Raw genomic sequence first — 72,089 nt, forward strand, 5'->3', positions numbered from 1 at the left:
GACTCATGGGTAAAAAAGATGAAATTTATTTCACCTGAAAGGACTAAAGAAATTTCCTGAAGAACTGGATCTCAAGATGCAGGATGATTTCAACATGTACAGATGAGGCAGTAGGACACTCTTTAGGAGAAAAGGTAATGCCTACCACTCACAGCCTACTTATTGTGTTGTGGTCACTCTCTTTTACATACAATAGCAAGAACAAAGACACAGAAATGAGAACAGAAGAACAGTTTCCAGAAATGGGAAATCCCAGCTGTAATGCTTTGAAATATAACAAAATTGATAAAGCTTAAATGATTTCAGCCAAACTGTAGAGGACTATGAATTTAAGATTAAAATATTTAGACTATTGCAGAGAAGCTTGTATAAATACAAATAAATTAGGAATACATTGAAGAGAACAAATTGGCTGAGTTTTTAGGGGAATCCTGGAGATGTTCATTTAGGGCCAGGAATAGCACTTGTTCTCTTCAAACAGGGGGAAAAAGTCATAATTCTTGGGATCTTGGTTGAGTGCTCAAAAGTTTCCTGCCTCCCTCAAAGAAAACAATTGGGCCGAAACTAAGTGCTGCTCTGGCTGTTGCTAACCAATCTTAAAAGGAAGACCCAAAAGACCAAGCTCCTTCTGCGTACTTTATCTCCTAAAACAAAGCTCAAAATGTATATGACTACAAAAAATATCCAGCACTTGAAAGGATAAAATTTACAGTATGAATCAAATTAAAAATTATAGACATCCAAGGAAGAAAATATCCATAATGGAGAAAAATCAATTGAAACCAAACCAGAATGTCCTTGCCTGATAATTCTGACATCTATGTCCAATAAGACAATTATTTTGTTTTGTTTCTTTATTCCTTCTTCAACAGGCCAGTTTGCTATTTCGAACAGATTTAATAGTAAGATATTTGCCATAGCCAATGTAAAGCCAATTTCAAATTTTCAAATCAAAGAAAAATCATCTATTTAAAAAATTGGAACACAGTTGCTCTACTTGACAATTACTATTCGTATAGAATTTTACTTCATTCTGACTTTTTAAAAATGTAGTCTTAACTTTTCCTGGAATTAGTGGCAGTTTTTATCAGCAAATCTCATTCTTCCTTAATAATGTCTAATTTGCTCTAGTACTTTTGTCCAAAATGTCGTCTTAGAATATCCCATTACTTCTGAAGGAGGATGAAGTTTTTAGAAAAATTTTCCCTGTCAGTAATACTGTCTGTACTACCAACTTCATATGGTAATTTATCATTACTTAATTGTCTGATAGAATGGATAGAGGAAGTTGTAATAGTCCCATGCTTAGGGGAAGGATTCAAATCCCATATGTCAGACACAAATTCCATTATTGGAGCAATTAACACAGTGGTTTCCAAACTATGCTGAATCACTAGAATCACCTGGCGAACTTTTTTTTTTTTAATTTATTTTTTATTGGTGTTCAATTTACTAACATACAGAATAACCCCCAGTGCCCGTCACCCATTCACTCCCACCCCCCGCCCTCCTCCCCTTCTACCACCCCTAGTTCGTTTCCCAGAGTTAGGAGTCTTTACGTTCTGTCTCCCTTTCTGATATTTCCCACACATTTCTTCCCCCTTCCCTTATATTCCTTTTCACTATTATTTATATTCCCCAAATGAATGAGAACATATAATGTTTGTCCTTCTCCGACTGGCTTACTTCACTCAGCATAATACCCTCCAGTTCCATCCACGTTGAAGCAAATGGTGGGTATTTGTCATTTCTAATAGCTGAGTAATATTCCATTGTATACATAAACCACATCTTCTTTATCCATTCATCTTTCGTTGGACACCGAGGCTCCTTCCACAGTTTGGCTATCGTGGCCATTGCTGCTAGAAACATCGGGGTGCAGGTGTCCCGGCGTTTCATTGCATTTGTATCTTTGGGGTAGATCCCCAACAGTGCAATTGCTGGGTCGTAGGGCAGGTATATTTTTAACTGTTTGAGGAACCTCCACACAGTTTTCCAGAGTGGCTGCACCAGTTCACATTCCCACCAACAGTGTATGAGGGTTCCCTTTTCTCCGCATCCTCTCCAACATTTGTTGTTTCCTGCCTTGTTAATTTTCCCCATTCTCACTGGTGTGAGGTGGTATCTCATTGTGGTTTTGATTTGTATTTCCCTGATGGCAAGTGATGCAGAGCATTTTCTCAGGTGCATGTTGGCCATGTCTATGTCTTCCTCTGTGAGATTTCTCTTCATGTCTTTTGCCCATTTCATGATTGGATTGTTTGTTTCTTTGGTGTTGAGTTTGATAAGTTCTTTATAGATCTTGGAAACTAGCCCTTTATCTGATATGTCATTTGCAAATATCTTCTCCCATTCTGTAGGTTGTCTTTGAGTTTTGTTGACTGTATCCTTTGCTGTGCAAAAGCTTCTTATCTTGATGAAGTCCCAATAGTTCATTTTTGCTTTTGTTTCTTTTGCCTTCGTGGATGTATCTTGCAAGAAGTTACTGTGGCCGAGTTCAAAAAGGGTGTTGCCTGTGTTCTTCTCTAGGATTTTGATGGAATCTTGTCTCACATTTAGATCTTTCATCCATTTTGAGTTTATCTTTGTGTATGGTGCAAGAGAGTGGTCTAGTTTCATTCTTCTGCATGTGGATGTCCAATTTTCCCAGCACCATTTATTGAAGAGACTGTCTTTCTTCCAATGGATAGTCTTTCCTCCTTTATCGAATATTAGTTGCCCATAAAGTTCAGGGTCCACTTCTGGATTCTCTATTCTGTTCCACTGATCTATGTGTCTGTTTTTGTGCCAGTACCACACTGTCTTGATGACCACAGCTTTGTAGTACAACCTGAAATCTGGCATTGTGATGCCCCCAGCTATGGTTTTCTTTTTTAAAATTCCCCTGGCTATTCGGGGTCTTTTCTGATTCCACACAAATCTTAAAATAATTTGTTCTAACTCTCTGAAGAAAGTCCATGGTATTTTGATAGGGATTGCATTAAACGTGTATATTGCCCTGGGTAACATTGACATTTTCACAATATTAATTCTGCCAATCCATGAGCATGGAATATTTTTCCATCTCTTTGTGTCTTCCTCAATTTCTTTCAGAAGTGTTCTATAGTTTTGAGGGTATAGATCCTTTACATCTTTGGTGAGGTTTATTCCTAGGTATCTTATGCTTTTGGGTGCAATTGTAAATGGGATTGACTCCTTAATTTCTCTTTCTTCATTCTCATTGTTAGTGTATAGAAATGCCACTGATTTCTGGGCATTGATTTTGTATCCTGCCACGAACTTTTTTTTACAACATGCAGATAACCAGGCTCTACACCAGATCAACCAAATCAGAATCTTTGGGAGCGGGGCCTGACCATTATATTTTCTTAAAACTTCCAAAGTGGTAAGTAGTCCAGGTTAAGAAGCCTTGAGCCCTAACTTCTCTAGTCCTTAATTCAGGATAGTAAGAATAATAATTCATTTTTCATTTGTCTCTTAAGCATTAAAAGAGAAAGATAAAATACATCATGCCTCAAAACATTTGAAGGGCTTTTTCACATGCAGTGCTTAAAAATGAACTAACTTCTGGGAATAAGTCAATTCTCTTTTTGATAAAGGGACATTCATCTTTCTCTTATTATCTAAAAATGTTCAAGTATATCCAGGAAAGGATGAACCAGCAATTCTTTTTTTTTTTTAATTGAAGTTTAGTTAACACACAGTTACATTAGTTTCAGGTGTACAACATAGAATTCAACAATTTTAAATGTTATGCTCACCACAGCTGTAGCTACCATCTGTCACCATACAATGCCATTACAATACTATGTTGTATAAAGAGAGATTGTGTTCTCTTCTCTGAACGTTTCATCCATGTGATTTATTCTATAACTGGAAGCCTATACTTCCCACTTTCCTTTTTCTTTAAGATTTTATTTATTTATTCATGAGAGATACACAGAGAAAGACAGAGGCAGAGGGAGAAGCAGGATCCATGCAGCAAGCCCAATGCGGGACTTGATCCCGGGACTGCAGGATCATACCCTGAGCTGAAGGCAGACATTCAACCACTGAATCACCCAGGTGCCCCTACTTCCCACTTTCCTTCTCCCATTTTGTCCATTCCCTTACCTTCTCCACCCTGGAAACCACCAGTTCCCTATCTTTATGGTTCTGCTTCTGCTTTTTCTTTTTCTTTTTTTTTTTTTTTGTGCATTTGTTTTGCTTTTTAGATTCCATATATAAGTCAAATCAGATGGTATTTGTTTTCTCTGACTTACTTCACTCAACTTAATGCCATCCAGGTTCATACATGTTGTTGCGAATGGCAAGGTCTCATTCTTTTTTTATTACTGAGTAATATTCAGGACATGTATACATACCACTTCTCTATTTGTTCATCTATGAATAGACACTTGGATTGCTTCCATAACTTAGCTATTGTAAATAATGCTGCAATAAACATAAGGGTGCATATGTCTTTTTGAATTAGTGTGTTTATTTTCTTTGGCTAAATACCCAATATTGGAATTATTGGAACATACATTAGTTCTATTTTTAATCTATTGGAACATACATTAGTTCTATAATTAAGTTCTATTAATTTTAATTAATATTGTTTTCCATAGTGGCTGCACCCAACAATCATGAGGAAAACCAGTGGTTCTTTTTAAGTTTTTATTTAAATTCCAGGTATTTAACATACAGTGTAATATTAGTTTCAGGTGTACAATATAGTGATTCAACACTTCCATATAATAACTGCACTCCTTTTTTTTTTAATTTATTAATGATAGTCACAGAGAGAGAGGCAGAGACACAGGCAGAGGGAGAAGCAGGCTCCATGCACCGAGAGCCCGACGTGGGATTCGATCCCGGGTCTCCAGGATCGCGCCCTGGGCCAAAGGCAGGCGCCAAACCGCTGCGCCACCCAGGGATCCCAATAAGTGCACTCCTTAATCCCCATCACCTATATAACCCATCCTCCATTCACTTCCCCTTTGGAAACCATCAGCTTGTTCTCTATAGTTAAGAGTCTATATCTTGGTTTTTCTTCCCCCTCACTAATTCATTGTTTCTTAAATTCTATATAAGTGAAATCATATGGTATTTGTCTTTCTCTAACTGACTTATTTCATTTAGCATCATACCCTCTAGCTCCATCCACATCATTGCAAATGGCAAGATTTCATTCTTTTTGATGGCCGAATGATATTCCATTGTGTATGTGTGTGTGTGTATATATATGATATGTACATATACATGTATTATATACACATATACACGCACCACATCTTCTTTACCTGTTCGTCTATTGATGGATACCTGGGCTGTTTCTATAATTTGGCTATTGAAAATAATGTTGCTATGAATATCAGGGTGCATGTACCCCTTTGAATTTTGCATTTTGTGGGTAAATACCTAGTACTGCAATTGCCGAATCATAGAATAGTTCTATTTTTTAATTTTTTCCAGCATCTCCATACTGTTTTCCAGAGTAGCTGTACCAGTTGGCATTCCTACTAACAGTGTAAGAGGGTTCCTTTTTCTCTACATCCTCACCAACACCTGTTGTTTCTTCCCTTGTTGATTTTAGACATTCTGACAGGTGTAAGGTGATATCCCGTTGTAGTTTTGATCAGCATTTCCCTGATAAGTGCTGATGAGCATCTTTTCATGTGTCCATTGGCCACCTATATGTCATCTTTGGAGAAATATCCATGTTTTCTACCCATTTTTTAACTGAATTGTTTTTTGGGTGTTTGGGTTTTATAAGTCTTTATGTATTTTGGATACTAACCTTTTATAAGATATATCATTTGCAAATATCTTCTCCCATTCTGTAGGTTACCTTTTAGTTTTGTTGATTGCTTCCTTTGCTGAGCAGGAACTTTTTACCTTGATGAAGTCCCAAAGGTTTATTTTTGCTTCCCTTGACTAAGGAGATCTACCTAGAAAAAAAGTTGCCAAAGTCAGTGTCAAAGAAGTTACTGCCTATGTTCTTTTCCAGGATTCTTATGGTTTCAGGTCTCATCACATTTAGGTCTTTAATCCATTTTATTTTATTTTTTAAATATTTTATTTATTTATTCATGATAGGCACAGAGAGAGAGGCAGGCTCCATGCAGGGAGCCTGATGTGGGACTAGATCCCCGGTCTCTAGGACCACACCCTGGTCGAAGGCAGGCACCAAACCGCTGAGCCATCGAGGGATCCCCCTTTAATCCATTTTAAATTCATTTGGTCCAGATTCATTCTTCTACATGTTGCTGTCTTCTACAGGTTTCCCAACACTGTTTTATTGAAGAAACTTCTTTCTATTGGATATTCTTTGTGCTTAATTGAAGATTAATTGACCATATATCTGAGGGTTCGTTTCTGGGTTTTGTATTGTGTTCTATTGATCTATGTGTCTATTTTTGTACGGGTATCATACTGTTCGATCACTACAGTTTTGTAATATAACAGTCTGGAATTGTGATGCCTCCAGCTTTGCTGTTCTTTTTCAAGGTTTGCTTTGGCTATTTGTTGTCTTTTGTAGTTCCAGGTTAGGATTGTTTGTTCTAGCTCTGTGAAAAATGTTAGTTATTTTGATGGGGATTGCATTAAATGTGTAGATGGCTTTGAGTAGTATAGACATTATAACAATATTTGTTCTTCCAGCCCATGAGCATGGAATATCTTTCTGTTTCGTGTGTCATTTTTAATTTCTTTCATCAGTGTTCCATAGATTCAGAGTACAGATCTGTCACTTCTTTGATTAGGTTTATTCCTAGGTGTCTTCTTGTTTTTGGTGCAATTGTAAATGGGAATGATTCTTTAATTTCTCTTTCTGCTGCTTAATTATAGGTGTATAGAAATACAACATATTTTTGTATGTTTATTTTAATATCCTACAACTTTACTGAGTTTATCAGTTCTAGCAGTTTATTGGTGGAGTCTTTTGGGATATATATATAATATATATATATATATTATATATATATATGATACAAATGTATATTCTAAGTTTTAGTTTTTTTAAGATTTTTGTGGGTTTTTTTTAGTTAATTTGTCACCCCCAGACATGAGAGAGGACAAAAAAGAGGGTGGGCATATGGGGGAAAGTGTTTACAGGGCTAAATGTATTTTACTTAAAATATGTGGAAATTATTTGACTTAATTGAGGGGTGAGGCGGGAGAGGGTAGCCGAAAACAGATCCTAATGTTTTAAAGGAGTTGCAGCCCTGCACAGGTGTTAGCTATGAGGGCACTGTTCTGTCTGGTGTTGTAGCCATCGCAAGAACAAATTAACAGCAACAAGAAAGAAAAAAAAGAAAGAAAGAAAGAAAGAAAGAAAGAAAGAAAGAAAGAAAGAAAGAAAGAAAGAAAGAAAGAGAAAGAAAGAGAGAGAGAGAGAGAGAAAGAAAGAGAGAAAGAAAGAGAGAGAAAGAGAGAAAGAAAGAGAGAGAGAAAGAAAAAGAAAGAAAGAGAAAGAAAAAGAAAGAAAAGAAAGAAAGAAAGAAAGAAAAAGAAAGAACAATAAATTTTTAAAATTAAAAAATATATATATAATGCCATATGCAAATAAGGAAAGTTTGACTTTTTCTTTGCCAATTTGGATGCCTTTTATTTCTTCTTCTTGTCTGATTGCTGAGGCTAGGACTTCCAGTACTATGTTAAATAATGGTAGTGAGAGTGGCTATCCCTGTCTTATTCCTGACTGTAGAGGAAAAGCTCTCAGTTGTTCCCAATTTAGGATGATATTAGCTGTGGGTTTTTCATAGATGGACTTTGTTGAGGTATATTCCCTATAAACCTACTTTTTTGAGGGTTTTTATCATGAATGAATGTCTTACCTTGTCAAATGCTTTTTTCCATCTTATTGAAATGATCACATGAATCTTACCCTTTATTTTATTAATGTACTATATGACATTGATTTGTAGATATTGAACCACCCTTGCAAGGCAGGAATAAATCCCACTTGATTGTGGTAAATTATTTTTTTTAATGTATTGTTGAATTCAATTTGCTAGTATTTTGAGAATTTTTGTATCCATGTTCATCAGGGATATTGCCTGTAGCTCTTTTTTAATAAAGTCTTTCCTGGTTTTGGTATCAGGGCAAGACTGGCCTCATAGAATGAATTTAGAACTTTTCCTTCCATTTCTAAATATTTAGTAGAATTCCCCTGAGAAGCCATCTGGTCCTGGACTTTGTTGATAAATTCTTGATTACTGATTCAATTTCACTACTAGTAATTTCTCTGTTTAAGTTTTCTATTTCTTCAGTTTGGGTAGTTTATATGTTTCTAGGAATTTATTCATTTTTTCCTAGTTGTCCAATTTGTTGGCATATAGTTTTTCATAATCTCTTATAATTGTTTCTATTTCTGTGGTATTGGTTGCAATCTCTTCTTTCTCATTTGTGATTTTATTTCTGTGGGTTCTTTTTTTCTTTTTGAGAAGTTTGGCTAGAGGTTTATCAATTTTATTAAATTTTTCAAAGAACCAACTCCTAGTTTCATTGATCTGTTTTATTTTTTAGTTTCTAGATCATTTACTTCTGCTCTAATCTCATTTCCTTCCTTCTTTTGGTTTTGCGTTTTGTTTGTTCTTCTTCTAGCTCTTTTAGGTATAAAGTTAGTTTGAGATTTTTCTTACTTCTTGAAGTAGGCCTGTATTGCTAATATACTTCCCTCTTAGGACCACTATTGCTGTATCCCAAAGGTTTTGGACTGCTGTGTTTTCATTTTTCATTTAAAACCCATGATTCTTGACTTTTCTGTGGTAACAGAATGGCACATTGGATGGGCAAGAGTTTCAGTTGAGAATCTGAAGAAAAGAAACTATGGGACCTCTTTCAAGAAAAATACATGAACACACACAACAAACTTTGGCATATGTTTCTGGGGGTTTCACACATGCCCTGAACCCCAGCTGTGACACTGTTCAAAATTCTCCACCCTGGATTCCAAGATGGATAGCAATTACTGGGTTGTTGTGTTTCCTAAAGGCCTGAATGCCTGAAGACAATTGTTAAAACTTCAGGAAGTTTTTCTTTTCCCTTTTTTTTTTTTCAGGAACTTTTTCATGCTTATTTTATGGTTATTAGAATGTCACTCAAACTAAGCTATTCATAGAATGCCTCTCTCTCTGATAAATAAGCTCATTCCTGATAAAGAGTTAATAAAGTATTCCTCCCTGTCAGACAAGACAAACAGAAAATGATCCACAGAACATAGCATTTTGCTTCTAGGGATTTCTTTAAGCTCTAGTGATGTGAGGAGCTTTGTTGTACATGGAGTTCTAATCAGTGAGGAGAGAGAGCAATATGTCATACAGAAGCTTGCTCTCCACCCTCTCTAGTCATTAGGGAGTAAGTACACCATTCAGGCAGCTCCTTTAGTCATTATTAGATAAAACCACTAACAGTATCTCATTCTCCTCCCAGACTAGCAGTGATGTGAACTATGTGTTGTCAAACCAGTGGGCTTTTATGATGAGCTTTTCACTTACTGCAATAACTATTGCTCTTTGCTTTTTGTTAAAACTTGTCATATTATCTATGTTAGATTCTTCAATCATGTCAATGAGTCCTACTTCACCAAATATTCTTTCTTCTACCTTGGAACTATTTAATGTGATAGACTATTTTATGGCTTTTATCTCATGTAATAAAATGTTCCTATTTTCAAGCAACTTTCTTATATTTACCTCTTGTTTATACCCAATTAACCATTTTCTTTTCCAAAAGTATTGTCTTCAAAGTAGTAGAACATATATCAAAACTCAGCATTATAAAATGAATTATATTGAGGATCAGGCGCTCAAGCCTAGATGGGTCTAGTGGTATGCCCGTAAATGTTTAACACACTTTCCAAAAAAAAAAAAAAAGTCCCAACCCTGATTCCTAGCATTAATAGTTTGCATGTGTAAATATTCCTATTATCATGGATAGTTTTATGCTACCAAAATGATATCAGCTGTCTAACAAAATTCTTGAAAAGTTAAGTTAGCTCTCACAAGGCAATACCAGCTGACTTTAGCACACCATCATATTGGTCTAATCAAACTTCCAACCTTATCTTCTTCCCATGTTTGCTTGAAGAACTAGTCATTCATTTTTTTCCCCATGGAATCCTACCCCTTTGCTCATTCTATTTAATTGGAAAGTTCTTACCTCATCACCAATCATAATCCTAACTATTCTTCAAAAATGTGCTCCTAAGAGATATCTCCTAAGGGCATGGTTTTATGCTTCCAGGTGAATTGAAATCCTCTCTGTTCTAATATCACCTTATATTTTGAAGCACATTTCAATATCTACTTTGCATTAATTTTATTTATGTAGATCTTGTTTTCCCTAGGATATTGTGTACACTTTGAGGGTAGGATCCATGTCTAATTTTTTCTTTATAGTTCTTAAAATACATATTAAAGTATTTTGTTCATAGTAGATGCAACACATGTAGTCATTAATTAGACATATTACACACGAAAAATTTCACCTACATAAACATGTAAGAATATACACTGATGTTAATTTTAAACTTCAAATATAAAGTAAAAGTTTGATATTAACTACATAGGATGAATTAATAGGTCTATGATTTAAACCAAATGAATTATGATAATACATTAGGAATCTTGCTAATTGATAAAACTAAAACTGTGTTATCCTGTCTGACTAGAAAAACGCTAAAACCTACTTGAATAATTTAATAAATATCAAACTTTGCAACAAAGATTATGTAAAAACTGAGACACAAAGTCAAAACATACAAAATATACTGAAGAACTCTTAAAGAATGGGTATTTTCTATTTTCTTGTATTATTTATAAAGCAACGATACCTAAATAATTACATAAATTATGTATTTCCTGAAAATTTCAACAATTAAGATGCCTAATAACCTTGGTGGAGGGGGTCTATAATTTTACTGAAAATTTCAAATCAAATTCAACCAAATTTTAGACAGTCAACTTAAGTAGAAAAAAAAATTTCAGGAATAGGTTACTATGGGTATAAAAGTTAACCTATTCTCCTGCTTCTCCTTTTATTCTGTCCTTCCTATGATCAAATTATTTTTTCCAATTTGTATTGTTTGCTGAGGTCAAAGTCAAAATCTTACCATAGTCAAATCAATTTTTACTTCCTCATTTTGAACCCTGTGATAACATGGAGTTAGATTGATGCCACTATTTAAAATGAAAAATAATTTTCCACCATAACAAGCATTAATGCTTTGTTCAGAATAGGAAACAAAGCTTACAAAGAAACAAATACTTTCATCCAAAAGGAATATTGGTTTGGCCAATTATTAAAACATTTTGAACTTCTACAGGTTGCTATTGAGCCCCACGATACTGCCTTGTCAGGATAGGATTCAGTTCCAAAGTCATGTTCCCAGTGCAGTTAGGACTTAAAGCGGGAGCATCTCAGAAGAGATTTATAATGTTTTAAATATCTTTCTGAAAAAATCCCACATATTTGGAAATGACAAAAAAAATTTGTTGACATTTCAACAATTTAGTATATATTTGGGAACCCAAATTTTTGGTTTGAATTTATCTGCTAAAATAATTTTATTTACAGTTTTGATGTGTTTGTTATATTTCTCTCCCTCTTTTGAGTTTCACTGCCCTTGAAATTCAGTGGCCTTATTTTTTAATTTTTTCCAGTAGGTCTATCTCTACATTTTTTAGGAACTTCCATACTATTTTGCATAGTGCCTGCATCAGTTTCCATTCCCACAAACAGTGTACAAAGGTTTTCTGTTCACATCCTCATCAGCATTTGTTACTACTTGGTTTTTTTAGCAGAGTTATTCTAACAGGTGTATTATCTCATTGTAGTTTTGACTAGCATTTCCCTAATTAGAGACGTTGAGCACCTTGTACTGTACCTGTTGACCATTTGTATGTCTTTGGAAAAGTGTCCACTCAGGTCCTCGGCCTGTTTTTAAACTAGATTATTTTTGCTAATGAGTTTTAAGGATTAAATACATAAAGAACCCATATCAGAATGTGGTTTGCTAATATTTTCTCCCATCACATAAATTGCCTTTTCACTTTGTTGGTAATTTCTTTTGCTATGCAAACACTTTTTAATTTGATATGATATCACTTATGTAATTTTGATTTTTTTGTTGTGCTTTAAGTATCATAGCCAAAAAATCATCGCCAAGACCCATGCCAGGAAGTGTTTTCTTAGAGGAGTTTTGTAGTTTCAAGTCTTACATTTAAGTCTTAATCCATTTTGAGTTACTTTTTGTGAGTAATGTAATATGAGAGTCCAGTTATTCTTTTATATGTGCATATTCAGTTATCCCAGCACCACTTATTGAAGAGATTGTCTTCTCTTCATTGAGTATTATTGATTATCTTGACAAATCCTGTCATCTGTGATTAGAAAAAAAAATTTCCTTTATCTTTTCCAATTCAAATGTCTTTTATATTTCTTGCCTAGTTACTCTGGCAGGACTTTGAGTATGTTGCATAGCAGTGGTGAGAATGGGCACCCTTGTCTTGTTTGTGATCTTGGAGAAAAGGCTTTCAACCTTTAACCATTGAGAGTGATGTTAGCTATGGAGTTGTCATATATGGCTTTTATTATATGGAAGTACATTCCTTCTATACCCAATTTGTTATGATGAATGGATGTTGAATTTTGTCAAGTATCTTTTCTGCATCCACTGAGATTATCATATGATTTTCATCTTTCTTCTATTACTGTGGTTTATCACATTTACTATATATTGAACCAACCTTGCATCCCAGAATGAAACCACTTAATATTGGTATATAATTTTTTTTAATGTGCTACTGAATTTGGTTTTCTAGTACTTTAAAAATTTATACATCTATATTCATATGGAATATTGGCCTATAGTTTTCTTTTCTTGTTGTGTCCTTGTTTGGCTTTGGTATCAGGGTAATGCTATCTTTGCAAAATAAGTTTGGAAGCATCCCCTCCCATCTCTTCAATTTTTAAAAAATTTGAGCAGGAATGGCATCAGTTCCTCTGTAAATGTTTGCTAGAATTCACCAGTGAAATTATCTAGTCCTTAGCTTTTTTGTTGTTGAGATTTTTGGTTGATTTGATCTCTTTAACATCAGTCTGTGCAGATTTTCTATTTTTTCCTAATTCAGTCTTGGCAGGCTGTATGTTTTTAGGAATTTATCCATCTCTTTTAGGTTGTGTCTAGTTTGTTGGCATATAATTATTTATGATAATCTCATGATTCTTTGTGTGGTACGAGTTGTAGTGTCTCCCCTTTCAATTATAACTTAATTGATTTGGGTCCTTTCCCTTTTTTCTTTGTTAGTCCAACTAAAGATTTATCAATTTTTTCTTCAAAGAACCAACTCTTAGTTTTATTAATCTTTTTTATTGTTTTCTGGTTCTTTATTTCAATTCTGTTCTGATACTTATTATTTCCTTCCTCTGCTAACTTTGGGCTTAGTTTGTTCTTATTTTCCTAGTTCTTTGGGTGTAAAATGAGACTGAGATCTTTCTTAATCTAAAATTAATGTACTTAAGCACTGGGTGTTATTCTGTATGTTGGCAAATTGAACACCAATACAAAATAAATTTATTATTAAAAAAATTAACGTACTTATTTAGAGCTATAAACTTCCCTCTTAGAACTGCTTCTCCCATAGAGTTTGATGTTTTATTTATATTTTCTTTTGCCTCAAGATACTTTTTCATTTTAGTTTCTTCTTTGATCCATTGGTTTTTCGGGGGAGTGTTAATTTCCAAATTTGTGAATTTTCTAGCTTTCCTTCTATTGATTTTTAATTTCATACCATATGGTCAAGAAATATACTTGGTATGACTTCAATCTTCTTAAATTTGCTAGGACTTGTTTTGTAGCCTAACGTATAATCTATGCTAGAAAATGTTTCATGCCGTTATGAGGAGCATATGTATTCTGCTATTGTTATATGAAATGTTTTGTACAAGTCTGTTAGGTCTTTTTGGCCTATAATGCCATTAAAATCTGTATTCTTAATGACTCTATCTGGATAATATGTCCATTGCTAAGAGGGGAATATTAAAGTTCCCAACTATTATTGTATTGCTGTTTATGTGTTCTTTTGTTTCTGTTGACATTTTATATGTTAAGTTGCTCTAATGTTTAGTGTATACATATTTATAAATATAGCTTCTAGATGGATTGACCCTTTTATCATTATATAATGACCTCTTTAGTTTCATTTGGTTCATGCATTATTTTGCTTAGTTGCTGTATTCTTACACTAATTACTTTAAGAGTATTTTTCTGAATTCTTTGATAGTACATAGATCTCTATAACTTTACAGTCAGTTATTGGAACTTTATAAATTATATTTGGTAATGTCATGTTTAACTGATCTTTTGTGGTCCATGGTTTCTCATGTTGGTATCTGTATATTTGAGTAAGTGGTATCCTCTCTTGGGCTTTCAGGTTCACTTTAGCAGAGACGTACCATCTTCACCAGGCAGCTCAGCTTGGGGTTCTTAATGAGTCAACTGGTTGTATCCTTGGATGGATGGATGCACTTGCTATCAGGATCTATTTTAGGGCAAGGCCACTGCCCAAGCCCTGAGGTGGGGGATGGTGAGTTACTGCTGGCTGGAAATAGTAGATAGGACTGCTCGCTTGATTCCTGAGCATGGCTGTATTCCCTGGCCAGGTTTCTCACTGAGGTGAGACTACTAGATATACTCAGTGGTAAGTGGGGCTATGAGTTAGCTTAACTGACCAGGCAGGATAGCAGAATGGGCTGAACCCAAATCAGACAGAATCACACATGAGTCCCCTGACCAGCTGAGGTCACCTGCTTTGCTTGGAAGACAGGTAGAGCCACTGGCTAGGCTCTTGCTCACATGCCACTATAAGCAGGACTATAAGTAATCATAGTAATACTCCTTCAAGTGAACCCTACTATCACCAAACCTAAATTTATTAGCATTTTAAAACCATCAAATTTTGGCTTTTTATTAATTTATAATTTATTCCATATTTGTAATTATTCCATAATTTATTCCTATATTAAGTTATCCAAACCTACTTTCAATCCTGTCCCTACTTTTGAAGTTTTCTTTTTCATATCTAAATTCTAAATTATCTTCAATATTTCACTATGGGAGTTGGTTCACAGAATAACACAGCTTCTGTTTTATTCAGGCATGGGAGGTTTTGAGGGGCTGAAGCAGTCATTTTCTATTATGTACACAGATAATTAAATCCAATCTAAAGGAGGAGAGAAAATTAAGGCACAGAAGCAGAGAGAAGCAATGAAAAATAATCATGTCACACAGAGAAAGTAATTTTGATTTTTGACACCCTCTAGTTCCTAATTCCAATCCGTTGTGAGATTGAAATGATCTTTCTTGAGTTTGAGCCAGCTCTCTTGATATATCTCTGCCTTACCCCTCAATTAAGAAATTTTTTAAAAATAATAAAATAAATTAATTTTAAAAAATTTTGTTAATCTAAATGATTTCTTTGATTTACAAATAAAGTTCAATGTGACAAATATATATAATATGGCAAATACATAATATATAATCATATAATATGGAAAAATATTCTAAAATTAATTTGAAAATAACAGTAGAAATTGTTCTTTATAAAAAATATTAGAGAAACTGTAATTATCACTTAACAAAGTTCTCATTTTTGAAATGTACCTCTGTCCACCTTTATCTCCAAAAGGTTAACAACAAAAGAAGAGGAAATAAAATTTAAAGGACTTTAAATCCTAAGGGAGAACTTGATCTTACCAATTGAGAAAATGACACACTTTCTTCAATCTCTCCAATGATAATTTTGTTTTCAATGTGATGTTTAAGGAAAGGAAGTAATTTAGTCATAAGTAACCAAAGTCCCAGTTAGATGAAAACTGGGCACATGACAAAGTGCCCCAATCAAGTGTAAAAAAAACAAAACCAAACAACAACAACAAAAAGAACATAAGAAAGAACCAAAAAGAATGACTTAGAGAACAACCAGTAATAGAATGGAAGAATAAGTAGTGGATACATGGTCATGAAGAGGGGAATGGAGAATTCTTGGAGAATTTTCAAAACTCAGGGGACAAATTAAAAATGAATATTTTTCTGGAAAAGGAGATCAGAAACACAGATGGTAGACAATATGGCCCTATTTCTTTGAGAAATGGACTGTGGTATAATATATAGAATCCCCTGAGACTTGGAAAAAATGATCAGAGTGGGAAATGCAATAATCCACACAGGAAGAGATTTTAAATAAAAATGTCTGCCGCATGTTAAATATATGATGCAATTGAACAAGATTCCATAGGTCATTTTTCACACGTCAAGTAAAGACCTTTTATTTGGACTGTTTTGTGGGAGCCACTATGAGCAGCTGAGCAAGGAGGAGAAAATATTCATTATGGTAGTTTAAATTTATTTTTGATAACTTGAGTATTTTTTAAATTCATAATTCATGTTTTCCTTACATGCATAGTTGTGAATAAGTGAATGTCTTGAAAAATCACTTTAATTTTTTTCCAAATCCACCTCTACTATCAAATATGACAAATGATGCCTTTTATACACCTAGCATCCTTGAGACCTTGCCCAAACTCTTTATTGCATCATGAAATCCAGTCCAAATCTTATGTTTTGCACTACTGGTTGCCATTTAGAATATATTCAGAAAAGGTAGGAATAAAAGTCCATATATTCTATGTGCTTTCATAAAGAATTCATATCCCTTGGTTTTATTGATATTTGACTTAAGATCATCACTCTATTAAGTATCTGATACAAATAAGTCAAGAGCAAAACAGTCTACATATGTAGTTTTATAGTTCTTCTAACAAGCCATGCTATTTCATCCTTATCACCTTTGTTTATATTGGCCTCTTCCTGAAAGAATATCTACTAACACCACCCTCCTATTTCCATCGATCTAGTAACACCTACTCAGATCACTTTTTGTGGAAATCCTTTCCTGACTCCTCCAACTAAATTGACTGCTTAAAACTTCTACTGTATCCTTTTTACACTATTTGTAATAGGTTGTATTTTTTTCTTTACATGTCTGTTTCCCATACACTGTGTAGGACCACAAATTCTTAGAAGGCAGATGTATTATTCATCTTTGTTTATTCCAAGCCTAATAATCCTAGCACAGTGCTTAATAAATGTTCTGTAAATGTTACTGGTAAACAAGGTATAAAACTTCATAGTTTATCAAGCACATCATCACATTTTTGATCTTTCTGTATCACAGGTACCTAGAGAAAATATCATTCATCTTGTTGACAGTTAAAGAAATGAAGGCTCAAAGTATCATCTGCTGTCCAAGTTCTCAGAGCTAATATGGAACAGATTTCACAAGTCTTACTGCACTGCTCTCACACAACAAATTGCTGCTTCTTGTTCTAAACTACCCCTCACTGGAGAGCTAAATACATTTTTTAAGTGTATTTCAAAAATTCAAATTGTTTTGGCACAGCTAGCTTTATATTATCTGCTACATATATTTGGATCTGGAAATACATTTTTTAACTATACATTTAAAGTAAGCCTTGCCAGATCCAGCTAGTCATATGAGCCTGAATTAATCTCAACATAGTATCACACATATCTCACAAGTGGGATCCAAATGAAAATGCCTAATGTAGTATGTTTTGACTTTTGAATTGTTTAGGATTTTCAACAGATGATTTAATGCTTTCTTGTTTCCACCCTAAGTTGAATTCCACATGTGGTATAAGAGGGAAGTCTTCTTAATATGGAGACCAGATTTAACAGACACATAGAAAACAAAAAAGTGGCTCATGTTCCAGAATCCAGAGTTTCAACCTTGACCAAACCAAAAACCTTGTCTTCAGTAATAGGAATTGGTGTTAGCAAGTGATGCTGGAGAAAAGAAATATCTCCACAAACAAATGCTATTTTATTATAGATGTGGAAGTAAAACTGTGCTTTAGTCAAACCTTTACCAATTGTGCTAGGTGCACAAATGAGAGGATCATTAGCAACAGTTCTTTGTGACTCTTCTCTTCTTGGAACCTGGTGTTAGTTTGCCCCAGCATTCTGAACTGAAATTAAAAGGTACATCTTGAATTTGTTGATTCAAGTTATTTACTTACTATAGATATGTAATAAATGAAAGTTCCCACCTAATATCCCCAAGCCATCAAAACTATTTAGTTATCCAAAATTCAAAGTGAAAAATTATTTTTAATTTTAAAATATATTATCTCAATAATCTTTGTTAAAATACAATTTATGTACAATTTTATGTTAGTTTTAGGAGTACAACAGATTGATTTGACAATTCTATACATCGCTCAATCCTCATCACAATGTATAGTCACCATCTGTCACCATATATATGTTATTATAATACTGTTGACTATATACTCTATGCTATTTTTTCATTTATATCTTTTAACTGTGACTTATTTACTTTATAACTAGAAATTTACATTTCTTAATCCCTTGTCTCACCTATCTTCACCAACCTGCCTTCTAGCAACCACTTAAGGATCTGGGTTTTGTTCATTTGTTTCATTAGATTCTACATGTAAGTGAAATCATATGGTATTTGTCTTTCTCCATTTGACTTATTTCACTTATATTCTAAGTAAATGGCAAGATCTCAGTCTTTCATATGGACATTATATATATATATATACACACACACACACATATATAAGTGGATATAATGTATGTGTGTATATATATATGTATATGCATATACAATCTCTGCATTATCCATTCATCTATCAGTGTATACTTGGATTGCTTCCATACTTTGGCTATTGTAAATAATGCTTCAATAAGCATAAGGGTATCTTTATACCCTTATGCTTAAAGATAAGCATCTATCTTTTCGAACTAGAAAACAAGTGTTTTCTTTTCTTTGGGTAGATAACCAGTAGTGAAATTACTGGATCATTTCTATTTTTAACTTCCACAGTGGCTGCACCCATTTACATTCTCATCAACAGTGCAGAGGGTTCCTTTCATGCCATGTCCTCAACAACACTTGCTATGTCTTGTCTTTTTAATAATAGTCATTCTGACTGTTGTGATATCTCATTGTGGTTTTGACTTGCATTTCCCTGATGATTAGTGATGCTGAACATTTTTTTCTGTTGGCCATCTGTAGGTTGTCTTCAGAAAAAAAAAATATCTATTCAGGTCTCTGTACATTTTTTAATTGGATTGCTTGGGTTTTTTTTTTTTTTTGAGTTGTATGAGTTCATGATACATTTTTAATATTAATCCCTTATCGGGTATATCAATATCCACCAATGCAAAGATCTTCTTTGATTCACTAGGTTGCCATTCATTTTGTTAATGGATTATTTTGCTGTGCAAAAGTTTTTATCTTTGTGTAGTTACAATAGTTATGTTTGCTTTTGTTTCCCTTGTCTCAGGAGACATACCATAAATACATTGCAGAGACAAGTGTCTAAGAGATTACTGCCTACATTTTCTTTTAGAAGTTTTATGATTTCAGGTCTCATATTTAGGTCTTTATTACATTTTGACTTTTGTGCATGATGTAAGAAAGTAGCTCAGTTTCATTTTTTTTTTTTTTTGTATGTAGCTGTCCACTTTTCCCAATGCCATTTATTGAGTACATGGTCTTTTCCCCATTGTATATTCTTGCCTCCTTTGTCATAGTTCAATTGCCAACTAGGTATCATTTTATTTCTGGGCTCACTCTTCCATTCCATCAAACTACATGTCTATTTTTGTGCCAGCTTTTATTACTATAGATTTGTAATGTATCTTAAAATCTGGAATTATGATACCTCCAGGTTTGTTGTTCTTTCACAAATTTGCTTAGGCTATTTAAAGTCTTTGGTGGTTCCATACAAGTCTAAAATTTGAAAATGCTAGATTCTTTGAAAAAGTGCCATTGGTATTTGGTAGGAATTGCATTGAATCTGTAGATTACTTTCAGTAATATGGAAATTTTAATGATATTAATTCTTTCAATATATGAGTACCATATATCATCTTTCCATTTGCTGATATCATTTTCAGTTTCATCAGTGTCTTATAGTTTTGAGAGAATAGGCCTTTTACCTCCTTGGTCAAATTTATTCCTAGGTATCATATCTTTTTTGGTGTAACTTAATGGAAATACTTAATTTCCCTTTATGCTATTTTATTATTAGTGTACAGAAATGCAACAGATTTCTGTATGTTTATTTTTATCCTGAAACTTTACTGACTTTATCAGTTCTAATAGTTGGGGGACAAAGGGATGGTTGATGGAGTCTTTGGGGTTTTCTATGTATATCCTGTCATCTGCAAATAGTGACAGTTCAACTTACCAATGTGGATGACTTTTATGTTTTCTTGCCTGACTGCTGTAGCTAGGTCTTCAAATACTATGTTGAATAAAAGTGGTGAGAGTGGACATCCTTGCCTTATTCATGATTTAGAGGAAAAGCTCTCAGTGTTTCACCACTGAGTATGATGTGAGCTCTAGGTTTTTCATATTTGGTCTTATTATGTTCTAACCCCATTTTGCTGAGAGTTTTTGTTGTCAACAGATGTCACATTTTGTCAAATGCTTTTTCTGCATCTATTGAGATGATCATATCATTTTTACTCTTCCTGTTGTTAATATGATATATCACATTGATTTGCAAATATTGCACCACCTTTGCATCCCTGGAATAAATCCTATTTGATTTATTGTGAATGATTTTTTTAATGTATTGTTGGATTTAGTTTGTTAATATTTGTTGAAAATTTTTGCATCTGTGTGCATCAGAGATGTTTACCTGTGTTGGGGGGGGGTTGTTTTGTTTTGTTTTTTTGTTTTTTTAGTGTGTTAGCCTGTTTTCAATATCATGGTAAGGCTGTCCTTGTAGAATAAATTTGGAAGTTTTCCTTCCTCATGTATTCTCTGGAATAGTTTGAGGAGAATAGGTATTAACTCTTTAAATATTTGGTAGAATTCACTTGTGAATCCATCTGGTTCTGAACTTTTGTTTATTGGAGGTTTTTTCATTACCAGTAATCTGTTCAAATTTTCTATTCCTTCCTTGACTCAATTTTAGATGATTATCTGCTTCTAAGAAGCATATCCATTTCTTCTATGATATTCAGTTTGTTGATATATAATTTTTCATAATATAATTTTTTATATTTCTCCATTGATTTCTCCATTTCTGACTTCAAGTCTTCTATTTCTTGATGAGTAGCTAAACCTGGCTAAAGGTTTATCAGTTGCGTTTTTTTCAAAGAACCAGCTCTTGGTTTCACTGGTCTTTTCTATTGTTTTTTAAGTCTCCATTTCATATTTCCACTCTAATATTTCTTATTTCTTCCTCCTGCTGGGTTTGGGCTTGCTTATTCTTCTTCCCGTTCCTTTAGGTATAAGGTTAGGTTGTTTGAGATTTTTCTTCTTCAGGTAGGCTTATATTACTATAAACTTTCCTCTTAGAACTGCTTTTGCTGCATCCCAAAGATTTTAAATCATTAGATTTGAAATTTTTTTTTTGTCAATGTATTTTTTTATTTCATCTTGGATTTCTTTGGCACATTGGAGAATGCTTTGTATGCACTTAAAAAAAATATGTATTCTGGTTTGGGATGGAATATTCAATATATACCTGTTAAGTCCATCTGGCCTAATGTGTCATTAAAAGCCACTATTTTCTTGTTGATTTTCTGTCTAGATTATCTTTCCATTGATGTAAGTGGGATAGTAATGTCCCCTACTATTATTATATTAATGTCAATTTCTCCTTTATGTCTGTTAATATTTGCTTTATGTTTAGGTGCTCCTATGTTTGGTTCATAGATATTTACGGTTGTTATAACCTCTTATTGGATTGTTCCTTTTATCATTATGTATTGTCCTTCTTTGTCTCCTGCTACTCTTTGTTTTAAAGCCTATTTTTTAACATTTTTTTATTGGAGTTCAACATATAGCATATCACCCAGTGGTCATCCCACCAAGTGCCTCCCTCAGTGCCCATCACCCAGTCACCCCAACCCCCCACCCACATCCCTTTCCACTACCCCTTGTTCATTTCCCAGAGTTAGGTGTCTCTCATGTTTTGTCACCCTCACTGATATTTTCATCATTTTCTCTCCCTTTCCCTTTATTCCCTTTCATTAATTTTTATATTCCCCAAATGAATGAGACCATGTAATGTTTGTCCTTCTCTGATTGACTTATTTCACTCAGCATAATACCCTCCATTTTGTCTGATATAAATGTTGCTACCCTGGATTGTTTTGTTTGTTTGTTTGTTGCTTTTGTTTGCATGATACGTTTTTCTATCTCTTTCCTTTTTGTATGTTGTGTCTTTAGGTCTGAAATGAGTCTCTTCCAGCAATATTTAGATGGGTCTTTTTTTTAATCTATTCAGTCTCCCTATTTCTTTGGATTGTAGCATTTAGTTCACTTACATTTAAAGTGACTTTTGATAGGTATGTACTGCTATTTTGTTGTTTTCTAGTTGTTTTTGAAGTTCTTCTGTTACTTTCTTCTTGTTCTTTTCCCTTGTAGTTTTATGGTCTATGCTTGGATTCCTTTCTCCATTTTTTTTGTATGTGTGCATCATATATTTTTAATTTGTGGCTACCATTAGTTTCATATATAACATCTTATGTGTATAGCAGTCTATATTAAGTTAATGGCCACTTAAGTCCAAATACATCTAAAAGCACTACATTTTTACTCTCCCCTCCACATCTTATGTATATCATATTTTATGTCATTTTATTTTATGTACCCCTTGGCTAATTTTTATAAATATATTTTACTACTTTTATATTTTAATCTATATACTGGCTTTGTAAGTGATTAATCTACTGATTTTACCATGTTTGCTTTTTACCTATGAAAATTTTCCCTTTCTTAATTTTCTCAATTCTAGTTATGGCCTTTTTTTTCCACTTAAATAATTCCCTTTAATGTTTCTTTGAAGGCTAGTTCACTGGTAATGTACTCATTTAAATTTTGTTTGGAAAACCCTTTATCTCTCCTGCTATTCTGAATGATACTGTTTCTGGGTATAGTATTCTTGGTTGCAGGTTCTTTTCCTTTTAGTATTTGGAATATTTCACACTACTCTCTTTTGGCCTGTGCAGTTTCTGCTGAAATGTCAGTAGAGTGCTTTATGGGGTTTCTCTTGCACATCATTATTTTCTTTTTCTCCTTTTAAGATTCTCTCTTTTACCATTACTTTTTTTGCTATTTTAATTGTTATGTGTCTTGATGTGGTGCTCCTTGGGTTCATCTTGTTAGGGGCTCTCCATGCTTCCTGGATCTGGCTGTTTCCTTTCCAGATTGAGGAACTCCTCAGCTATTCTTCACATAAGTTTTCTGCCCCCGTTTCTCTCTTCTACTGCTGGGATCCCTATAATGCAAATGTTATTATGCTTGATGATGCTGCAGAATTCCCATAAGCTATCCTATGTTTTTTTTCTGTTCAGTTTGGTCACTTTCCATTACCCTGCTTTCCAGATCACTGATCTGTTCCAGTCTATTGTTGATTTTTAGTTTTCTAGTCTTGTGTTGATTTCCTCTAGTATGTTTTTGTAACTGAATTTTTCAGCCCTGACTAGTTCTTTTTTTTTTTAAGATGTTATGTATTTATTCATGAGAGACACAGAGAGAGAGGCAGAGACACTGGCAGAGGGAGAAGCAGGCTCCACACAGGGAGCCCGACATGGGACTTGATCCCGAGACTCTAGGATCATGCCCTGGGCCAAAGGCAGGCACTAAACTGCTCAGCCACCCAGAGATCCCCAGTTCTTTTTTATATTTTCTTTTTGTTGAAGTTCTCACTTGAGTTCACCCATGCTTTTTTCAAACTTAGTAAGTATTTTTTTTTCTTTCCTAGTAAGTATTTCTATGGCCATTACTTCAAATTCTTTATCAGGCAACTTGCCTATCTCCATTTCACTTAGTTCTTTTTTATTTTGTCTTGTTCTTTCATTTGGGAATTATTCTCTGTCTCCTCAATTGGTCTCTCTGTGTTGTTTCTATGTACTAGGTAGGTCACCTATATCTTTTGGTCTTGAAAATGGGCCTCATACACAAGAAGTCCTTTGGGGCCCTATAGCACAATACCCCCTGGTCATCAGAACCAGGTGCTTCAGGTGTGTCCTCCTATGTGACTGAGCTGCAGTTGCCTTCAGCTTAGTTGGTTACAGTCACCTGCTTTACCTACTATGGGCACCTTGGGCAGAGTTTGCTCCTTGCCCTATTGAGAGGCCTGTCTGAAGCATCCATAGGCTCATTAGGTAGAGAGGCAGCAGTCAGCATAACTGTCTCTCAGGCGCACTGAAGGGCAAGACCAGCTCCCTACACAGCCAGCTAAGAGGTTTGGCTGTAGGAACTGTAGGGGTGCTGATGTGTGGCTATGTCTCCCCCATTGCCTGGACAGGAGTCACTTAGAATGGCATCAGTCTGGCTGGGAGCTGCTTGCCTGGTGTGTCTTGGCAAAAGCTGCTTTGGATAGATGCCTGCCAAGGTGGGCAGGTTCCATAGGGATGGTTCACAGGGGAATAGGGACAGTGCTGTGATGCTAGTAAGATAGATAACATTAACACTGGCTCTTGTAAACTTCAAATTTCTAGTTCTCTAGTCTGGCAGAAAGAAAGAAAAGAAAGGGTTCCTGCCATCTCTTGTGTTCCCAGGAAAATCCCAGCCTATAGCACCTGTCATAATATTAGTCAACAATCTCCCTCACATAAGCTACAGGTGCTTTTCAAACTGCTGCCTCTACGCTGTCTCAGATGAGTTAAAAGTCCAATAAAAAGTGTGTGCCTTAATTTAAGAAAATCCAATTCTAAAAAATGTCTATAGATAGGGAAGTATTCAAAATGAATGAATTAGAAGGCTTAATTCACTATGCAAATGAATTCTCTAAAGAACTGATGTTCAGGGATCCCTGGGTGGTGCAGTGGTTTAGCGCCTGCCTTTGGCTCAGGGCGTGATCCTGGAGACGCGGGATCGAATCCCACGTCGGGCTCCTGGTGCATGGAGCCTGCTTCTCCCTCTGCCTATGTCTCTGCCTCTCTCTCTCTCTCTCTCTCTCTCTCTGTGTGTGTGTGTGTGTGTGTGTGACTATCGTAAATAAATAAAAATTTAAAAAAAAACTGATGTTCAAACGACTATTCCTCTGATAGACATAAACATAAAGTTCCATTGACCTAGATTTCTTTTATATGGGAATATAATCATTGATTAACATAAAGTCCATAAAGGATATAGGCAAGGAAACGAGATTAATAGCAATGATACTCAGAAGGTATTATGAATTGCATGGACATGGATTGCTAATACAATTTTTGTTCCTGCAGCTTATTTGTCCTTGAGTGTGAAAGTATTTTAAAAACAAAATAAAACACTTAATCAAAAGATCTTACATTTGTAAGGGATCAAATGATAAAGGTCTAAAAGCAAAATAAGAAATGTTTGTACTTTTTAAAAATAAGTGGCACCCCAGGCCCAAGATCTTCATGAGAGAAACCAAAACCCACGCTAGGAGGCTTGGCCCTCAAAATAAAACAAAAACAAAGTAACAAACTTCCTAATCCACAAAAATTTAGTTTCTCAAAAAAAGTTTACTAAAGGGTTGAAATACACAGACTCTTTTGTTTCAGTTTGTTTATCTGCTACTCTCCTCCCTTCCTCCTCCTAGTCTCAGAAACTGTATTTCCAAACCAAGCTTAGACCATGTATTTTGTTTCTCCCTTCTTTGTATCTGCTTCTTTCCCTGCACCTCAAACTGATTACTGTTGAATCTCTGTGGACAACCTCCAAATTATTCCCAGGCCTGATCTATCTCCCAAGTTCAACATTTCCAATTATATATAGGACACTGAACATCACATGGAAAATTCCAAATGTCAAAAACAGAACATTGTATCCTTTTGTGATCCCTGGTTTGATCCCTGGTTGTTCTTAATGGTATTACTCATCTCCTAGCTCTCAAGGCTGAAAATTTTGGAAATATGCTCTTTCATCCTGACCATCTAACTGCTACCAAATGCTGTGATACTGATCCATTCTGTTCCCACAGTTGCTTTTGCACCCATTCTCCCTTTCCATGCCCACAGCACTACCTCTGGTGTTGGCCCTCATGCCCTATCATCTGGACAGTTGTGAGTCTCCTGTGTGCTTTGCTGCCTCCTATAATGCTCTCTCTTTGTGGCTTTCATATTAACCTTCCCACAACACAGTTCCATTTATAGACCTCTCCTAATGCTTTGTTTCTCGTTGCTTACTAAATGAGGTCCCAAATCCTTAACTAGATTAATCAGAGTCCTAACAGGAAGCAGGTGACACACTGAAATTAGACTACTGAGGAACGTTTAGAAAAATTATACCGGGATCCCTGGGTGGCGCAGCGGTTTGGCGCCTGCCTTTGGCCCAGGGCACGATCCTGGAGACCTGGCATCGAATCCCACATCGGGCTTCCGGTGCATGGAGCCTGCTTCTCCCTCTGCCTATGTCTCTGCCTCTCTCTCTCTCTCTCTCTCTCTCTCTGTGACTATAATAAATAAATAAAAATTAAAAAAAATAAAGAAAAATTATACCAAGTGTGGGCAGTGTGTTAGGAAACCAATTAAATGGAATATAGGACATTAAGGCATTAAGGCTAGTGGAAATGGAAAGCCTTACTATCCCTAATCCTGAAAAGGCAAGAGGAAGAAGAAACTACCAGAACCTAAAGTGGCAACATATGCAGAGGGCTGCCTTACAGGTGCTATGGCCTAGTGTAGCAAGACTCAATCTTCAGGGAAGAGACCTGGAGAATAAACCCCAGACCTTACTCCTAGTGCTTCATTATTGGCTGAATCCAAATAGAACCTGGTGACCAATGGAGAACAATCCAGGCAGGACAGTTGCCTGCAGTATAGAGATGAGAAGGTGGAAAATGGATCTACAATGGAAGGATAACCAGCACATTACCTTAATATTAAATGGCTTTCTAATTTAGCCTTACATAGTGGTTTGAATTTACCACAGATCCCTTTTAGATTTCCTTTAATCAAGGTAAGCCATTGTCCCCTGTAAACATTCAAAGAGAGATCTTTTCTGTGTGTCTGCGTGACTTTCCTTGTGTCCAAATAAAAATTAAATTTCATAGTCTTCTCCCATTACCAAAAACTTAGATGCCATTAAGTGTAAATGTCATCACCACTTATAGTTCTGTTTCCAAACTTATCATTCTAGTAGATTGTATTGATGTAAATTCTTCCATGCCCCCATATCTCTGTGGTGTACTTATAATCTCATACAGGACTAGACACACGACTAGCTGGCAACTAAAATAAGGCAGACGTGGTGGTATACCAGTGCCTAGGCCCCGAGAAATCTTGTGCACCTATTATCACCATGAGAAGGAGTTGCCTGGATTTTCCTGTTTGTACCAGAAAGAGAATGAGTTAACCATGGAGCAGAGCCAACATTTAGACATGGAATTGGACCAGTTGAACCAAAGATGCATGAGAGAGCTCAGCCAAAATCAGCTGGACCCTGTAGATGCATGAAAAATAATTGGTAATTTTTATATGCCATAGTTTTGAGATTGTTTACTAACCATCAAGGAATACAGTGACATGTTATAATCATCTTTCCTGCAGTCTCAGAGATATCTCTGCTCCTTCCCAGTGTTACCCATTTAGCTCTGTCCTCAATACCGTATATAACTACTCCTTTTCACAATATAACTCTAGAAAAAATATCACCTTTTTTTTCTCCTATTTTCTTTAACATTTCCCTCTCTGCTGGTTATTTGCCCTCTAACTGTAAACATACCAATCTAATCCACAAAAACTTAATTTTCTGCATTATGATAGGCAGAACTCTAAGATGAACCCTGATGACCATGCTTTCGTATAATCTATCGTATGAGTATGGGAGAGACCTGTGAATATAACAGAATATCATTCCTATAATTTGCTTATGTTATATGGCATACCCGACTTGAATAATGGGAGATTATTTTTTATGGGACTTACCTAAAAAGATGAGCTCTAAGAAGGGATGGTGCTCTTTCTTGTAGGGGGAAAAAGAAAGTTAAGTGAGTGAGTCACCACACCTTAGCAGACTTTAAGCCAAGGATGGGTGATAATCTGATGAGGCTGAAGAAAGACCTAGAGATAGTGGTTGAGACATAGACTTATTGGGGGAACTTACGTGCAGGGAGTCCAGGAGCCACAGACTGGATAAAGTATCTGCTGCTAGGATTTATGTGCACCAAACATTTAGCTTGCTTTTATAGTGTAGCCACTTAATATAGCAATTATCTGTAGCCTCTCCTTCCTTGCCTGGCCAGTGTTCTAAGAAGATCTAAGGCCTGCCATCTGGACACTCCTCGTTACAATGGAGATGCTCTGGGTGGTCACCCCCAGAGACTCTGACCTTGAATGCTGAACATGTTCCTCACATTCTGTGTGACAGCAATATATAGAGAATACGGAATCTCTACATTCTCAAGATAATATTAATAGGGATATTCAGGGCATGTTTCCACAAACTGGCCATACAGCATATACCAAGCGAGTGAGAGAAATCAAATGCATGAATTCTCCATTGTTGGGCTTTGAAGATGGAGGTGGCACATGGCAAGGAGTGTGAGTGACCTTTAGGAGTGGAGAGTGACTCTGTCTGATAGCAAGGAAAGAAGGATCTCAGTCCTACAACCACAAGTAATTGAATCCTGATGACAACCTGAATGAAATGTAGGTTCTTTCTCAGAGTATCCAGAAATAAATGCAGACCAGCCAACACCCTGATTGCACAACTGTGAGGAACAGAGGAGAGAACTCCATCAAGCTCTGCCTGGCATCCTGACCTACAGTGAGCTAATAAGTCACTATTGTTCTAAGCCTCAAAGTTTATAGGAAGTTGTTATGCCGCCATAGAAAACTAATACATTTCTCAACTTTATTTCTCATATGTGCTTCTTTAAGGCATAATAAAAAATACTAATACATTTATATATAGCACATACTATAGGCCAGGTACAATTCTAAGTGTTTTACATATAAAATAAAATATTTAATCCTCACAGCCTTTATTACTGTCATTTTCTAGATGTAAAACTTGAAGTACAAAAATGTTCATAACTTGCCCACGGGCATAGCTACTAAATGGCAAAGCAGGAATTCAAACCTCAGCACTCTGTTTTTGAATTTATACAATAAAGCATTCTATGCCATTCCTCTGCTTCCCTAGTTAGTTTTTTTTACGATTTTATTTATTTATTCATGAGAGACACCGAGAGAGAGAGGCAGAGACACAAGCAGAGGGAGAAGCAGGCTCCATGCAGGGAGCCTGATGTGGGACTCGATCCCGGGTCTCCAGGATCACGCCCTGGGCTGAAGGCAGGTGCTAAACCAGTGAGCCACCCAGGCTGCCCTACTTCCCTAGGTATTATTTACACCTCTACCACTAGATTGTGGATTCTGCCCTCAAAACTCTACTGAACCGTCTCTGGCAGAAATACAGGGTCTTGCTAATTCTCAAGTCTAAATAATATTCCTCAGCCATCATCTTGTTTAAGCTCCCCACAGCATTTGACATTGTTTACCACTTTCTCCTTTCTCAAATTCTGTCTTCCTGCCTGTGGAAATGCTTTGTCTTTGTGACCTCTTCCCCAACCCGCCCTGCAAATGCTGCTGTTACTCATGATTGGTCCTCAGCCTTCTTACTGTACAGAATTTCCCTAGCTGGCTTCCACTTCTTTCCTGACTTTAGCTGACACCTCTGTGCCTGTGACATCCAACTAGTCTGCCCCTTTCTCCAGAATGCAGGTTGCATGTTTCCAACCAGCAACAAGACCAATATAATTTGATGTTCCCTCCCTCCCCCAAACAGAACACATCTAAGATACCCAAGATGAAAGTCCTTGTCATAAATCTCAAACATTATGCCCATCTGTCACTGTTTCCCAGCCTCCATCCTCTTGAACTTCTGGATTTCCTATTTTCATGCTTCCTACTTTTTTTTTTCTCAGAACCTATTTTTCTCTTACCGCAAATGATAGCTGACTTTGAAGCTTCCACAAAGTAATTTTGCCAGGACATGTCTTCATCCTTCAGATCGTTTTGCAGATACCTAGAAAAGACTGTCAGATAAGTGAATTTCTTCAAAAATAACTATTGTTCTCCAGATTAGCTGTGCATTATGCAAATAAAGAATTCCAGCCTCTCTATAAAAATTCTGAAGAAAAATGATGCAAAGCCTTAATAAAGCAGAGATACATTAGGGGGGGATGAATTTTGGTATGTATTCCTCAAATCAAACTTCAGTGATTTATCTGTGCCTTGCCTTATCCAATAGTCCAGCAAGACTGAGCACTCCAGAGCTTGGATTTGTACTTCATATATACCCAGCTTCCAATAGCCATTTCTCTGTAAAATGTCCACATAAGAATACAGATATAAACTGGATATTACTGAGCCTTAAAAAATAATGAAATTCTGCCATATGCAATAATGTGGACAGAACTAGAGAGTATTACGCTAAGTGAAATAAGTCAGAGAAAGACAAATAGCACATGATTTCACTCATATGTAAATTTAAAGAAACAAAATAAAACAAATGAACGGGGAAGGGGAAAAAAGAGGGAAGCAAACTATGAGAGACTCCTAGCTATAGAGAACAAACTGATGGTTGCTGAAGAGGACAAGTTGTCAGGAGGGTGGGAGAGGGGACAGCAAAGATAGGTTAAATGGGTGAGAGCATTTGTGATGAGCACTAGATCACTAAAATCTTTTTCTGAAACCAACATTATACTACATACTAACTGGAATTTCAATAAAAACTTGAAAAGATATAAGTAAAACAATAAAACCATAAGAAAACTAAAAATAATAGAAAAATAAACTCAACTTCTTAATCTTGTTGCCACTGCCATGAAGAAAGCTAAGCTGAGGTAAACCTAAAGTTCATCTCTATTGCCACCTGATAATAAAAGTTTGAAATAACTTTTTCCACTCATAGTTCCAGGAACATCTCTACCCTCTCTTCTCTTAGTCTGGTATGAAGCCTAGAAGCATATATCTACTTTTTACAAATTAAATTACTTGAGATATGGTTCAAATTATTCTCTCAGCACTCAGGTATGCCGCCGCTGTGATAAATGCAGTGAGGTAATTGCCTTTTCTTCTGGCCCTTGACCAATGCACACCCTCCCCCCCCCGCCCTGTGCTTACCTGTTTTACCAATAGAATAGAATGCACATTGTCCCAGTAATGGGGGCCTCTTGATGGCTTAGGGCCCTTGAGCTCTGGAAACACATCTTAAGTGAGTGCTGTGCCTCAAGCATGTAATCAAGTTGAAACCACTATTAGTGAAAAATAGTATTAAAAGTGCAGGGACTAAAAATCGGCAAACTATAGAAGTAAACCTGTGTGAGGCACATCAATTCTTTCAAAGCCTCATATGACTACTTGGTATATGACAATACTTTGCCTGGCAAATTAAATGTTGACCAATTGCTTTCAAAGGTAATAGATTCTAAACAACCACTGGAATCTAAAAAGTTTACAATTCCATAGGGAAGTGGGCCTGAGTAACTGTAGACTGAGGATGTTGATAAACCATCTGCCCTAAGCATGAAATTATGACATTTAACTTCTTTTTCCATATATCTACACAAACATCTTTTTCCAAGTATAGTGAAAAGGCAGTGGGGTGCAGAAAGCAACTAAAAGGCATGTCAGGGCCAAAATATAGTGATGAACTTTGCTGTAACTTAAGATTTAGAAAACAATATTATTTCTTTGTTGTAATTGAAAGGAGGTACTAGATTCTAGTCCTGTATCTATCATTTGTTAGCTCTGCTATCTTATTTGTAAAATATGCATCCTCTATTAAATTAGATAATAGTTCACAGACTTCCTAGGAGAAAATAAGGGCATGAAAGTGAGAACACTTGAATCCTCTGTGAAGTAAGTACAAGTGAATGACATTATTTTTTGTTACTCCAAAGGCAATATAATCTGTGTACCTGTCAAAAGCCAAGACTACAAAACCAATCACATAAGACCGAAATGGTCATGGCTATGCAAGTTTGTTTTTGCGTGTCAATGGAAAATGTTCCTAAAGTCAGATTTCCTTTCCGCTTCCTCAAAGTATAGCTGAATTGGATGGTAAGAGAGTAATTACTTTTCATGCTTTTGTTTTTTTTTGCAATTTCATGCAATTACTCACATGCTTTAATTTTAAGTCGTAATATTACCTGAAGCCAGTTGTAATAATACCCTTCAGAGTGCAGATAAGAAAGCTTGGTTTCTGAGTTGATGTTGCCTGCACACCCTCATCAAACATCTAGTCCTGCCCCCATAAGAAATAGCTGCCTGCTTGCCACATAAACACTTCTGTCAATGGAAGGGACCAGAGTCAGGAGCTCCTTCCTGATTCACAGTACCCATCAGTCAGAAACCCCTGGCCCATTTGGAACTACTCTGATTCAAGCTCACTACTCTTCAGTGTCACCTTTAACTTGATTTTCAACTCTCCTGTGAAGTCATCTTCAATTGTACTTCAGATTCTTTCCCCTTCAGACGACTTGTCCAGCTCCACTGTGACCTCAGGATGCCTCCACAGTGTGTACCATTTGGCAACTGCCCTCCTTCCAGGTTCACAGTGGACTTTATGGTAAGTCTGAGCAAGTCGACCAAACTAAATGAACTGGGTGGCTAAGCGATGCTCATGGGTATCCCGAGAAGAGCCATCTTACTCAGCTGCACCTACCTCAACTTTTGCTTTCCTGTGTTTTTCCCAGGCCTTTGTATGCACTTGTTGTGTACACACTATTGCAGCCAAAGTACACAGGTGGTCACAGTGTTTCCCTCTGTTGACATGGGCTTTCTACAAGCTTAACCCCAAGGCCAGTGTGTATCTGCCAAGGCACTGTAAAGCCTCCAAGCTAAGGGTGAGGTCATAACTCTCTTCTGTTTCCCTTATGAGATAAACCACATCAAGCCTTTCCTAACCCGCCCTTTTGGCCCACACTTGTAAGTTACAGCCATGCGTCCTTTTGCCAGAGGTGTTGGTGTCAGATGCTGGCTCTGGGAGAGTGGATCCTGTAAACTTGCCTCATCAGTAGGCTTTGAGGAATTACCCCAGGGAGCTAGATATGTACTTGCTGCTAGCTTGTTTTTCACAATTATTGTCCTCCTGAGAACATCCAGGATTTCAGTCTCAGAGATAAGACGACTCTGTCTCTCACTGACATGTACTCTATATGGATAATTCCAGGGAAAGCTGAGGGCACTACAGATTCCCTACCCCTACTTGCCAGTCACCTGAGACAGTGCTTAGAAGTGATGATAAATGTCTGAAAATGTAAAGACCTCATCCTAGGAAAATGAAATCTGCTTTAATGACAAATAGCATCTTTTTTATGATTTGTATTATAAACTTATTTTTTTGAACAATATAGTCTATTATAAATATTCTTCCTCACTGCCCAGGTTCACCATTGTTAAGTATTGCTGCTATCAGAATAGGGAGCCTCCCTATGCTTTGAATGAGTGCATGAATGTGATCTCTCCCAAATTCACCTGTCATCTGATGTACCAAGTTTGTTAACAGAGTCCCTTACAGGCACTTATATACAAAACATAAACCTTGATGGCTTTTGTAGCTCCAAACTGACAGTCCACATTCTCCCACAGATTAAACGCTGCTTTAAAGGGTACTGCATGTTCAGAGATTTGTTATTTTTGGAAAGTAACTTAAAGAAGTTCTGGATGTATTCCCTGCTTAATACACTGGCTTAGGGCAGAGCCTGTTAGTTTAGAGAGAGCCCTAGATAAATATTTAGGTTAGTTAATGTAGTATGAGAAAGCCTGCAATGTTCTCCAATTAATAAAAAAAAAAAGGATGACAAGGGCTCCTTAATAAACCAGACTTAGATGAATTCCCTGATAAATGTAGAGATTCTAGAACTCCTATGCACAATAACTAATATTTCTTAAATACTTACCATGTAATTATCACTTTTCTACATGTTTTATATGCATTACATTTAATCCTCACACAAACTTCTTAAGGTAAAATAACAACTCTAATGGGTAGGTGCTTTCTTTTTTTTTTTTTTTTTTAATTTTTATTTATTTATGATAGTCACAGAGAGAGAGAGAGAGAGAGGGAGGGGCAGAGACACAGGCAGAGGGAGAAGCAGGCTCCATGCACCGGGAGCCTGATGTGGGATTCGATCCCAGGTCTCCAGGATCGCACCCTGGGCCAAAGGCAGGCGCCAAACCGCTGCGCCACCCAGGGATCCCAGGGTAGGTGCTTTCATTTCTCCATCTTACAGATGAGCAAATTGAGAGCAGGGTTAAGTCATATACCTGGCAAATGTAGAATTGGGGTTTAAATTAAGAGAGACTGAGTCCCAAGTCCACCCACTTAACCAAGCCACACCTCTGTTCATTACATCAATTTCCCCATTATTCCTTTTGCTAACAATCATGATTCAAGATGGCATAGGTTTTTCTTCCCTTAGGTCAAAGATGATCCATTGTATTCAGAAATAGACATCGACAGTGGAGAATCCAGATTGCATCTAGAGTCCAATCAGTCAATACCCCAGGTCCTGAAATGGAGAGGAAAAACCAATAGCAATGGTTTCATTTTTAGCAAAAAATTACAGGCTCTGTCCATGCTTATACCACATTTAATCCAGCACTCATTCATAATTGCTTATTTTTTTACTATGATAAACATAGATAACTTTCACTTTACCTACATATCTAAAAAATAATATTGAAAATAATCTAATATCTAAAAATAATCTCTATAGTAAAATATTTTGAATCCTTTGGGTTCAAAATATTTCTATATTACTCATCAGGGTAATTTTGAGCCTGGGGAAATGGTTGGGGCAGTATATGTGTCTCAAGCATGCTGATAGGATCATCCCCCAAGTATCTCCTCAAGACAGTGAAAGGATATTGCTTGCCCTTGGGACTTCTTAGAGTCCCTCTTGGAATTGGAATTCATTAACAAAAGCTGTCTCCCAGTAGTGATGAAGAAAGATCCCAAGCAGTCTTCACTGTCTCACCTCATTCTCTGAGATCCATCACATGATTTTTTTTTTTTTTTTTCCAGGGAGGCAAGCAGGGCTGGGTGCTTCTTTTGGATGGGAATGCAAAATTTGATCTTTGTGAAATCCCAGAAGTCCTAGAAGAAGTATTATCATATTATCCCAAAATTGAAAATACTAAAGAAAAAGACTAAAGACAGTTCTGTTAAGGAAATGCTAGGTTATATTTCCACACGGAAAGAAAATCATGTATGTCTATATCTTGGGAATCTTAAAATCCAAATTTTAAGAATACTCAGGGCACAAGGTATGGATATGATACCTTGTGTCAGAAGTCACCTGCTCAGATGAGATCAGGAAATAAAAGTCCAAAGACACAAATAGAGAAAAATATTTGGGGACTATCATATTTTTATGACTAAAATAGGTTTGTAATAGACACTCCACAAAGTAGGTTGAGTACTCTCTCCTTCCTATGTTTCCATAACTCCCTATACTTTGTGTATCCTACACTTTGGGTTATTTCTTAAATTTCCCACTAAACTCTTAAGCAGGGATTCTTGTTCATCACTTACCACTCAGCTCTACCTAGCCCAGTACCCAGCATCTAGTGAGTGCTCAGTCAATATCTTATTGTGGACTAAACATTGGTGTCCACCCCCCCCCCACCCTCACCTGCTCCCTAAATCCTTATGGTAAAGCCCTGACATCCAACATGGGGCCATTGGGAGGTAATTTAGGTTTAGAGGAGTTCACAAGGGTGAGTTTCTTATGATAGAATTGGTGCCATTAAAAGAAAAAGAAACACCAGAGCACATGCCCCCCCCCCCCCACTAAACCCTGCTGCCTCTCTGTGTATCATATGAAGAGACAGAAGAAGACAGCTATTTGTAAGCTAAGAGGAGGGTCCTCGCCAATAATCAGATGAGCTGGTACCTGGATTTCCCCACCTCCAGAATTGTTAGAAATAAGTGTCTGCTGTTTAAACTTCCCTGACTGATATTTTGTTACAGAAGCCTGAGAAAACTAATAAATATGTATTCACTGACTGTGAATGAACAATAGCTTCTGAAGAGCTAGATGTAAAATGCAAGTGAAAATAACTGTGATGATTTCCTGACAGTGGTAAATCCTTCAGTTCCTTGCTTCTTCTTTACCCTGAAAATAAAACTATCTACATCCTTTGAACTAGTGAAATGTAGGAAAGGAAGGAAAAAAGATATTTCATCTTCAAAGCAATCACTCATATGAACAAGGAGAAGAGGTTGGGTGGTCGGGACAAGATGCAATGAAATAATGACATGTATTCACAAGTTTATCAGTATTGAGTCTAAGCCAAAAACCCTTCTTTTTTACTCTTCACTTCGTTGACTATATGTTTTAAATAACACTTGAAAAATTACTTGGAATCTGCTGGTACTCTTTATTTGCATCTCATGAACCAGTCTAATAGATTTCTAGATGCAACAACAATTAGCAAGAATAATGCATCAAATGGACAGAGAAGGGTGAGCAAATGGCTCTGCTGTTTATCGCAGACAAAAGGTGTCTACTAATTATTGACTTTGTTTAATTAATGTATTGTAATTTTCCATAGAGTTGTGCAGAGTTGTCATTTCCAAAGTGCATGCAGTGATGAAAAAACAGCTACTTAGTGTCTTATGCTCTGAAACCCATGAACCTAAATTACTTCTTTAAATGCTTTTTTCTCCCTTTAAATTAAGTGAAAACAGCTTGGAAAGAAGAACTCCAGAGTAACTTTCTGGTTCATCACCCCAAGGAATAGCCTAGGACCTATTGACAGATAAGTCATAGCAAGTTTATATTCATCATTCTGCAATTTAGATCAATTAAAGTAGAATGCCCTGGGAATTGGATGGAGATGCTTAGAATTTATGTTTGTTGTGTTCAAAAGGGACTAATTTTCCTTTGTACTCAAAAGGATGCAAACAATGAGACTTCTGAGGTAGAAAGGGCAAAAAGCCCTCTTTCAGTGTCCTGTGCTTTTTCCTCTCCTGAAGTTGAAACGCCACTTGGAGAATGAATGAATGAAACCCTAACCTGAAGCCAGAAATTTCTGGGGACCATTGATAATGTAGCATCTCTATCTCTTTCTTAAATCAACCTGAGAAAACCGCCTTAAGGAAATATGTGAAGTGAAGAGGATGTTGATTTAGCCCAAAAGAGAGAAACCATGTCAGATTATGCTCTCCCTTCCATCATAGTTTCTGCCCTTTTTACCCTGGCCTATGAATTTTTTCATTGTTCTCTGAATAATCTTCTGAAAGAATTTTCACCTGATAAGGAATTTTTATGCTACCCACTGGGTTAGGAGACATTAAAACTAATGAGTTTTTGGTGAAATGTCAATTATTCCAATAAAAATCACACAGAAAAGCAATAAATAGAATATCAGCAGGCTTAAACATAGATGATGCAGCTTTTCAATGTATAAAGAGAGCGCAAAGACTCTGGAGCCCTTACTAAACCTCATAAAAAGTGAAGCAAACACATCTCTATGCACCCAAACAAGGTAGAACCTAAACCTATGTTTTCTAACAGCAGGATCATGCACGTGGTAAAATGATGTCTCTGATCTCTGACACTTTGCAAGTCGAGAGAAGAGAGATTCACATTCCTGTTGCCTAATACCTAGTACCCAAGTGCTCACAAAAAGCACATTAGCATAAAAACAATGCACATAAGTAGAAAGAAACCAAATTCCCCGTTTTTCTTTTGATCTCCATTTAGTTTCAATAAGGCAACAGCTATTTAAGAATTCACTGTACCAAAAACTATGAAGAGTTAAAATGGAAAATGAAGGTTCAGTTTTCCCTGAAGCAGTTCACAGAATAATGGAATTAAAAGGGCAGCTATGAGTGTGATCTTTTTGTTTTAATCAACTAAACTACTGCAAAGACAACTTTTTGGATTTAAAAACAAGGGAAGCAATGGTGTGAACCGTCTGCAAAAGGACAGATGAGAATTTCTGCAGAAAGCTTTTTCAAGATGGAGAGGAAAAGGAAAGAGAGGTTGGGGGGCCTGGGTGGCTCAGGTCTTGATCCCAGCATCCTGAGATCTGGTCACAGCGAGCTCCCTGCTAAGCAGGGAGCCTGCTTCTCCCTCTTGCCCTTGCTCATGCTGTTTCTCATTATCTCTGTTTCTCTCAAAAATAAATAAAATCTTTAAGAAAAAAGAGAGATTAAATTTTTGAGTATTGATTAAATAAACTACGTAACCATATAAATTATCAAATAATATAGACTATAAATGCCATATTGTCAACTTCTCAGTTACTCCTTATTAAACCACTCCTAGGGATCCCTGGGTGGCGCAGCGGTTTAGCGCCTGCCTTTGGCCCAGGGCGCGATCCTGGAGACCCGGGATCGAATCCCACATCGGGCTCCCGGTGCATGGAGCCTGCTTCTCCCTCTGCCTATGTCTCTGCCTCTCTCTCTCTCTCTGTGTGTGTGTGACTATCATAAATAAATAAAAATTTACAATAAATAAATAAATAAATAAATAAATAAACCACTCCTATATGCTCAAACTGCAATAATTGTTGGCCTATGCTACTTTCCACTGGAACACGAAGATCCCTTTACCCCCAAACTGGCTTCAAGGTCCATTCCTAGGTGCTATAACAATATCAGTCTATTTCTCCTACATGATAACTGGGAAAGAAAGATCCCTACTCCATGCTCACTCAGAACTTGAAAACCTCTATTCTCAATCTTCCAGATTAAAAAGCTAAAACTCAGAGAGGTAAAGTAACTTAGCTACACAGGACTTGCTGTGGTCTAAATATTTGTGTCCCCAAAATTCATATGTTGAAATAAACCCCCATAGTGATGGTGTTCGGAGGAAGAGCCTTTAGGAAGTGACTAGATCATGAGAGGGGAACCCCCACCAATGGGATTAGTGCTCATAAGTGCAGCAGGAAAGAGACCCTAGTGAGCTCTCTAGTCCTTCTTGCCTTGTGAGGATTTAGCAAGAAATCTGCACCCCCAGAAAAGAGTCTTCACCATCCTGACATCCTAATCTCAGACTTCAGGTCCCCATAACAGTGAAAAATAAATGTTGTTTAGAAGCAACCCAGTATGTGATATTTTGTCATCACAGCCTGAAGGGATCAAGACGAGACTTGAAGGCATTAACAAGTACAACAAGACTTTGAAGCCAGGTAGTTTGATTGCGTAGCCCTTGATCTTTGTGCCACAAATCAACTATCGTCCCTGATCTTCATGTTTTCTGTTGTGAACATTGTGAACTTACTCCTGTCTTGGAGACTTTGCACCAGCTATTTCCTCTTCCTAAACTTCAAAAGTTGCGAATAGTATGCATTGTATGAATCAACCTCACATATTTTTATATCACTACGTGAATATAAAAAATATTTGGAGAAACTTCTGTTTAACTTCTTTTTTTCATTAAAAAAAGTATCTTGAATGTTTACTATGCCCATACTTAATTTTTTTCTTTTTTTTTTTTTGAGATAGAATTGGCATACAATAACGTATAAGGTTAAAGTGTACAGCATAACTTGACATAAGCATTTGTGGAATGATTGCCAACCAAACAAGTTTAGCTAATATCCATCATTTCACAGTTACAAAAAAAAGGTTTTTTGTGAAAAATTTTTTAGCACTTCTAGGATTTACTCATAGCAACTTTCAAATATACCATAGAGTCATATGGTTGTGACATCATAATATCACCAACAGTTACTTGTAATTAGAAGTTTGTATCTTTTGACCACATTCACCCATTTTTCCCATTTCCTACCTCCTGCCTCTGGTAACCAAAAATCTTTTTCTTTAAGCTTACTTTTTGGTTTGGTTTTTGGATCTCATATGTCAGTCTAATTGCACAGTATTTGTTTTTCTGTCTGACTTATTTCCCTTGGCATAATTCTCTCAAGGTCCATCCATCTTGTCACAATTGACAGGATATCATTCTTTTTCATGGCTACATGGCTATTTCATTGTATGTGTATTTAGTCTTTACCCATTCATCTGTTGATGAACATTCAGGCTGTTTCTATGTCTTGGCTATTATAAATAATGCTATAATAAAAATGACATACTCATTTCTTTTCCTTTAGATATGTATCCAGAAGTGTAATTGCCGAATCATATGGTACTTCCTAGTTTTAATTTTTGAGGAACGTCTCTGTTTTCCACAGTGACCACACCAATTTACATTTCCACCCCCACTGCACAAGGTTACCTTTTCTTCACAGTTTTGCCAAAACTTGTTATTTCTTGTCTTTCTGATAACCATTCTAACAAGTGTAAAGTATATTTCATTATGGTTTTCATTTCTATTTCCCTGGTGTTTCATGATGTTGAGCACCTTTTCATATACTCTTTGACCATTCCAGAGCCTTCTTTGGGAATGTCTGTTCAGGTCCTTTGCTCATTTTAATTGGATTATTTAGATGCTGTTGTGCTGTTTATTATTTGAGTGCTATTGAGTGGTAGGTATTCCTTATGGATTTGGGATATTAACCCCTTATCAGATGTATGGGTTTGCAAATATCTTCTGTCATTCAATAGGTTGCTTTTTTGTTTCGTTGATTGCTTTTCTGTGCAGAAACTTCTTGGTTTGCTGTAGTCTCACTTTATTCATCTTGTTTGTGCTTTGGTGTCATATCCAAAACATCACTACCAAGACTCACATCAAGAAGTTTGTCCCTTTTGTTTTCTGCTACGACTTTTTGTGGTTTCAGGTCTTTTATTTAAGTCTTTAATCTGTTTTGAGTTCATTTTTGTGAGTGGTGTAACATGGGGATCTAGTTTTAATCTTTTATATGTGAATATCCAATTAAGGAGACTGTCTTTTCTCCACTGAGTATTCTTGACTCCCTTATCAAATATTAGTTGCTATATATATGCATAGGTTAAGTCTGGGCTCTCAATTTTGTTCTATTGGTCTATCTGACTTTTTTTCCAATACCATACTGTTTTGATAACTATAGCATTATAATATAGTTTGAAATCATGAAATATGCTTTATTCTTCTTTCTCAGGATTCCTTTGGCTATTCAGGGTCTTTTGTGGTTTCATACAAATTTTACGATTGTTTTTTTTCTACTTCTCCAGAAAACCCCCTCAGAATATTATTAGTAATTTGAAATTTCTATAGATGAATTTGGATAGTATGGACACTATAACAATATTCTCCCAATCCAAAAACATGATATATCTTTCTATTTATTTCTGTTGCCTTCAATCTGTTTTACCAATATCTTGTCATTTATAGCATCACAATCTTTCACCTCCTTGGTTAAATTTTTTCCTAAGTATGTAATTGTTTTTACTATTATTGTAAATGAGACTGAGTTCTTTCTTTCTCAGATAATTCGTTGTTAGTGTATAAAAATACTGCTGGTTTTTGTATGTTGATTTTGTTTCCTACAACTTTGCTGAATTTGTTAATGAGATCTAGCAGATTTATAGTGAAATCTTTAAGGTTTTCTATATATAACCTTACATCATCTGCAAATAAAGACCTTTTTACTTCTTTCTTTCCAATTTGGTTACTTTTTATTTCTTTTTCTTACCTGATTGGTCTGACTAGGACTTCCAGTACTATGTTGAATAGGTAGTGTGAGAGTGGGCACCTTTGTTGTGTTTCTGATCTTAGAGGAAATATTTTAACCTTTCACCATCAGGTATAATGTTAGCTGTGGGCTTGTAATATATGGACTTTATCATGCTGAGATATGTATGTTCCTTCTATACTTAATGTATGGAAAGTTATGAACATATGTTGAATTTTGTCCAATGCTTTTTTTCTGCATCTATTATTGTGATCATATGATTTTTATCTTTCATTCTTAATGTGACCAATATAATACATTTATTGATTTGTGTATGTTAAACCATCCTTACAACCCAGGGATGAATCTCACTTGGCCATGGTGTGTGATTCTTTTAATGTGCTGCTGAATTTGATTTGCTAGTAATTTTTTTAGAGTTTTTGCATTTATATTCATCAGGTATATTGGCCTGTAGTTTTTGTTTTTTGCAGTGTTTTTATCTGGCTGTGGTATCATGCTAATGCTATCCTTATAAAATGAGTTTGGTATGTTCCCTCCTCTTTGAACTTTGAGAGTATAAGGAAGATTGGCATTAATCTTTAAATGTTGGTGAATCTCACCAGTGAAGCCATCTGATACTGGCCTTTTCTTTGTTGGGAAATTTTCGATTCATGCTTCAATCTCCATGCAAGTAATTGATTTTTTTTTAGATTTTCTATTTTTTCCTGATTCATTCTTAGTAGGTTAAAAATATCCATTTCTTCGAGTTTGTTGGTTTATAGTTGTTCATAATAGCTTCTTATGATTCTTGGTATTTCTGTGGTATCAGTTGTAATGCTTCCTCTTTCATGTATCATTTTATTGATTTGGGTCTTCTTTTTTCTTGGTTAGTCTAGCTAAAGTTTTGTTAATTTATCTTTCCAAAAAACCAACTGTTACTTTTGTTAATATTTTCTATTGTTTTTCTGTTCTCTATTTCATTTATTTCTGCTTAGTCTTTATTATTTCTTTCTTCTGCTAACTTTGGGCTTAATTTGTTCTTTTTGTAGTTACTAAAGGTGTAAAGATAGGTTTATTCTTTATATTTTCTTGATTACATGTATTCAGAGCTGTAAACTTTCCTCTTAAACCAGCTTTGCTGTATCCATTAGTTTTAGTATGTTTGTTTCTATTTTTCTTCATCCTGAAATACTTTCTAATTTCTTCTTTCCTTTTTTGATCCATTGGTCACTCAACTGAGTGTTGTTTAATTTTCATATACTTATGAATGTACGGTTTTTTCCTGTTGTTGTTTTCCAATTTCATACTATTGCGTCCAATATATACTTTGTATGATTTCAATCATCTTAAACTTGCTAAAGCTTATTTTGTGGCCTAACATATGGTCTATCCTAGAAAATGTTATGTGTATCCTGGAGAGGAATGCATATTCTGCTGTAGCTAAGTAAAATGTTCTGTATATATCTGTTAGGTTCATTTGGTAGTGCTGTTCAAATCTACTGTTTCCTTATCGATTCTCTACCTAAATTATCTATCCATTGTTGAGAATACAGTAATAAAGTTCCGGACTATTACAGTATTCATGTTTATTTCTCCTTTTAGTCCTATTAGTTTTTGCTTTACATATTTGGGTGCTTTGATGTTGGTTGTATGCACATTTATTTATATCTTCTTGATGCATTAACCTCTTTATCACTATACAATGACCTTTGTCTCTTGTGACTATTTTTAATTTAAAGATAATTACATTTGGTATAAACACCCTTGCTCTCTTTTGATTACCATTTGTTTGAAATATCCTTTTCCATCCCCTTGCTGTTAGTCTGTGTTTCCTTAAAGCTATAGTTCGTGTCATAGGCAACATATTATTGGGTCTTTTTTTTTTATCCATTTGCCATTCTGTATTTCTGAGTGAAGAATTTAGTCCATTTATGTTTAAAGTAATTATTTATAGATGTGAAGTTACTATTGCCATTTGGTTAATTGTTTTCTGACTATTTTTTAGATGCTTCCTCTAACTTTGGCTTCCTTTGTGATGTGAAGACATTTTGTGGTGGTATACTTGATCCCTTTATCATAATCTTTTGCGTAACTTCTACAGATTTTTTTCCTTTGTGGTTACTATGATGCTTACTTAAAATACCTTATATTTAAAACACTCTGTTTTAGGCTGATAACATGTTAACTTTAATTTTTACTACCTCCTCCTTCCACATTTTAGGTTATTGATATTAGAATTTACATATTTTTATATTGTATATTCAATAACCAATTATACTTATGGTTATTTTAATATCTTTTTTACCTTTCAGAGTTGTAAGTGAATTACACACTACCATTACTATATTAGAGAATCTAACTTTGACTAAACTTACATTTACCAATGAATTTTAGAGTAGCTTCATATATTTTTATTATAGTAATTAAAATCCATTTACTTCTGGTTGAAGAGCTCTTGTTTGCATTTCCTGTAAGAGAGAGATCTAGTGGTTTTGAACTCTCTTAGAACTCTCTTAGCTTCTTTTTTTACTTTTTTATTTTTATGAAAGTCTTCTCTTCTTCTAAAGGACAAGGGAGCCCTCATAAGACTATAGGTGAATATTTCAACAGAAATATTTATTTATTTATTTATAACATAAATATTTATTCTAAAGAACGGCTTTTCTGGTTATAATATTCTCAGTCAACACTTTTTTCCCAATATTTTTAATATATCATACAATTTTCTCCTGGCCTGAAAAAAATTTTTTTATAGATTTTATTTATTTATTCATGAGAGAGGCAGAGAGAGACAGAGACAGAGGGAGAAGCAGGCTCAATGCAGGGAACCTGATGTGGGACTCGATTGGGACTCCAGGATCATGCCCTGGGCCGAAGGCAGGCACTAAACTGCCCAGCTACCCAGGGATCCCTGGCCTGAAAATTTTCTGTTGAAATATTCTCCTATAGTCTTATGAGGGCTCTCTCATATGTGTCCTATTACTTTCCCCTTGTTGCTTTCAAAATACTTTGTCTTTGACTTTCAACATTAATTATAATATGTTTCAGTGTAACCCTTTTTAGATTCAACCTATTTGCTATTCTTTGGACCTCATGGATCTGGATGTCCATTTCATTTCCCAGGTTCAGAAACATTTTGGTCATTATTGCTTTAAATAAACATTCTGTCCTTTTCTCTTTATATTCACCACTGGTAATTCCATAATGTATGTATATATATTGCTGGTATCCCGTAAGTCCTCAAAGCTTTCTTCATTTCTTTTCATTCTCTTTTCCTTTTGTTCCTCTGTCTGGAGAATTTCAATCAGGTGTTCTAGGTCATTGGTTCTTCTGCATGGTCAAGTTTGCTATTGAAACTATCTATTGAATTTTCAGTCATTCAGCTCTAGGATTTCTATTTAGTTTGTTTATGGTTTCTATTTCTTTGTTGATCTATTTGTTTTGTCCATGCACTGTTTTCCCAATTTCATCTAGTTGTCTGGGTGTTCTTGTGATTCACTGAACTTCTTTAATGTGAGTATTCTGAATTCTTTGCAAGCTTATAGATCTCTATTTCTATAGTGTCCCTTATTGGGGCTCTATTACTTTCTTTTGGTTGTGTCATGTTTACCTGTCTTTTTTGTGGTTCTTGATTCCTTACATTGTATCCACACATTTGGAGGCAGCAGAATCCTCTCATAGACTTGATAGGTTTAGTTTGGCAGTCCTTCATCAGTCATCTCAGCTTAAAGTTCTGGACATGTCAGCTGATAGCATCCTTGGACAACTGAAGCTTGATATCAAAGTCTTTTGGGGCAACACCTCTGCTGATCCAGGGCACAGGTGGGGCAGCATCGGCTAAAAATGGTTGACTGGTGCCGCTGGCTTGGTTCTCTGTCTAATGGAGGCTGTAGAATGGGCTCCACACTTGTTCAGTTTTCCTGGTCAGTCTTCTTTGACAGTCAGGACTAAGAACTCTACTCAGCAGTAGGCAGGGCTATATATTAGCTTTATATGGGTCAGTGGGACAGCAGAATGGGTCCCAAGGACAGTATGTGGACCTGAATTAGGTAGAATGTACACTGGATTTCTTGGCTCATTGGAGCCACTGGTATTGCTCTGCAGATAGGGAGAGCTACTGGCTTTGCTCTCTGCTTAAGCACCACCATATGTTAGTCTGTGAGATGGGCTACACAACTTTCTATGGTTCTGGTTGTTCCCAGGTTGGAGATGTTGAGGGCTATATTCAACAGTGGGCAAGGCTATAAATTCATTTCCTGGCCAGAGGGGCCCACTATACAGGCTCCAAAGCCAGCAAGGCTCCTGTTTAGGGATTCAATTAGGCAGAACTCTGCACCAAGTTCCTTGGCCTGATGGGTCACTGTCCTGGTTTTGCAGATGGGCAGGGTCACCAGCTGAGGTCTCCATTCAGCTGGTCTATGATCCCCAGGAGCTCCGGTTTGGTTTCCAGGACAGGCCAGCTGGACGTTGTATTTTGCTTTGAGAGGGGCTATAAATTATCTTTCCTGCCCAGTTTAGGCTACGGAGGCTTCTCATCTACATTTTGCCTGATGCTGGCAAAGCTCTTTGGGGACTGAATCGGGAAGAACTGCACCCTATGCTCCCTGACCAGACAAAGCCCACCTTCTTGGCTTTTTAGATGCAGGGCCACTGGCTGTGGTGTCCAATCAAATGGAGTGGGTTATACTGATTCCCAGGAACTCTGGTTAATTTCCTGATTACACCATCTTAAAGGGCTGAAGATTATATTTAACAAAGCTACCTTGTCTTAAATTCTTTAGGGAGAAATCTTTTTTCCCCATTTGTTCATTTGTTCCCCCCAATTCCTCACAGATTGCCACATTACCACATAGTAAGAGCTCAATAAAAGAAAATATTTCTATCATTTTTTGACCTATGGACATGGTCCAGGTGCTGGAACATGTGCCTCATCTAAAGCCTAAAACCACTATGAGGGTAGGTATAACCATATCTACTTTCAAATGAGCAAACTGTTTAAACCTTTGAAAGGTTTAAACAACTTGTCCAAGATTACAGGGCTAGATGATGGTAAGCCAGTTTTGGGTCTGACTCTGAAGGCTCTGCTCTTAGGCTCCATACCATACTTCCTTAAGCTATAATAAATACAAATTTATTTAAAGAAATGAATATTTGCTTATAAAAATCTGTGTTTAAAACCTAGTATCATGTCCTACATGAACTCTTTATAAAAGTGAAAAGTTAATCAAGGAAGAGGGAAAAAAAGACTAAAGCCAAATAAATACAGAGCTGAGACCGTACTGGAGAGAGTAAATAGTAACCAGAGCAAAGGGCAGGAGAGGATAATGGGAAAGGAGATTGGAAAAACTCTACTCAAGTCATGGAGTGTGGGTATCAGACGAGGGAATACATCAGTGGGCAATTACTATGCACTGTGAGTATAACGAAGTGATTAGACTAGTGCTTTGGGCAGAAGCAGTGGAGGATAAAGTTGAAGAGATATCAGGTGCAAATAATTTTGCCATGATCCAGAAGGAAAGAAATGAACTGAGCAAAGCAAAGACATTAAAAATAAGAAACCCAAGGATTCAGCATGGGAGATGTTTAGAAATAAAACAAGGAATGCAGTTACTGGTTGGATATGAAAAATATGAGTCCAAAAATAATGGTGTTAGAAACTGTCAAAGAGAATGTGAGTCCATGAACTAGCATGACCAAGAAGAAAGGAATCAAAAAGAAAATTATGCGCTTAGTTTTGAAATTTTTTCTTTAAAATATAAAGATCATCTCAGTAGATTACAGAGAGGCTTTTTTCTTTAATATACCATCCATCTCTTATTTCAGTGGGAGACAAAGGGTAAATAAGTGCACAACGCTGCAAATACTTTTTATTGCCTACACCATCAATCCTTAGCTAGGTATTTATAGTCTAGGAGGGAAACTGACACTTAAGGTGGTGTTTATGATAATTGCTAAAGGAGGCAAAGAAAGCTGAGAGGAATAAGCATTAAGTAATTTCCATCGTTCTTACTCTATGCACAAGGAAATCTCAGAGATCAAGAATAACAGAATGAAGAAGGGCTCCATATTACTCAACTCTCTTCTTATGGTATCAGAATGTCCTGACTTTCAGTTCTGTTTGGTTTTATTATCAATGCCCAGGATAAGGACATTGAAGACAGCTTATCAAATACATAGTAAATGTGGAGTTCCTTAGTTGGGCAGTTTAAGGGAGGATTGGCAAAATCAGAATTCAAAATTTTCTCAAGCAACTAAAATAACAAAAGCCCAAGAGGTATTTGTAAATGATAAGTGTTTAGAAACTTTTTTGGTAATATTTCATCTGAAAAAACATAACTGAGGTTTTCATTGAACCCCAAGTTCAATAAAGCCAATGTGTAAACCTGGGCCACATTAATAAAAGTTAAATTTCAGAATCTTGGCAAAAAAAAAATTCCATCATATTCTTTACTAGTCAGGACACATTTGAATAGTTGACTAAATTTTAGATATTCGATTTTACAGGGAAATTGGTACACTTGAGCAGCTTAAGGAGAATACCAAGAAAGATGAAGGGTATAAAGAGTTATATCATATTTTTAAAGAGTTGGAGAAGGGACTTCTCCTGTCTTAGAGGATTTCAAGGGTAGTAATATGGAAAAGTAAGCAAGCTTCACCCCAATTAGGTTTAGAGAGCAGTCAGGCATTACCAAGAGGTACCTTTCACTCCATTTAAGGACAAACTTTCTAGAAAGTACAGCTGTTTAATAGAATGGACTCTCACATAAACAACTTGACCAAGATTGTGAGGTCTTTATCTCAAGTAAGGAAGGAAGTCCTATATTAGGTGGGAGGTTGGTTTTGACAACCTTGTCTGGTGTGATTAGATGACCCTACGTTTTCCGGAAGATCACAGGAATAATGACTTTCCACATAAGAAGGGAGGTATTAAATCAGTACAATGGAGAATTAGAATTTAGAGTGTGGAATCCTGGATTTGAATCTTGATTCTGCCAATTGTCAGTTGTATCATTTTACGAAACTGTTTCCTCACGTAAAAATGATAATGGTGATAATATCTGCCTGACTTTATCCTTATGAGACAATTAGGTAAGATCGTGTATGTGAAGTACCATGTATTACTTTTGAAAAGACATGATAAATTGCTAGCTTTTATAACTAAATATCAAAAATTGGTCTTAAATCTTCTAGTTGGGAAATTGAAACCATTCTGCCCTCATTAAACTTATATTCCAGGGAAAAAATTGGTTTCTTCTGCTTAGTTCAGACCAAGCATCTTAAAATGTCAAGTAACATGACTCCTCACATTAATTAAAACCTTGTGTAAATGATGTTTTTCCTGTAAAGCAATCAGGGTCTATTTCTTAACTTTACCTATTCCTATAGATCTTTATTTCACTCTAACTTATCCATTGGCACAAAAAGGGAACAGTATTTGAATATCATTATGTGTGCAAAGAGTTTATATTGTAGAATATTTCTATAACCAATAAGTACCACATTTTTCCATTTATTCAGTTTTGGCTTTGATGTTTTATAATGTTCTTATAAAGATCAGGTCTCAGACACAGTGCTGACTTGAAGTTATTCTGCTCTTTCCTCTTTTTCTTAGAATTATCTTGCTCCTTTAATGTTTTCCAGACTGGAGTAGCTTTTCAGAAAAAGAAGAGGGCCCTGATACTGGTTTGCTCATAACAGAACCCATGCTAAGACAAGCTGTCTAGCCAAGCAGTGGGTGCCAGCGCCATGATGCAACATCTTTGCATACACTTTCCAGCAAATGCCAACTTTTTTCTATTTCCAGTATCCACCCTGCTTGTCGATATATTTCTAATATACTGCTGCCTGGTTTATCTGTGAACTGGAGACAGAGCTATATTTTAACATTAGGGACAATGGGTGACCTCAAACTCCAAAGTTAAGCATTTGGTCTTCTTGTTGAAAGATACAGAATAAAGTGCAATCTGAGAGTATATTGTGTGTCAGCATCAGCCAAATACCCAATTACATTACTGCTTACCCTCTCAAGTGTCAGGGATGACCTTTTATGTTTAGATTTAGTTCTACAATTGGAAATAGGAAGAGAAGTAAAATTCATAACACAAACTAAAATCAAGGTGCTAGTGTATAATCTCTTTCCAGGGAAGCACAGTTAAGAGTTTGGGGGTTTTGTTTATTTGTTTTTTGCTTTTTGTTTTTTTGTGGACTTCATCACTCATCTTGGAAAAAAGAAAGGATAAATGTGATAGTAGTATATTCTTCCAAATAACTAGCAAGCATCTAATTTTTTTCCAATGCAAGATTTCAAAATTTCTATCCTTTGGAGAATGTAATTGATTTAATGAAAAGATGGATTAGGAGTCCATACATCCAGATTCTATTCCAAGCTCTATCAAGTAACGGATGTGTGTAAGTAACTTGACATCTTCACAATAGCTATCTCATCCATATAATAAGGGAGTGAGTTAATTTAGTTACCAACTTTCACCAGTTCAAATGGTCTGGTATTTGTCCTCTTTGGGACTTCTTGACCCATTGCTACAGATAAAAGTGTGAGTGCTTATCTCAAGTTAATAACCTATTACCTAAATAAACTAGATTTGGGAGTAGGAAAGAAAAACCAGAACCTTTGAGGTTGGCACAGATCAAAATGAAGTTAAATAATACAGTTAGTTTAAACCATGTAGGCAGCAAATAGAGTACATAGTCTCCAATATGCTGCAGAAGCTTATTTATCTATCTAATTTTGCCTAAGCGGATGAAATCATATATAGAGTACATCTTTTCCTAAGAGAACTAGACTTACAGTTGTTAAGGTCTGGCATAATACTTACATTAAGTGGTGCTTTTTTTTTTTTACTAGATTACTGTTTTATTTTTTATTGAAATATAATTAACATATAGTGTTATATTAATTTTAGCTATATAACATGATTCAACAATTCTATACATTTCTCAGTGCTCATGGAGATAAGTATACTTTTAATCCCGTTTATCTATTTCAGCCATTCTCTATCTCTCAAGCCAGCTATTTTTCATACACATTGTGAAAGGAAGCATCTACTAAGATTTTTCCAACTGCTATTACTCTGATAACACCAATTACATCTGTCTGAATAGCACTTTGTTTTCCAGAGAGCTTTTCTGCATATTATCTCATTATTCCAGACAACTGTCCTATGAAGTAGATTACCTTATCACCCTTATTAGTCAGCTGAGGAAACTGAGATTCAGAGAAATTAGATCACAAAAAAGCAAACACTTGGAGAACCCAGGGTTTTTCAGTCTCTTCAGAATGTGTGTTTCATTTTTTTAAGATTTTTTATTTATGTTTTCATGAGAGACACAGAGAGGGGAAGGGCAGAGATATAGGTAGAGGGAGAAGCAGGCTCCCTATGGGGAGCCTGATGATGGGACTGGATTCAAGGACCCCAGGATCATAACCTGAGCTAAAGGCAGATGCTCAACTGAGCCACCCAGGTGCCCCAGAATGTGTGTTTTAAAAGTTTTCCTTCCTTTCTTCCTTATCTCATCCTTTTTTAAAAATATAATTCAACAAATATTTATTGAGCACATAGGAGTCAGGCATTGTATTAGTAATGGATAGGTACAAAAATAGTTATATTCATATATAATATGAATATTGTTATTAATATTAAGTTATTAAGTTATTGTTAAGTTATGGTTAAATAGTTCCAGGTAGTATCAAGAAGCCGTTCCCTCCCCAAGTCTTGATTCAGGGGTAATAACTTTTCATTCCTCCTTCCTACTCACCCTATCATACATAAATTCAACAATATATAAACATTCATTTACATAAAATTAATTTGCATATTTCTGTGATGACCTGTTTTGTTTCTTTGACCTCCTATTCCAGTTCAGAAGATGGAGATGATAAGATCCTACAAGATCTTATAATAGTCTGATATCACCCAGCATCCTGATTTCATATCTCTATTCAATCTGTAATTATTAATTGGTTAGTAGATAGATCAATCACACTGTTATCTTCTAACCAGTGCTATTATCCACAATGATCTCATTTTTTTAAATTTACAAATCGCTGTCAGGAACATGACTAATATAACAGGGAAAGTGCAGATATTTATTTAATCTCTTACCTCAATTGAAGCCCAAGATATTTCCTTACCTCTGAAAATAAGTTCTTTGTTTATTCTTCATTATTGGTCAAATAATCAGTTTATGCTATTTTAGTGGGTTGGGGGGGAATAGATTTCAAAAAGTATTCTAGAAAACACAAAACCTTTTTAAAAGTTGGCAATTTAACTACAACTTTAAAGATTTTGTAAAAACTCTGGCCTCTTTCTGTATATTAGAAGCTAACGTTACAGATAGAGTGTATGCTTCATGTATGCAGTGTATAGACTCTGGAGAAAATCTAGTCCTTTGACGAAAAGAACTAGAACAGGTTATTCTCTTAATACACCCAAATGGGCCAAAAATGACCTAATTTCTCCATAAGAGAGTCCAATAGTAATAACTTCCAAAATATTTTTTTTGCAAAAGAAGAAAAGTACCCCTTCTTATTTTTTCTGAATATTTAAAATACAAATTATCTTATAGTCAACAACAAGATTCTATAATATAAAATCTAATCTCAGGAGCTGGAGGTTCTAAATAACAGATGACACTTTTTTGGGGATATATCTAATATTTTTTCCTCCAACAGTGCATAGTCATGCACTAAAATAATCATATCCATGAAACTTACTAGTTTAAGGTCTGAGTTAAGCCAATTACAACAAAAATCAGTTGTCACCATAAAGGAAGTTGTGAGCATGAGTGATAAACCATGACTCAGTCATTGCTACCTGCTTTTAGAGATTTGACAATAAAAAGTACTTAATGATTTATGTAACTTTGGATCTATGGATTATTTCTGAAACAAGAAGTCAACATACTGTTTAAGATTATCCTTTAGGATATGCAATGGTAGACTCCTTCATCCCCATAAAGGTTCATTTTGATAATTAGGTTGTTGTATCTGGAAAATATTTACATCATCTTCTTTATGCTTTTTACTATTCATTCAAAAATAAAGACTTCTGGAAATAAGCTAAAAGGTAAAGCAGTAAAGAAAACAAGATGACTTACATTCCCACTTCTCTGTAAGTGAATGATATATTTGATATTAAAAAAAAAAACCTCTAGGACTCCATGTTTTGGCATTTTATTAGCAGTCCAAAGCCAGTTCTGCCAAATAGAAAATGCATTGAATTGGAACAGGATCATTTAATCAGGCTGGTTCATGTAAAGACATTTTAATAGCTCTTGAGCAAAAGAGTCCGTCCTGATTACTGACATAATAAACCAGCAACAAATAGGAAAATGAACATATTTCAGTGTGTAGGCCCCCTCACTATGAAGCAAACAATTTCTGTCAGCTTTAAACAGTAATTTCTCCCGCCAATCATTACGTTAGTCAAAGTGAATGGCCTTTTCCAGTTTTAGCTATCACAGCACAGGTGGCCCCAATCAGCACATTTTTGGCAACTTTTAAATATAATTACAAAACAAATAGACATTAAGAATGTATTCATGTCTTTTTTAGAGCATTCACTTTTAAACCACTTAGTGATAGTATTTCAGTTAATCTATAATAAGTTTTTAGCATTCTCAAGAGCCTGCCTATAATTTGGTCCTGTAATCATTATAGAATCGTTACTCCATGTCATTACTGAGCTACCAAAAATGGGAAAGCCTCCCAAATTGCAAATTGAAATGTGAGAGAAGTGTTCTCAAGATAATAAAGTGGAAGGCATTCCATATGTATCTTTGATACAATATATATGTAGCTAGCCATTTAGGAGTTTTGTTTCATTTTCAGAAAAGCTAATCAGACCATTCTAGAAATCTTTACTTTTTTTTGTCTTTTACCTACACTCCTCTGAAAGTCTGGCAAGATGCAAGTCCACATCTGTGCAGTCCGTGTGCTCTGATAGTTTTTGTCTGTAAACCACCACAATCCTCAAGTTAAAGTATATAACAGAGTATTTCTTTTCTAGCTCAATGGAAGGAAAACCCTCTCTGTGTCCAAAAACTCCCCTAAGCAGGTGTTGGGCCAGAACAAGTCTTCTTGAGAGAAGGGTCTAACTCTTGTCTATATTTATAACTGAAGGCCTGCCTATGATACTTGTCACTTTATAAATACTCAGAAAATATTTATTAATTGAACAGATGGATAAATATTACCCTACCTTAATTTCAGGAGATAGAAGATTTGGGGTAGAGGAAATAGCCTACCATCACTCCCATAGTGTAATAAAATAATCCTCAGAACTCATGTGAAGTTCATGCTAATGGAGGACAATCTTCTACTTAGAGAATGTGTTGGCAATGAGGAGAGAACTGCACTACTGTACTTCAAGCAGAAAACTGAGCCATTGCACTGGTTTTGCTATTTTCTATCATTGTGACCTTGTGCAAATCATGGCAGCTCTCTGAAACTTAATTTCATCATCTACAAAATAGGAAGACCAATAGCGCCCTGAGTATATCATGGCTTATCCTATAGTGGGATGCTCTCTGTGTGGAAGGTGACAATGCTGTCATGACACATTCTTCTGAATGACACCCTTTCTTCTGAAAGACAGCTGTGGGTCCTGCATGATTCTTAAATCATCAAATTTTTTATTATGATAAACTAATTATAGAAATTAAAAACTATTATGAGTAATTTACCAAAGCCATAGTTTCTATCTGGAAGGAAGGATGGAGTTTGGAGAAGTATATGGTATTTAGAGTCAAACGGTCTTGTGTCCATATTCCCAATGACTTTGGAGGATTTTTGTACATCACCTAAATACGATGATAAAATACTACTAGTCTCATGTATCTCATAGGACTTTTATAAAAATCATAAGCAGTTGCATGCAAAATCACTTTGCAGATCATAAGCAAGGAGCGTTAACTCAGTGATTGCAAAAACACAACTCTGTCCTAGGGTAAACCATGCCTATAAGCGAACATTTTTCTCACTGCTAGAAAGGTTGCTCTTAAAATGTTAACACAAATATAGAAAGGAAAATGTTTTGGCTAGCCTCTTTAGGAAGATTCTTAAAAGTATGTTGATCCTAAAAAATAATTTAAAAATTAATAAGATAAATAAAAAATAAATTAAAACAAATTTTAAAAAATAAAAAATAATTTTAAAAAAATATGTTGATCCTAGACCTGAAAGAGATTTTATGTGGTCAGATATTTTAAATGCATATCCAAGTGTTTACTAACTTTCAAGGCAGGTAGTTGCAGGTTTGCAAAGTGCACCAATATTTATTGAATACTTGTTGCAGGCTAAGCACCAGGAATACAAGAGAACATAATTCACTCCCTGTCTTCATGAAGATTTATAGAACAGTGGGGACACAAGTAAATTGAATTATTAAATTCCTGTATTTCTTAATTTTCAAAGAAAATAATGAGTGATTAAATTATTGGTATTCTACAAATTGACAATTAGGATGCACAAAAATATCAGAGAGATGGTAGTCAGAATTATAAAGATGTCCAGAGAAAAATTTGGAAAAGACTGTCAGTCAGAGGTGGTCATTGCTGATTTTGACTGTGGCATTCTGACATAACCCTATACTTTACACATCCTTTTTTGTCTTTATTTACCTGCTTCATGAACAGTTTTCACTCAACTTGCTTATTTGGAAAGACTCAAGACAAAAACAAGAATAAGAATCAACTGTATATTTTCCTTGGTTTTAGTCCTAGGTCTTCCTCTAAGTATGTCTGTGATTTGGGGCAAATCATGTAACTTCTCTGATCCTCAGTTTGCTCTCTGATAAATAGGTGTTTTGGCTAAATAAACTATGCCCCTCCTGGTTCTAATATTCAGTCATCTTTCATTTAAATGGGAAGGTTATATGAAAGAATTAAAAGTTTTAAATATAATAACAAATAAAAGATATAGGAAATCAAACTCAAAAAATCTTTTAAATATCATTATAACAAAGATTATAACCAAAAATACAATTTCTCATAGAGTGTGCTTATCATTCTTCATCCTCTTTTTACCATAACTATCAAAAACCTATTTGTGGATCCCTATCATATCACTTCTAACAACACATTTCCCAGATAATATGAAAATGTATCTTACTGCTTTTCTGGAACTCCAAGAATAAATTTAATTAAAGGAAATGTTTTGAAATAGATACATTCAAAATAAGTTACACAGCTACAAACAGAGCCTAAAGAAGCCCAGGTAGTCTTGATCTTGGAGATTACCCACTTATTTCCATGTGACCTGGAACAGCTGGCACCCATTGCTGTTCACACCCCACTTTTTTTTTTAAGAATTCTTTTGCAATTATCACTCTTCCTCCAAGACACACATTTTTTTTCTTTCTTATGATGAACACATGACACTTGGTCCCTGGATAAGCATGGGTAAATACTGAGAGGTTGGAGTCAAGCAAGAAAACCCTCTCAGAAACTTGCATGAACTCATCCTCTCCACCACTGTGAACACTGCTTCCTTGCTGCCTTGCTGCCTTCATAATGATCTAATTGGCCACATGCTTTTGGGGAAACCCACTAGCCCTCGGTCACTACCCACACAGGTCAGTATAACACTCTTTCTTGTTGCCACTTTGACTTTCTCTTTGCCTAAGAGAGTAAAGCCATTTAGGACCCCTCTATGAATTGGGCTGTAGGGTTAAAATTTACCTGAAGTAATAGGTGGTTTGTTGTAGAGAAGCTGAAAGTCTATAACTAGACCACCTTTGGAGACTAAGACTGGGGTGAGACTAGCATGACACAAACAGGCCATACCACGAGTGAAGGGGCTATAGTTAGGCTTCAGAATGTGCCATCTCACCCCAACTTCAGAATTACTTTCTAAGGAATTCAAATGTCATGAAGTCACATTTTACCTGGGTTTCTTTTGCTCAAAATAGTGTGTTGTGATCTTTCCACAGGCTACCCACTCCCCATTGTTAAAAACAAAATAAAATTCTACTCAGTCATGAAAAATAATGGGAGTTTACCATTTGTGATAACATGGATGGACCTAGAGGGTATCATGCTAAGAGAAATAAGTCTGAGACAAATACTATATGGTTTCCCCTACATGTGGAATTTAAAAACAAAAAGCAGATTTATAAATACAGAGAACAAACCTGTGGTTGCTGGGTGGGGCAGAGGAGGGTACAGGAGGAATGAATGAAATGGATGAAGGAGATTAAGAGGTATAAACTTCCAAATTCATGCGGATTAACAGTGTAAGCATAGGGAATAATATTGTAATATTATTGTAATAACCGTGTGGTAATAAATGGTAACTACACTTACGATGAGTGCTTAGTGATGTATAGAAATGTTGAGTCCCTATGTTGCACACCTGAAACTAACAAAACATTGTCAACTAAATAAAAAAAATTTTAAATCCCATAAAATTGGTAAAATGCACTTAAAAGTGCATTCGACTGCTGAGGCAAGTCTCTTAATAAGTCTCAGTTTCCCTATCTGTCTAGAAGGGCTAGCAATATCTATTCCAAAAACTTCACAAAGGAAGTTGTGAGAAATACAATATAAAATATATATAACAGAAAAGTTAATCAACTTGTTTGCTATTGGTAAAGCTTCCAGTCAACAGTAGGCTATTAATAGTTAAATTTTGGGAGGAGTCAAAAGTCATACACAAACTTTTGACCACGTGGGAGTGGGTACCCCTAACGCTCTCGTTCAAGGGTCAACTATATAAAAATTCTTTGTGAACAATAAATGATGATAAAAATGGACTTGTCACATCCATTACTTCAGTTAAATTATGCTTCAAAAGTTAAGGTAGTTCAAAAGAGAAGCTATGATTTTCACTTTTCAAAAAAATTCTCCCAAAGAACCACTGACTGCTAAATGGATTGCTCCCAAAGGAATTGGAGGCAGAGAAGGAAAGCAATTATTTTGATGAGATATCTCCAAGAAAAATGAAAACTAAAAGTGTTATGCATCCTGCTTCATTAGCCCTGTGTCTAGAGGGCAGAGAAGCTTCCTTGCTAGATGCTAGCATTTGCTGATCAATGTACTCTGGTCCAGTCCAGAGTGGACAGTAACCAACAGTCCTCAAAAACTCTTGGTTTAGATTCAGATTTTTCCAAGGTACCTCCAAAGCACCCTAAACACAGAGGGCACAGCCAGAGCTGTGAACCACTGGCTCAGAGTGGTCACCACACATGCTTCTGCTACATGAGGACTAATAGAAGCAGCAGGAGCAGTAGGAGGCAAGAGGGCTCAAAGGTGTTTCCTGTAAGTGAATCCAAAGAGCCTGTGTGCATATATACAATTCACTGGCTACTTAGAAGCAACTCTTTGCCCAAAGTAACAGTTTATAATCATGAAAACGTGGATAAAACATAAAACATTAAAAGCACATGAGGAAAAGACTGTTTCCACCAGCTTCGCTGAGTCCCAGTTGGGCTTGCTTTGGCCTTTCCACATTCCAAGTGTTATCCACTCTGTTCAGCAGTTTGGCCCTGAGAACAGCTGATGAAAAAAAGAATTGATTGAATTCAGAACAGTCCTTCAAATGGCTGGAATAATCAACCACCTCCATAATTTTAGGCTTAATAGCTAAATAGGATGGAGTGCATAGCAATTCAATCATTCAATTGACTACTCAGTTACTCCAGAAAGCCACTTGCAGCGGTCTACAATGTTGCTTTGTGCATCCAAAGGTCCCGTAGCTTATAGAAGAGAGGAAGAAAAGGCAATTTTAAGGGGATTAAATGATCACTACTGATCTTTATTTAAATAAGGTCCTGCTGTTACTCGTTAAACAAGAAAAAGTTTGGAAGCTTCCATTTGTGAATGTCATTCAAACATCTGCTATAGACATTCTACCAATTGGGCTTGGAGCCAGAGAACCAAATTGTGAACGCTGCTAACAGAGGGGCCCAATGAATTGCCTAGAGGAAACATCCTGCCATGAACATCTGTAGTTTTTTGTTTGGGGTTTTGTTTTCCATCAAAAGGTCAGTATTTCTAGAGTTGTGGGGTCTCTCTGGCATAGTCTACAGTTTTTGCTGTAACCTGGAATCACCTGGGAGCTTTAAAAAAAAATACTGATGTACATTTCACCCCAGCCTCAAAATCTCATTCAACTGTGCATGACCATTGTGTTTTTTAAGCACCTCCAGGTGATTCTAATCTTCAGTATGGCTTGAGAATGTTCTAAATGGATAGGACTCGGTAGTTGAAAGATGTGAGCACAGAGCCTCCCAATATAATTTAATAAGAGCAAATTTGGGCTCCTTTGTTCTGGTAAGTTCAGGCAGTTCTCTAAGCAGTGGAAAATTTCTCACCAATCCCCTGCCCTTTTGCCTCTAGCCTACCGTTACTTTACAAACCTCTCAGTTCCTTTTGTTATATTCTTTAATTCTCTATAAACACAGAAGTTATCGTTAATGTCTTTTGGGGGGAAATTCATATATTTGATCTGATTTCCCTCACATTTTAATTTGGCTTCACTGATATTTACTCGTGTGCTCATTCTTTGGAAAGTATTTCTTGGATGGTCCTTATTCTCCTGCTAGATTTATGTCATTTGCAAACACTATGTATAATAATACTTTGTTGAGAAGGAGGGCAAGGTGACTAGAGCACTCTTATTCTCCCCACAGCTCCATACTTCCTAGGGTCACTGAGACTCTCTTTGTAAACTTCAAATGTGAAAAGGCATTAACCAGCTCGGCCCGGTCAGGGAACTGCATTGTGTGAGGAGGTGAGCCTTCTGGCCCTCCCTGTTTTCTTCCATCTGTTCCAGAGCAAACAGAATGTCTACCACATAAGGCATCATTTAGATCTTGATGTGTTACTTGGCAATAAAGGAGGAAACACATATAATTTCTTAGATAATCTGGTACAGAAATACATACAAAGTCAATTAAGAAATTAAAAAAAACAAACAGTTCTAGTGCCAGTTATAAATATACCCAATGCTCCAATTGAGTATACACTCCATATCCACTTTAACAAGGGCAGAAGTGAGCTCCCTCTCCTGGTGCTTTATTGGCCTTTTTATAAGGATCTGGGGTGCAGGAGGTGATTTCAAACCAATAATTGCATGTACAGCCCAGGAAACTCAGATCAGAGCCCCAGCAAGGAAATAACAGAAAGAGATTAAGCATTAGACTCAGGAAGGGGCCCTTTTTCTGTTGTTTTTACATTCACTTGCACTTGAACAAAAGTTGTTTATTGTTTTAATAAAACGACACTCACAAATGTTGCCATGACACGGACTCTGTCAGCATTTCCATTGTAACCTTTGCTTTCAGGGGGTTTTAACTCAGCCATAAAACTTCCTCTGGGTTAAAATCTGGCACCAAAAATAACTTGGAATCTCTAAGGCTCAGCCATGAAGGAAATAGTTGTGTGTGAGTGTGTGTTTATGCACCTTTAAAAAGAAATCCATTTGATAATTCTTAAAGAGACACCATAACATATTTTCTCTGTGATTTAAGAGTTTTTAACTCAGAATTTCATCTCTACTCTGTTAAAGGTGTATTCATTTTAAAAATTCTTTACTATTCAATATACTACAGCTTTTCCTTTACTTATCTCTCTTCCAGCCTCCTTATAAAATAGATTCCTAATTTCTGTGTAGCTAAATAAATCTAGTTTCACTACTCTATTGTCACAGCTTATCAATCTTTTGAGTAACACAAACTCTGTTTACCCAATAGTTTCCACAACACAAACCTTAAAATGGCATTGGTTTTTGAAATCTACCATCTGTTCATCTTTTCTCTTAAACATTTATAAGACATACGAATTAAGTCAATGAAGAAAAGTTCCTCAAGGGATTCAAGAGATGGGACAAGGTAGAAATTGGAAATAATTGAAAAATTATAGTCTTATCTCTCCCCTTCTCCTAATTTTATATGAAAACTTTAAGTTTTATAGTATCTCTGGACATCACATTTTTATCAAAAGGGTACATTCAGATCACATAGTCTCTTGTTGCTTCTATCTCTATAAGATTTAAGGGTGTAATGACATTTGACATTTCCAAGACAGGTGGAAGGCAGGACCATACCTTGAGGGAGGGCATTTCTAACAGAGGAAGGACTCTGTCATAAAGTAGTGAATCAGTGTCTCAAGCCCTATGGCTTTGAACCTGTTTAGAGGGCAAAGTTTCAAGGCCAAAGATGACTTGCCATATTTATGGCAGCCAAGAACCCAATGCTGCCTGTGGGGAAGGAGTAGCAGAGCTGGTGCCAGTAGTACAGTCCTAAGTAGACTGTTCTGAGATGATCTTGATCATCTTCTATTCTGCTTATTTTCTCGAACATGGTTTGTCAGCATCTCCATCAATGCATTTTTAACAAGATTCCCAGATGGTTCATATGTACATTAATATTTGAGAAGCATTAACCTAATGTCGCCCTCTGTTTGAAGCATAAAACTAAGTTTAGTGTACATGCTGAACTATAGGTTATCACTCCTTCAGATATTACTGCCTCAAAATTTTGTTCCCATTTAATATCCTACTTAGGGCCTTAGGAAAATGGAAAATAGTAATACTCTTGTGGGTTCCAGATATTATTTACATATAGTAACTTTTTATTTTTTATTTTTTAAGATTTTATTTATTTATTCATGAGAGACAGAAAGAGAGAGAGAGAGGCAGAGACACAGGCAGAGGGAGAAGCAGGCTCCATGCAGGGAGCCCAACGTGGGACTCGATCCCAGGTCTCTAGGATCACACCCTGGGCCAAAGGCGGCGTCAAACTACTGAGCCACCCAGGCTGCCCTACAGTAAATTTTTAAATGTTTATTTATGTTATTTAGTATCCCTACCAGGTTACTTTTTTTTCCTCTCGTACTTACTATTTTTCAAAGGGACTAAATAGTCTCAGACGTCACTGGTGGCATCCAGAATCAAAGATGCCAGGATTCTCACAGAGCACATCACGATGGAGCCAGAGAAACATTGATTTCTATGCTATTCTTAAGACTCTTAATGTTTATGAGTCAGTAATATCACCCCAACTTTAAAGATGAGGAAAGAGAATCAGAGAAATTTATGTGTCTCCCCCATACCAACCAGGTAATTCTCAGACCCTGGTCTTCACACTGCACATCCATCTCATTCTGTTCTACAGCGGCCCTCCAAAAGAAGGCTTTGGAGCAGGTGCTCAATGAAAAGCAACAGACGCTTATTCATCATGGAGGGCTCCTAATTAAATGTGTTCAAGCCACCTTTTTTATAGTATCTTCTTAGAAAGAACAGAAAACTTGGAGTCTTTGCGGTAATGTTAAAAACCCATTTGTGGAACCAGTAGTAATTTAGTTTGTTGAAACCACCATGTTCTAATCTACAAAAAGAATCACTGATAAAGGAGTTTTGTAAAAAGGACTATCACTTATCATGAGAATTTTGTAAAAAGCACTCTGGAAAAAAAAAAAAAAACAATTCTAAAAATTTAGCTACAGCACCACACTATCAACTCTCAGAGCTGATAAGCATGTCACGTCCATCTCACAGTCACAAATGATAAATGCCTCTTAAAATTTACCATGTGGGAAAATGGAAGAGAGGAAAGACTACTAAGTTCCATCACCAGAAGTGATTACATGATCATTTTGTTTAAATGTTCCCAATCTTGCCATTGTTCTGTTCTATCAGCTAATGAGAGAAACATTAAAATCAGCTGCTATGATTGTGAATATCTACTCTGTCACCATTTGCTATGTATATTTTGAAGTTATGTTATTAGATGCATACAAATTTAGAGTCACTATCTTCTAGTGGACTAAACATTTTATCATTATGAAAAGCTTTTTATCATCTCTGGTAATATCTTTGGCTTAAAGTGTACTTATCTGGTATTAATTTAGCTCTGTCACCTTTTTTTTTTTTTTTTTCAGTTTAAGCACAGTCAATGTTTTTTTCTATCTTTGTACTTTTTTTAAATTATTTTATTTATTTACCTGAGAGCGAATGAGAGCCAGAGAGATCATGGAGAGGGAGAAGCAGAAGCAGACTCCCCATTGTGCAGACAGCCCAATGCAGGGCTCCATCCCAGGACCCTGAGATCATGACCTGAGCCAAAGGCAGACTCTTAACTGACTGAGCCACCCTGGCGCCCCATTCTCTCACTTTTGAACAGGTGTAAGGTAGTATCTCATTGTGGTTTAGATTTGCATTTCCCTGAGGATTAATGATGTTGAGCATCTTTAATATGTCTGTTGGCCATCCGAATGTCTTTGAAAAAATGTATATTTAAACATATTTTAAAAACATATTACACATAATTTTGTTTCTTCTCATATTTCATTTTTAATGTATTTTCTATTAGCTTAGTAGTTACTTTACTTTTGTGTGTGTATTTCCTCTAAAATTTTCCTGTCAAATAAATAGCCACCAGTCATGTGTGGCTATTTAGACTTAAAGAAAATTCTAATGACAGCACTGCAGAGGTTATAATAGCCTTCTTTGACCAAGATAAATTAGTAGTTTTATCATTTTATGTTATTTACATTTACATATTCTATTTACTTTCCTCCTAAATTATTTACTGTTGTGCATTTTAATTCAGTATGTTTTGAGCACCAGAAGAAAGTTTACACAGCCAGTTTTTATTCAGATTTAGCTGTATATCTACCTTTTCCATTACTTTATATATATTTTCACTATTTTCATATTATTCTAAGTTTTCATCCATTTTCTTTCTGCCTGAAGATTACATTATTTTTCTTTTTAAGACAGCATTTGTATGAGTTGGGAAAGGGGTGCAGGGAGAGGGAGAATCTCAAGCAGGCTCCATGCCAGACATGGAGCCTGGTGCAGGGCTGCATCTCATAACTCTGAGACTACAACCTGAGCTGAAACCGATAGTTAAACACTCAACCAACTGAGCCACCTAGGGGCCCTGCCTGAAGAGTACTCTAAAGTGTTTGATTAAAAAAAAAAAGTATTAGTTTTGATTATCTGGAAATAAAGATTTCACTTATTTGAATAATATTTTTGCTGTGTATAGAATTCTAGGTTATGGTTATCCTCTTTCAGTATTTTGAAGATACTCTGTTGTGTTATGGCTTTTGTTTTTTTTTGTTGTTGTTGTTGTTGTTGTTGTTGTTTTTTCTGTTGGAAGTCTACCCTTGTTGCTCCTTTGAAGGCTGTCATTTTCTATGTTTGCCTTTAAGTTTTATTTTATATTTTTGGACATTTTCGTATGCTGTGCCTAATGTAATTTGTTTATTGTGGATACAGATTCCTAACTTCTTAAGTTTGTGAGTTTTTTTGTTTTTATTAGTTTTAGAAAATCTTCATTCATTACCTCTTCAAATATTGCATCTCCTCATTTTTTCTCTCATTCAATTCTGTACCTGTCACATATGTAAGATTTTTCTTAATATTCCATTAGTATCTAATAGAGATTTTTTGGCATTTTCTGCCCTTTTTTCTACTTCACTTCAGTCTAAATATTTTCTTCTGGTCTGTCTTCTGGTATTCTAGTTCTCTTTTCAACTGTCTCTAATAATCTATTTCGCTTATATTATGAGATACTAATTTCAGTTATTGAATATGTTTCATTCTGGAGTTTTCCTTTCTTTTTAAAATGCTTCTTAATCTTTTGCTGAAATTCCCAAATTTCTGTTTATTTCCTTGAATATGTTAAGTCCAGTCTGTTTACTATTATCCATGTGTCCTATAAGTATGATTTTATTAGAAGTTCTTTTTCTTGGTTTGAATTATATCGTGTCTCTTCATAAGATCACGTAATCACTTTAGTTGTTTCTGAAGCTATATAAATTGTCCTTATTCTAATATGGACTAGAATTTTATTCAGAACCAAATTAGTTCCTTTTAGAACTTAATCTCTCCCATTTTGAAGCCTACCCTTAGGTAATTTCTCCATCTGCTTAGGCTGCAAAAGCCTCTGACAACCACCAGTTCATTCTCTGCATTCATGAGTGTGTTTCGGTGGGGTTTTTCATTTGTTCATTTGTTTTGTTTTTTAAATTCTCTATGTTTGGGGATCTCTGGATGGCTCAGCGGTTAAACATCTGTCTTTGGCTCAGAGCACGGTCCTGGAGTCCCAGGATCAAGTCCCACATCAGGCTCCCTGCATGGAGCCTGCTCCTCTCCTTGCCTATGTCTCTGCCTCTCTCTCTCTCAATCTGTGTCTCTCATGAATAAATAAATAAAATCTTTAAAAAATAAAAATAAATTCCCTATGTAAGTGAAATTCTATCCTATTTGTTTTTCTCTGACTTAATTCACTTAGTATAATATCCTCTAGGACCATCCATGTTGTCACAAATGGCAAGGTTTTATTCTTTTGTGGCTGAGTAATATTCCATTGTGTATATAAACCACCTCTTTGTTATCCATTCATCTATTGTTAGGCATTTAGGTTGCTGCCATATCTTGGCTATTGTAAATAAGGCTGCAATAAACCTAGGAGTACAGATATCTTTTCAGATTAGTGTTTTTGTTTTCCTTGGGTAAATACACAGAAATGGTATTAATGTGTTCTATGCTATTTCTATTTTTAATTTTTGCAGAAACCTCAATACTGTTTTCCAAAATACTTGCACTATTACATTCCCGTCAATAGTGCATAAGTGTTCCCTTTTCTCTACATCCTCACCAACACTTGTTATTTCTTGTCTTTTAGGTGCTAGTCATCTGACTGGTGTGAGGTAATATCTCATTGTGGTTTTGATTTGCATTTCCCTGGTGATTAGTAATGTGAAGCATCTTTTCATGTGTCTGTTGGATATCTGTATGGTTTTTTTGGGGAAAAAATCTCTATTTAGGTCATCTCCTCATTTTTAAATTAACTTTATTTTCTTGGTGTTGAGTTGTAGGAGTTCCTTATATATTTTGGATATTACCTTTTATCAGATATATCATTTGTAAATATCTTCTCCCATTTGGTAGATCACTTTGTCATTTTATCAATGGTTTCCTTTTCTGAGCAAAAGTTTTGGTTTGACATAATTCAATTGTTTATTTTAGCTTTGTTGCCCTTGCCTGGGGGAACATACTGAAAAACATATATTGCCAAGGCCAATGTCTAAGAGTATACTGCCTATGTTTTGTTTTGGGAGTTACATGGTTTCAGATCTTACATTTAGGTCTTAAATACTTTTCAAATTTATTTTTCCATATGGTGTAAGAAAGTAGTCCAGTTTCATTCCTTTGTATGTACTTGTGCAGTTTTCCCAACACCATTTATTAAAGAGCTTGTCTTTTCTCTATTATATATTCTTTTCTCCTTTGTCACAGCTAAATTAATCATAAAGCATGGGTTTATTTCTGGGCTTCCTAATCTGTTCCATTGATAGATGTGTCTATTGTGCCAGTACCATGCTGTCTTGATACTATAGCTTTGTAGCATAGCTTAAAATCTGGGATTGTGGTATCTCCAGCTTTGTTCTTTTTCAAGATTGCTTTGGCTGTTTGGAGTCTTTTGTGATTCCATACAATTTTAGTATTATTTGTTCTAGTTCTGTGAAAAATACCATTGGTATTTTGATAAGAATTTCATCGTATCTGTAGATTACTTTGCAGAGTATATGGACATTTTAACAATATTAATTCTCCAATTCGTGAGTATAGTAGAACTTTCCATTTGTTGGTGTCTTCAATTTCTTTCATCAATACCTTATTGTTTCCAGAGTACAAGTCTTCACCTAATTCATTAAATTTATTCCTAGGAATTTTATTGATTTTGGTACAATTGTAAATGGGATTGTCTTCTTAACTTCTCCCTGCTACTGTGTTATTAGCATATAGAAACACAACAGAATTCTATATATTAATCTTATATTCTGCAACTTTGCTGAATTCATATATCAATTCTAATAGTCTTTTGGTAGTCTTTAGGGTCTTCTATATATAGTATCATGTCATCTCAAATAGTGACCATTTTGCTTCTAAATTACCAATTTGGATGTCTTTTATTTTTGTTCTTCTCTATAAATTTACTTCTTAGAACTACTTTGTACCCCAAAGATTTTGAACCTTAATGTCTCCATTTTAATTTGTCTCAAGGAATTTTTTTTTATTATTTCCCTCTGATTTCTTTCTTGACCCATTGGTTGTTGAGTGGTTTATTGTTTAGCCTCCATGTGTTTGTGGGGTTTTTTCTGGGATTTTTTTTTGTTGTATTGATTCCTGGTTTCCTACCCTTGTGGTCCAAATATATGTTTGATATGATTTCATTCTTCCTATGTTTATTAAGACTTGTTTTTGGGATCCCTGGGTGGCGCAGCAGTTTAGCGCCTGCCTTTGGCCCAGGGCGCGATCCTGGAGACCCGGGATCGAATCCCACATCAGGCTCCCGGTGTATGGAGCCTGCTTTTCTTCTGCCTATGTCTCTGCCTCTCTCTCTCTCTCTCTCTCTGTGTGTGTGACTATCATAAATAAATAAAAATTTAAAAAAAAAAAGACTTGTTTTTTGGCCTAAAAAGTGATCTATCCTGGAAAATGTCCCATGTGCACCTGAAAAGAATGTGTATTCTGCTGTTTTGGATGAAATGTTCTGTATGTGGGGTATCTGGGTTGCTCAGTTGGTTAAGTGTCTGCCTTCAGCTTGTGTCAAGATATGAGGATAGAGCCTCACATCAGGCTCTCTGTTCAGCAGGGAGTCTGCTTCTCCCTCTCCTTCTACCTGACACTCCCTTTCCTTTTGCTTGCTTGCTTGCATGTGCACTCTCTTTCTATCAAATAAATAATTTAATTAATTAATTAATTTAAAAAATCTTTGAAAAAATGCTCTATATATGTCTCTTAAGTGATCTGGTCTAATATCTCATTCAAAACCACTGGATTCCTTATTGATTTTCTGAGTGATGTATCCATTGATGTAAGTGGATATTAAAATAACCTACTATTATTGTATTTTTATAATTTTCTCCTTGTGTGTCTGTTCATATTTATTTTATGTACTTAAGTTCTCCTATCATAAGTACATAGGTATTTATTATTGTTGTATCCTCCTGTTGGATTGATCCCTTTATCATTACGCAATGTTAGAGTCTGTTCTAAACTCTATTTTGTCTCATGTAAGTATTGGTACCCCAGCTTTTTTATTGTTTCCATTTGCATGAAGTATTTTTTTCATCCCTTTACATTTAGAGTGTATGTGTCTTTAGTTCTGAAGTGAATCTTTTCCAGGCAGTATATAGATGGGTCTTGTTTTATCTATTCAGTCACCCTGTATCATTTGATTGATACATTTTGGACATGTACATTTATAATAATTACTGATAGATATGTACTTATTGCCATTTTGTTCATTATTTTCTGAGTTTTTGTAGTTCTTCTCTGTTCCATTTTTTTATCTTGCTTTCTTGTGATTTTATGATGTCTTTAGTGTTATGCTTGAATACCTTTCTCTTTATTTTTTGTGTATCTATCTTAGGCTTGTTTATGGTTACCATGAAGTTCATATATAACATTCTATGTACACAGCAGTCTAAGTTGATGGTCTCTTAGGTTTGAACACATTCTAAAAGCATTACATCTTTACTCCCCACTCTATATTTTATGTATATTATGCCATACTTTATACTTTTTTATTTTATGAATCCCCTAGCAGGTTAGATATAATTGATCATCCTAAGTGTTTATTTTAATCACCCAACGCTCATCACACAAGTGAACTCCTTAATCCCCATCCCCCCAATCCCCCATGCCTCTACCTCCCTTCAGCAGCTATCAGTTTGTTCTATAGTGTTAAGAGTGTTAAGAGTCTGTTTCTTGGTTTGTCCCTCTCTTTCTTCCCCCTCTTTGCTCATTTTTTTTTTTTATGATAGTCACAGAGAGAGAGAGAGAGAGAGAGGCAGAGACATAGGTAGAGGGAGAAGCAGGCTCCATGCACCGGGAGCCCGATGTGGGATTCGATCCCGGGTCTCCAGGATCGCGCCCTGGGCCAAAGGCAGGAGCCAAAACGCTGCGCCACCCAGGGATCCCTGCTCATTTGTTTTATTCCTTAAACTCCACATGAGCAAAATCGTATGGTATTTGTCTTTGACTTAGTTCACTTAGCATAATATTCTCTAGCTTCATCCACATCACTGCAAATAACAAGATTTTATTCCATTGTATGTATATACAACATCTTCTTTATCCATTCATTAAATCACTGGACACTTGGGCTGCTTCCATATCTAGCTATTGTAAATAATCCTGCCATAAGCATAGGAATGCATGCATTCCTCTGAATTAGTATTTTGTATTCTTTGGATAAATAACCAGTAATTCAATTGCTGAATCATAGGGTAATCCTATTTTTAACTTTTTGAAGAACCTCCATACTGTTTTCCACAGTGGCTACAACAGTTTGCATTCTCACCAACAGTGGAAGAAGGTTCCTTTTTCTCCATATCCTTGCCAACAAACTCCTGTTGTTTCTTCTGTTGGTGATTTTAGTCATTCTCACAGGTGTGAGGTGAGAGCTCATTGATTTCATTTGTAGATTCATTTGTATTTCCCTGATGATGAGTGATGTTGACCATCCTTACATGTGTCTGTTAGCCATCTGTATGTCTTCTTTGGAAAGATGTTCATGATTGCCCATTTTTAAAACTGGATTATTATTTTGGGTGTTGGGTTTTGTAAGTCTTCAATATATTTTAGATACTGATACTTTATCAGATATGTCCTTTGTATGTATCCTTATGATTATTGCTTTAAACTCTCCATCAGGCAAGGCATTTTAGTTATATATATTTCACTTAGATCTCCATCTATGGTGTTTTCCTATTCTTTCATTTGAGACAAATTCCTCTGTCTTCTCATTTTGTCTAAGTCTATGTGCCTATTTCTTTGTGTGAGGAAAGTCAGCTATAAATTCTGTTGTTAAGGGTAATGGATTTATGAAAAAGAGGTTCCATAGGGACCTGTAGTGTAGTGTCCCCTGTTCCCAGTGCCTGCTGCTTCCAGAATTGTCCCCAGTATGTGCTGCATGTGTTCTGCTGTCGTGTCATGGCTGCTTTATCCTTTAGGCCAATCATCTGCAGAGGCTCTCTTTGACTATTGTGGGTAGTGTTTGGTCCCTGGCCAGAATGAGTCTCTCCCTGAGACACTAACCTCCCCACTCTGTGCCTCAGGAAGTTTAGACTACTGTTTCCACACTGTATGTCCATAGGCTGTTTGCCCTGCCTTTTCTCCAAGAGCAGCCCCAATGTTCTCTTACATTTCTCTCAGCCAAGCATGCTGACCTTTAAAACTCTAGGCTTTAAGACCCACTGCTTGCAAGAACTCAAACATTTGGGCTCTCTCTCTTTCTAGGCCAATTGTTATGGGGATTCATTTTCCCCAGGCACTCCACTGTGTGCCTCTGGCCCTTCTGCATGACAGCAGCTCCCTCCCCACTGCAGCAGCCACAGTCCATTTCTCTCCCAAGCCAAGTCTCTGCACTTCCTACCTTCTTCGATGTGGCCTCTTCTCTACCTTTAGTTGTGTTTATCTTCCAGTTTTCAGATCAATTTCTGGGATACTTAGGATGATTTGATAGTTATCTAGTTGTATTCATAGGACACAGTGAGTCTAGGATCCTCCTGCTTTTATCTTCTAACCTTCATATTAGCTTTATAAGTGGCTGATCTACTATCTTTACTGCATATTTGCTTTTACCAGTGAAATATTTTCCTCTAATGGCTTTTTTCCAAGCTTATGATCTCTTCTTTTTCACTCAAAGAAGTCCCTTAAACATCTTTTTGTAAGGCCAGTTTAATAATGATGAGCTCCTTTAATCTTTGTGGGTATGGGAAACTTTTTATCTCCCCTTCAATTCTGAATGATAACTTTGCTTTGTAAAGTAGTCTTGGTTGTCAGTTTTTCTTTCTATCTTTGAAATTTAAAATTTTCATTATTATATGTCTTGCTGTAAACCTACTTGAGTTCATCTTGTTTAGGGCTCTCTGTACTTTCTGGATCTGGCTGGCTGTTTCCTTTTCCAGGCTAGGGGGTTTCAGCTATTCTTTAGTAAGTTTTGGGCCATTTCATCTATTTCTTTTATCCTTCTGGGACTCCTATAATGCAAATATTAGTATCTTTGATGTTGTCCTAAAGATCTTAACTTTTTTTTTTTTTTTTTTTTTTTTTTTTGGCTGTTCAGTTTGGTTGCTTTCCACTACCCTGTCTTCCAGATCACTGACAGGCTTTTCCTCATACTATATTCTGCTGTTGATTCTAGTATGGTATTTTTCATTTCAGTTATTATATTCTTCAGCTCTGGCTGGTTCTCTTTTATCTTTTCTGTCTTTTTGCTAAAATTCTCACTGTGCTCATGCATGCATCTCTCAAATCCAATGGTCAACTTTTTGATAATTATTTTGAACTGTTTATCATGTAGATTATTTTTTCTGAGCTTTGGTCTTGTTCTTTCATTCAGATCATATATTTCTGTCTCCTCATTTTGTCTCTCTGCTTGTCATACATATATTAGGTAGGTCAACTACGTTGTCTGGTCTCGAAGGTAGTGGCTCTATGTAGAAGGTGTCCTGTGGGGCCCATTAGTGCAATATCCCTAGTCACCAAACCAGGTGCTTCAGGGTGTCCCCTATGTGGGCTGCTTGTTCCATCCTGTTTTGGCTAGATCATGTCTACTGTGGGCATGCTGGTGGACAGGGCTAGCTCTCCATCCACTATCAACAATAATTGGCTAAAACTACTGTGAGTACACTGATGGGCAAGGCTGGCCCCTGGTGTAGTTGGCTGAGTGTTCCAGCTGCATAAACTGGCATGCCAGTTGGTGGGGCTAACTCTCTTCCTACCTGAAGTCATTTCTTGGGAGCAGGAGGAGTTGCAGAGGAGGCCAGTCTTATTTGGAGTTGCCTATCAGATGTAGCAGGGAGTGGGCACTTGAGTGTGGTGGATCCACAATGTGATAGAATGCTAGGGAAAGGAAAACAGTGCTTGTAAGGTACAAAAGAGGGTCAGAACTGGCTCCCACAACTATCTGGGCAGTTAGACTGACGGAGGGCAAGATAAATGGCACCCACTGGCACTTCCATTCCTGGCGGAACTCCTACAGATCCCTGCCCCTCCATCACATGTCCTAAAAGTACTCAACAACTCTCCCTCATGTAAAACCCAGATGCTTTTCAAATGGCTGCATCTGTGTTGGGTCTCAGGAAAAGTGATATAGAGTGCTAGCCATTTAAGAGCAGAGACTGTTTTCTATAGCTCTCTGGATCTCTTGGAGATAATCTCAAAAACAGATGTTAGGGAGCTCTTCCTGGTGCTGGTCCCCAGGGCCCAGGGTATTCAGTGGGGCTTGATCCACTTGCTCTTCTGCATTTATGATATCCCTCTTGCCGTAGGTCACCACTCGGGAGATTTTGTTCATGACCACAACTCTGCCCCCCCCCACCCCCCACTCTTCTCCATGTAGCCTTCTCTTTGTGTCTTTAGCTGTGGAAGATCTATTTTGCCAGTTTCAGAGTGAGCTGCATTACATGTAGTTGCTGCCTTAGTGTGTTCCTGGGAGGAGGTAAGCTCAGGATCCTCCTACCCTGCCATCTTTCCCCATACCTTGTTGATCCAGAGTCA

General features: G+C 36.1%; 1 long non-coding RNA gene across 2 annotated transcripts; it reads right to left on the reverse strand.

The window, feature by feature from the left end:
• Window positions 1-17,868: 17,868 nt before the first annotated feature.
• LOC144300202 (uncharacterized) lies at window positions 17,869-32,855 on the reverse strand. Of its 2 annotated transcripts, none has more exons than XR_013366795.1 (4): window positions 32,703-32,855; window positions 31,160-31,290; window positions 29,977-30,059; window positions 17,869-18,036 (listed from the first exon to the last, which is right to left on the reverse strand). It is a non-coding gene; the product is annotated as an uncharacterized LOC144300202 (long non-coding RNA). The 2 variants fall into 2 exon arrangements; XR_013366796.1 differs by lacking the exon at window positions 17,869-18,036 and adding an exon at window positions 22,290-23,340.
• Between the last annotated feature and the right edge of the window lie 39,234 nt (window positions 32,856-72,089).

Source organism: Canis aureus, chromosome 28 (assembly GCF_053574225.1).
Source record: "Canis aureus isolate CA01 chromosome 28, VMU_Caureus_v.1.0, whole genome shotgun sequence".
Taxonomy (NCBI): Eukaryota; Metazoa; Chordata; class Mammalia; order Carnivora; family Canidae; genus Canis; species Canis aureus.